This window comes from Cyprinus carpio, chromosome B16 (genome assembly GCF_018340385.1).
Source record: "Cyprinus carpio isolate SPL01 chromosome B16, ASM1834038v1, whole genome shotgun sequence".
In the NCBI taxonomy this organism is placed as follows: domain Eukaryota; kingdom Metazoa; phylum Chordata; class Actinopteri; order Cypriniformes; family Cyprinidae; genus Cyprinus; species Cyprinus carpio.
The window spans coordinates 12,532,484-12,585,073 of record NC_056612.1 but is presented as its reverse complement, the minus strand read 5'-3'; the positions used below and the strand labels follow the sequence as shown (position 1 = coordinate 12,585,073).

Sequence of the window (52,590 nt, the reverse complement as noted above, 5' to 3'; positions counted from 1 at the left end):
TTAATAGTTGAAACTCAACAAAGCCAAGTCAGATAGAGAAAAACGTTTTCTAAAACTAGTCTATATGAAATTGAAGAAATGATCATATGTTTTCAGATGTTCATAAAGATGTTCATAAAGACTTATTTGTTTATAGCACTTATTTATGAGGTCAATAAACCGAGAGGCATTTTATATTATTTTATTTTGGAAAAAGAAATGCATGCTCGAAGCTACATTTAAAAAAATTGCATTCATTTTCACTTATTTATTATATTGTTTACATTATGAGATTTAAATGTCATTGAATATGCGTTTCACTATGATTGTGTAGGCCTACTCAAACGTCACAATGTTTATAGCCATAATGTTATGATATAAGCAAAAAAACAGGACATGCCTTTATTTCACATTTCCTTTTTATTTAGCAGAATTAGATTCAAGACAATATTGACTTATGACGTAAGCGTAAGTGAAGGAGTCCTGAAACAACATCAAGGCTCATTAACACGATTAAATGTCAGTGACCACCCTCTACTGGTTAACTTTAGCTAGTTCAGATATGCACAGGTAGCACATGGTAACCATTTCGTAAACATTAGTTTATTTAACAACGAACAATGCTTTTTAAAAGATTACTTGTTACTGTTAATTTACAAATATTATTGTAATTATCGTTTAGTGCTAATTCATGTTCGTGCATAAGACATAAACTATAATATAACTATATTATTTGGCACATCTTGCAATAAAACTAACATTAACCTCAAAGATTAATAAATGCTGTAAAATTATTGTTTATTGTTATTTAAAAGAAATACCTAATGATTAAAACATGTAATGTTCATTTGAAAAAAAAAAAAAAACATTTGTATTTGTTTTTTATTTAGTGTTTTGACCTATGTATTTGAAAAAAGACAGCCCTATAGTAATTGATTACATGTAATCTGGATTATGTAATCAGATTCCATAAATTAAGTACATCATTTATTGAATCTCCCTAATTATTCATAATTTTTCTCTTTGAAATGTTCCTGTAAAATTTTACTGTGTGTCATACGATTTAGTTTTGACTATATTTACAAATGTTTTTATTTTACATTTTTATGATTATGTATTAGCCTTAATGAGCTCACTATTCACTCTCTATAACCTCACTAATGTAATGTTTAATGTATTTTATGATGTTGATATCGAAAAATGGAATATATTTTCTTTCTTATACATATAGCTTTGTGCATATATAGACAGACAGATAGATAGACAGACAGACAAACTTGGAAAGAGTGCATTCATTAAATATGTAATTTATTAAATATGTCAAAATAAGTCAGAGGTTAACAAGTTAACAAAATGATTAACATGCTTCCAGGCAAAAATAATAATAATGAAAAAAAATAAAAAAAAGGTCTACATTTATAATGCAGCCCAAACACTCAAAATTAATAACAACTGTGTTCACAGTTCATGCCACCAAAACGCTCTCAGTAGGAATACATGCTGAATACATGCAAAAAAAGAAAAAAAAAGAAAAAAGAATCAAGTAACACAACAACTTGGAAAGAGTGCATGACACATTTATTAAGTATGTCCAAACAATTCAGAGGTTAACAAGTTTAAAGGTAACTTCATGACAACAGATTCACATCCTTCCTAAGATCAGCACTGATAATGCTGCCCTAACATTCAAAATTAATAACAACTGTGTTCAGAGTTCATACCACCATCACCCCAAGCTTAAGGTGATCAGATAAGTCGGAATGTCCCAAGAAAGAATGTTTTTATTTCTTGAACACTGGCACACAAAGTTGATTTAAAAACAGATAGGGTTATATAACCTTAAAGGGGTCACATGATGTTGCTAAAAAGAATATTATTTTGTGTATTTGGTGAAAAGCAATGCTTTAATGCTGTTTAAGGTTCAAACTAAATTAGGTAAATTTTTTTCCACATACATTATTGTTGCTCCTCTATGCCCCACCTTTCTGAAATGCATAGTTTTTTATAAAGCTCATCGGTCTGAAAAGTGAGGTGTGCTCTGATTGGCCAGCTATCCAGTGCTTTGTGATTGGCCGAATACCTCAAGCGCGTGATGGAAATGTTACATCGCTTACTATACTTTGATGCGTGTCCCAGTCAGAACACCGGCATGACAAGACAAAAACAATAAAACCCATTACAAATGAGGCATTTGTTGCATCCAGTGGGGACATAATTACAGGTTCTAATGACTTATACTGTGTTTTTACATGTTGCATTGCATCGCGTCGCGCCGCGTAAACAAACCATGTCTGCTTTTGTGATCGGAGAAACGACAAACAACAAGCTCTACTCTACACTGCTCAAAACTCACGTTTGAATCATCAGTGGCAAATCCTTTAAATATGAAAAAATACTTACAGGCTGTGAGTCAGAACACCCGGCATTGTAGTCTTATCTCCCAGGATCAGGAAAAAGTCCTCCATAAAATGTGTTGCACACATCTAAATATTAGGGTTGGACTGTTCTGGAACAGTGTTGTAAATACAACTTAACCACTGATTTCTAGTGGTGTTGTCTTTTGGAAGGCCACGCTTTCATTCACAACAAAACAGGGTCTCCACGACATGGCACTGGTGGCAACAGCGAGAATCAAATTTACGCCTTCTTTCTTTGCGTGAACATTTGGGCGGCGTTATGCATTTCTTCCCACATCGTGACGTAGACATGTGGGGCCATTTTATTTGTGGTTGACTCTTGACTCTTAATCTTATAAAGAATATCTCTTTGGGTTTTAGACTTTAGTCTTTGCAACTTTACAGATCTTCATTATGCACCAAGAGCTTGTAACACTCCAAAGAGAAAGGAAAACTTCAAATCACACCATATGACCCCTTAAAATCAGTCATACGTGCCAGTGTGGTATAAAATTCAAGTTTAATTGGTTCTGCAGTTACTGTACATACAGTACTGTACAGTACAGTAAATAGATTTACTGCCTAAAACAAAAATATATATATATAAAAAGTTAATAAAACCCACTTAAAAAATGTGAGCAATATATAAACGCAAATTACAAAGGACAAAGGTAAAATCCTGTAGGCATACTCAAATTCCATTTATAGTCTTGATGTGTAACCCTGTGTAAAAGTCAAGTTCACAAGTTTATCAAAACATAAATGTATGGTATCTTGTTGTGAAACTGTCTGTGTTCAATGAGAAACTTGACTGTACAGGTTTCATACATTTTAAAAGGAGGAATTTTGCTCAGAGCATTCTTTCTTATGCGGGTTCATCTTGAGAAGATTGTCAAACCATGTTGATGGACCTGTAATGCTTCCATCACATAGAGACAAATATGCCAATTATCTCTTAGATCCTGTACTAAAGTTCACAGGTGCAACTGAGTTTATTCATGAAACCACAGTTATATAAATAGAAAGACTGGTTTGCATGTGGCGCCAAAATATGGACAAAGTCACGCTAAGACTGGGTATGCCTGCATGTTTGTTGTTAATATGTGTTAGAGGTCGATGTAGCTCCAAAAACAACTCTTAAAAGAACTTTATGTAGACATTGTCTTAGGTTTGCTCTTAGAAATGTTGTTAATGCAAAGAGCACTGAGAAGAATGACGATATTGTATGAATTATGGTATATGTAAAGATGATATTTGTTATTTAATTAATAAAAGCAATTGCTGCATATCGAAAGTTTGGGTTTGTTTTAAAATCTTAAATAAAAATGCTATAATAAATAAAAATACTATACCATGTTTTTGTAAATGCACCATGGTATAAATTAAAGTACTACTGTACTGCTGATACTGTCACCAGACTTTTAGTAAGGGAAATTCTCAACTGAATGTTCAGAATCTGGTTTAGAATGTTGTTGATGTAATACTGATGACAAATTATTTGACTAAGACGACTTAAAATCTAGTGTTGTTTCATTAAAGTCAAAGTTTTATAAATACAACATTGACGAATATTTCCCCAACACACAAAGTCATTTCTGCGCCTCTAGCCTCATCAAACAGAATTGCAAGAACTATGACAGTATTCAAACAGGTTTCTCGATCAAACTGATAACACCGCCCCAAACTCACGCCATTAGATGCTCTTGTCAAGATGCTCAGAAAAGCAGAACAATAAGTTACTTAAAAACGCTGAGTCATAGCGTTTAAGTATCCCATATCTTCCTTATATAACCTAGACCTATATATTTCCACATATTAAACTTTGATAGGAAGTATTTTACGTCGAAAAAAATAGAACGTCCCCTTTAATCAGAACACTGATGGAGGCGAAAGCGCAACAAAACGGAAAGCTTTGAAGGTAATTCCTAAATACCCTATACAAATTTTAATGCACCTCAAATTTCAAATTTTAATGTTGAACTCTTAGTAGGACCAAAGGTCGCGCCTTCTTATCAGGTCATCTTTCATGTTTTTTTTCATATAACCCTATTTAACACCGATTTACCCGCTATAAGGGCAAAAGTCACAGTTTCTCTCCTTTGCACGCCTACATCTTTTGTGCAGTGTTGACTCAGGAAGAGGCGTGTCCAGGTATCACACACGCTATAAAACATCATGTAACAGAAGGAGAGTCTCAGCCTGTTGTATCTACACACTGTCTGTCCGATTGGAGCTTTTGTCATCACCACATGGGGTAAGCCGGAATAAAAAATATTATTTGCATATTGCAAATATTTTTATTTATTTATTTAATTAATTTTTTTTGCGTAGCCTACTGTTTAATTTAGTCTAGAATTTCTGGTAAACAGCCATTAAAATGTTTATTTTTTATTTACAAATGTGAATATGGGTGACAGAGTTTTTTTTTTTTTTAAATAAAATAAATACTTTTTTAAAGCTAAAATAATTTTATTGTATGCGTTTCCGATTATATCATATTTCAATACACTTCCGTTTATGTTGTAACCGGTTATGTAACATGCATGCGGGTTGAATCAATTTAAACTCAGAGATGAGCTTATGTAATAATAACGCTAGATAATGACAATAAAAACATATATGTAAAACATTTCTTTATGAGTAGGTAAAGGTCCTATATTTATAAGAATATATGAATGCACTAATATGTTTTTCAGTTATAAATCTGTTCATTGCAGCAATACCATTTTTTCATCTCCTCTGAGCATTTATTCGAATAAAAATTATAAAAAAGCCATTGTTAACATTACTAAAAACATTATTTGTTTATTTATTTCTTTAGTTAATTAGTTATAGCTACATGGGCTTCTTGAGTTAAACCTACCTTTAAGGTTCTTTGGAGATTTAAAATGTTCTACATGTTACATTTACTCTATAAGTTCTTCAGATGAGTGTCTTTGTTTCCTTTTAAATCACCATTACATTGATTGTTTTCTTAAAAATGCAGAATACATTTAAAAAAAAAGGTATCATCAGAATGCAGAACCTTTTTAAACGTGTACATCTTTTTGAACCAGCATTGCTTGGAGCGACTGTTTTAATTGTGTGTGTTTTAATTAATTAATTAAATTTTTTATCTAGCAACACAAACACTGTGCTATCACAATGAAAGAAGAGCCGAGTGTTCAGTCGACAGACCCTCCTCCTTACTTGCAAGGTGTGTTCTACATATTCATTTACATTCATTTTTCTTCCCAAAATGACTAGCAGCCAACAATATTCATAATACACAATGGCAAGTCTAAAATAAAAATTAGATCAATTAAATGGCAGTTCTAAATACATGTATATCTATATCATTTGTCTAATTTGTAAAATGCTGCGTCATTTAGAGTTAATTATTTATAATCGACAGACACCTTAGACTTACGCCACCAGTAATTTAATTAAGCATAAACCTCTTTTGTGCAGAGGTGATCCCCGAGGGCTTTGTCAACCTAGCCTACACCCAGGATGAGAAACCTCAGGAAGACAAACCAGAGGAGACCTCTGCGAAATCAAAGGGCAAAGGGTAAATTTGTCTGATTTGTATTAGATTGTTTTAGATGAGTCTTGTCGTATGTAAGTAGAATCATTGATAATAAAAATAAATGTGTCTATAAACTACAGTCAGAAATGAACCAGAACTGGGGGCAAAAATTCCCCAGAAAGTTTTCAGAATTCTCTAGATTTTTAAAATGTTCATCAGTACACCTCTAGTGTTTTTAACTGATAATCTAATACAGGGGTTTCAAACCGGGGACCCCTAGGGGTCTGCAAGGCAAGACAGTCGATGTACAATTTTAGGGAGAAAAAACAAAACAAAACAAACACAATTTTGTCTTAAAATCTTAATTCGACATTTATTGTTATTATTTGACATTGGCTATTTATTATAAAACATTTTTAAAAATATTTATCATTTATTTATTATTTCTATTTCATTTGATATTTATTTGAGAGCCATATTTTTAATATAAAGTTAACTAAAAATAACAATAAATTTGGTTTTTAATTAATTTGTAACACAATTCTAACTGTAATTTTGTGACAAAAATATGTGTTACTGTTGCTTAGTATTTACAAATTTAAACAATTTAAAATATTATAATGTCTCTTTGCCATTGCTACCAGCTTGCTCATTTTATTTGTTTATTTATTTTTTTCAGTATTCTATGGAAAACCACTTTGGAACTATATTGTGAAAAGCAATATTCAAAAACATTTGAATTGTATTAAATACATTAAATAGTCAAATAATATTTGTATAATTTTTTTTGGTTATAACATAAATGACAATTACTTCATTAAAAAAAGGAAGAAGGCATACTTGTGGTCTAAAATTTTGTACTTGCAAACTTTAATATTTTATGTCATTTATATTTATAATATTCTGTTCTATTTTTGCTATGGATTTAGACACCATAGTGACTGTATCAATCTTTATTTGACCCTCTACCTCAATTCTATTCTTAAAAAAAAAACTTTGCCCTTTTAGACTCTATTTATTTACTAACTGCTTTAATTTAAATAAATAAATAAAACTAGCTTATCTAATCTTTTTGTATTCTATCTGTTTTCTTTTTTATTATACAATTAACAAAAGCAAAAAAAAAAAAAAAAAACCAAACAAAAAAAAAACAGCTTGCTCTATTCTTTTTCTATTCTACCTTTTTTCTTTTTATTATATAATTTAAAAAAAACTTGCTATGTGTACTGTGTGCACTAATGCACTAAATGTGCATTAAAACTAACTGAGACTTGTTAAAGCACTTGCATATCATTGTTCTTTTGTTGATTTTGATTGCTTCCATTGTCCTCATTTGTAAGTCGCTTTGGATAAAAGAGTCTGCTAAATGACTAAATGTAAATGTAATGTAAATGTAAATGTAAATGTATCAGTTAATTATTATTTTATACATAAATGGATAATCATAATGACATAAATTTATCTTTTATATGCCCCTTAATATGCCTTCATAAAAATAAAAAAATCTGAAACCCTGAAAATTATTTTATTTAAACAATATATTTTATTTTAAATTAAATATTTAAAATAGTGTACCTTAATTATAAATAAATAAATAAATCTGAAACCTTAAATTAACTATTTCTTGTTTAAATAGCAAAAAGGAAAAAAAGTCAAAAAAGAAGACAGAGCCAGTGAAAACAGTTGGGTTTTTTCAGCTGGTAAGTGTGCATCTCTTCTACATCACAGGATTCATTTGCAGCATTGATAAGCAGTGATATAACATGCCGTGATAAGTCCTGAAGACAGCAGTCATGAGTTTGTCTCACATGTTTGTTGTGATGCAGTTTCGTTATGCCACCTGTCCGGAGGTGCTGCTTATGCTGATTGGCCTGCTGTGTGCAGCTGCCCATGGCGTTGCGTTGCCTCTCATGTGCGTGGTTTTTGGAGAAATGACCGACAGCTTTGTTTTGAGTGGGCATACGGCTAATCTGACAGGTATATTTATTAGTACAATAAAGAAACATCCATCTAAATGCGTGTAAATTCATGTGGTTGAAACATAAGTCCTTGTCAAATATATCTCTGTCATGAAGTCTGTCAGAATGGACTGATTTGAATTGCTCATGTAAACTGTACCCTCAATGTTACAGCTCAGCAATCATCTCCTAAATATTTACTTTAATGTGGTTATCTGGTACTACTGGTTTCAGGAAATGTTTATCTCAAATGTTTGCAGGCAACTTCAGCGGAAACTTCACCTACGCCCTCACGAACTCTTCAGTGTGTTTGGCTGGTTCTCCTGAAATAGGCATTGAAGATAAAATGTCAAAGTGAGGAGCCATCTGGTGTCAGATTCATTCTCATTCAGTTCTCCCGTTAATAATTTAGTGAAGTTTCTTAATTTTTTTTTTTTTACATTAGTTGACTAGGTTCTGCAATATTTTCTTTTGTTAGAATCTTCCACTCTTGATGCATTCAGTTCTTTGTTGAACCTTGACCTGATTTGCTGGTTTATTTACACAGACACGCTTATTACTTCGTTGCGATCGGGGCTGCGGTGCTGCTGCTGGGAACGTTCCAGGTAATGCTTTTCCTGCTAACTGCTGCGAAGCAAACGAAGAGGATCCGGGAGAAGTACTTTCATGCCATCCTTCACCAGCAGATGTCATGGTTTGACACGCATCAGATCGGAGAGCTGAACATAAGACTTACTGAGTACGTGAAGTGCAGCCACGTTTCAGACTCTTGTTTCTGTCACCTGATCAGCTCTGTGGTTACGTCTCAGGTGTTTAAGTGTCAGATTTATGCATCTCCCTTCTTTCCCCCAATGCAGTGACATAAACACAATCAACGATGGCCTCGGGGACAAAATCTGTGTGTTTGTCCAGTTCTTCTGCACATTTATTTCTGGTTTCATCATTGGTTTTATCTACGGCTGGAAGCTGACGCTGGTCATTCTTGCTGTCAGTCCCCTGCTGGCAGGATCAGCAGCTGTTTGGTCTAAAGTATGTATTTATTTTTGTAATTTATTTGTAAATATCTTACCTTTTTGTCGCTGATAGATTCTTGTGATGATTAAATAAAATTAAATGATGATCAAATTAACATATTAAATATATATTATTAAAATACAAAGATTGAAAAATTATTATATATATATATTCCCCTTAAATTTTTTTCTGTAATTCTTTTAATATTTTATCGTAATCGTTTTTATTTTTTTTAATGTAAATATCTTACCTTTTTGTCACCTGTAGATTCTTGTGATGATTAAAAAAAAATTAAATTGTGATAAAATTTAAATATAAAATATATATTATTAAAATACAAATATTGAAAAAATATTATATATATTCACCTTCAATTAAAAAAAATCAATAATTTTGTAAATATTATATTGTAATCATTTTAATTTTTTAAGGGAAATATCTTACCTTTTTGTCGCCTATAGATTATTGTGATGATTAAAATAAATTAAATTATGATAAAATGTAAATATAAAATATATATTATTAAAATAAAAATATTGAAAAATGATCATTATATATATATATATATATAAACACTCAATCTATTCAATTTTTTCTGTAAATTAAAATATATATACATTAGTAATATATCTTTTTATTTATTTATTTTTGATTTATTTATAAATATCTTACCTTTTTGTCAAAAAAGGTAAGAATATAAATAAGAATATAAAAACTTTATTTAAAATATATAAATAAAGAAAAAAAAAAAATATATATATATATATATATATATATATATATATATATATATATACACACGTGTGTGTGTGTGTGTGTATACACGTATGTATGTGTGTGTGTGTGTATATATATGTATATATATATATATATATATATATATATATATATATATATATATATATATATATATATATATATATATATATATATATATCTTAATTAAATTTTTTAGTTTATTTGAAAATATCTTCCCATTTTGTCGCCTATAGATTCTTGCTACTCTGACCAGTAAGGAGCTTACAGCATATGCTAAAGCAGGAGCAGTAGCTGAAGAGATTCTAGTCGCTATCAGGACTGTTGTGGCATTTAATGGACAGAAAAAAGCAGTGGAAAAGTGAGCACATTCTGTTCTTTTCACTCATCACCAGAAGTTCACAACTGTTCTGTAACTTAAACAGGGGAGATAAGATTGGGCCTAAATGTCAAGAATGTGATCAAGCTGTTCTGAATGTGTCCATAAAAGATGAATGGTTTTCTGTGACAAACTATTTTCTGTATTCTAGGTATGAGAAGAACTTGATAGAAGCGAAGAATTTTGGAGTAAAGAAAGCCATTACCACTAATGTGTCCATGGGTTTGACACAGTTCATTATATTTGGCACTTACGCGCTGGCGTTTTGGTATGGGACAAAACTCTCTGTGGACGAGCCAGAGAATTACTCAATTGGACGGGTCATCATTGTGAGTGTGTTAAACTTTTTAAAAAAGTTTTATCCGTTTCTGAATAAAGTCACAGCAGGAGATGTTTCTTGACCACCAGCGTTGTTACTTTTGACCGCAGGTTTTCTTCTCTGTGATGATTGGCTCATTCTCTTTGGGTCAGGGAGCTCCAAACCTGGAGAGCATCGCTAAAGCCCGAGGTGCTGCTTATGAGGTCTACAAAACAATTGATATGGTACAAACTTTCAGTCTGCTTTCTTTTTTTATAATGAAGTTCATATTTCTTTTTTTATACCCGTATTGTTATTCTGGAAGACTTATTTCTGTTCCTCTCACCTGGTGCAGCCTCGTCCTATTGACAGCAGTTCAAATGAAGGACACAAACCAGATCATGTGATAGGAGATATTGAATTCAAGAACATCCACTTCAGCTATCCCTCCAGAAAAGATGTGAAGGTAGAGTTGCATATTTTTCCACCTGTCAGGAACTTTTTTATTGATACTATCCATTGTATTTGTTGAAGTTATTACTTAATAAAATTATATTGGTTTTAATTATTATTTTTTTTATAAATATAATTAATAGTTTTAAAAATGATAACCAGTAAATGCTGTTCGTTAAAGATTAATTTAACTTAAAGTGAGCATTAGAGGGTGGCAAAGGTAATTTAAATGTAAAATTAAAGGAAAAGGTATGCACAAAAATCTCAATATCATCAATCATGTGTATAGAGATATAAATTGACTAATACCGATACATTTAAAGGGATAGTTCACCCAAAAATGAAAATTCTGTCATGAATTACTTACCCTCATGTCATTTCAAACCCGTCAGACCTTTGTTCATCTTCAGAACACAAATTAAGATAATTTTTGATGAAATCCGAGAGCTCTCTGACCCTCCCATAGATAGCAATGCAACTACCATGTTCAAGGCCCAGAAAGGTAACAAAGTTGAATATGTTGAAAAAAGTCGTTATTTTTGTTTTCTTTGCGCACAAAAAATTGGCTTCATAACATTAAGGTTGAACCACTGATGTCACACAGACTATTTTAACAATGTCCTTACTACCTTTCTGGGCCTTGAACGTGTCAGTTGCGTTGCTGTCTGTGCAGGGTCAGAAAGCTCTCGGATTTCATCAAAAAATATATTTGTGTCCAAAGATGAACAAAGGTTTTACAGGTTTGGAACAACATGAGGTCAGTAATTAAGCGTGAGGAATTTAAGTCTGTAACGTTGCCTTATAACCAATATGGTACTGATATATGTGACCACAAAACTGAATAAATAAGCTTTCCATTGATGTATGGTTTGTTAGGATAGGACAATATTTGGCCAAGATATAACTATTTGAAAATCTGTAATGTGAGGGTGCAAAGAGATCTAAATATTGAGAAAATCGCCTTTAAAGTTGTCCAAAGAAGTTCTTAGCAATGCATATTACAAAGTAATCAAAAAGTAAGTTTTGATATATTTACAGAAATTTATGAAAAATCTTCATGGAACATGATCTTTACTTAATATCCTAATGATTTTTGGCATAAAATAAAAATCAATAATTTTGATCCATACCATGTATTTTTGCCTATTGCTACAAATATACCCCAGCGACTTGGTTTTGTGGTCCAGGGTCACATATTGTGCATCTATAGAAATTACAACCTACTAAGGACGGATTAAATGTGTCCCTGTGCAGATTCTGCAGGGAATGAGTCTGAAAATCCCTCATGGAAAGACCATTGCTTTGGTTGGAGCCAGTGGCTGGGGGATGTGGGAAAAGATTAAGATTTTGGATTGTTTATATGTTCTTTGTTCATGATTGGTGAGAGTGACTAATGAGCAACCATGAATCATTTCACCTCTCAGTTAAAGCTGCATTCCTTTAATACTTCACGTCACACAAAAAATGATGGAATTCAGTCAGTCTCAGGAAAGAAGAGTTGTTTATTTGATGAAATGTGTACAATTGTAGGTGACTCTTGATGGTCATGATATCCGCTCTCTGAATGTGCGCTGGCTGAGGGAGAACATGGGTATCGTGAGTCAGGAGCCTGTTCTTTTTGGAACCACTATTGCTGAGAACATACGCTACGGCCGTGAAGACGCCACTGATGAAGACATTGAACGAGCCATTAAAGAGGCCAATGCCTACGATTTCATTTCCAAACTACCAGATGTGAGTACTGTACTGTTTCTAAATTAAAGGTTTAGTAAGGTTTAAAAATTGGAGGTAAAAAGACACTCATCTATGTTTTTAATTAAGACAAAGTAGACTTTTTTTAATAATTACTAAATATGAGATATTGTTTTATGTTTTTTTTAATATCAGTTATCAGCCATAACATAAAACGAATTATCTGCCTTTTGATATAGACCAGAATTTTTATATTGGTCAATCCTTACTTAGAAATGTTTTGATTTTTGCATTTTGAGCAGATATTATGTATGTGAGCTGCTCTACAGTGTAAATATATATATATATATATTTTGCTATATATATATATATATTTGCTGTTATATATATATATAAATATATATATAACAGCATTTATATTATGTGCTGTCTACCTACTGTTTGCTTGTAATTGTTTGTGAAATTTACTAGTAATGTCTGAATGAAAATTATTTCTTCATCGGTTTATTTTAGTCTAGTTGTGTTAAGTCTGAAAGGGAGTTAGTTTTTTTTTTTTTTTTTTTTTTGAGACAGAAGCTGAACACTATGGTTGGAGAGAGAGGGGCTCAGCTGAGCGGAGGCCAGAAACAGAGGATCGCTATTGCTCGAGCTCTCGTCAAAAACCCCAAAATCCTTCTGCTGGATGAGGCCACATCAGCCCTGGACACACAGAGCGAGTCCATTGTTCAGGCAGCTTTGGACAAGGTAATGTAAAACATACAGTACATTTCCAAGAGGACTGGAATAGAACAGGTTATAGTGGCATATTATGGGTATCTTTTATTACAGTTTTTGTTGTGCTAAGAGAGTATTAACAAACTAACGTGTAACACTTCAGATTAATAATTGTGTGTGTTGTTTCTTAGGCCAGAGCAGGACGTACAACCATTGTGATTGCACACCGCCTGTCAACTATTCGCTCAGCAGATATAATTGCTGGCTTCAGTGAAGGCAAAGTGGTGGAACAGGGATCTCACGGAGAACTCATGGCCAAGAAAGGAGTGTATTATTCTCTTGTAATGCAGCAGGTACATGTTTGTCTCTCTACATGGCAACTGTGTAATAATGGTGGGATAGAACTGACTTCATGAATTTCTATCCTGTTGTTTCCTTAAATCAGGGTTTTTAAACGTAACACATTTAACAAATTTGATATTCTTACACTTTTGTTTTGCTTTCTAAACTATAAATCATGTAATTAATCAAATGTATTTTATTCCATTGCCAGCCACTGTTTGTAACAGTAATACCAGTAAGAGAAAATAAACATTTTATTTCTTTATTCTTGCAGTTAGTAGAAAAAATATTGGCATATATATATATATATATATATATATATATATATATATATATATATATATATATATATATATATATATATATATATATATATTCAAAAGTTGGGTTCAGTAAGATTTTAACTTTTTTAAAGAAATCTTTTGAAAGAAATTACTGAAAAATAAATAAAACTTTTATCTTACTGACCCCAAAAATTTTCAACAGTAGTGTGTGTGTGGTGTTGGTTGCAGTACTGTGAAAATACAGTATAAAAGGCAATTATAATGGAATATTACCATTATAATTTCATGCTTAATATTTCTACCACTTAGTATAAAGGAGTCTTTATACACTTAAATTTTTATATATATATATAACCACCTGTATCCTTTAGCAAGGGGGTCTCTCGCAAGAAGGCCACCGTATTTGGAGTTATTTGGCATAATGTTTTTATTTATTTATTTGTTTATTTTCCTACTCGTTTACATTAACAGACCTGTGGGAGACCAAATGATGATGATCTTGATGCCAATGAAGATGATACTCAGGATGCTTCTGAGGGAGAAACCTGTGAGGAATCTTCTGAAACAGAAACTCCTGCGGAAGGAATGGAAATGCAAATGGAGAGTGGAACCTTAAGACGAAGCTTAAGACGTGGCAGTGAGAGACGTTCCTCCAGAAAGAAGTCCTCAAAGAAGAAGAGCAAGAAATCCAAACAAGACAAAAAGGTACATGCACTCCGCTTCTTTGATGCTACAGAGTGAATCACACTGGTGATTCTTAAATGGAGTAACTGGATCTTGTACTTTCAAATTCTCTTGTAGGAAAAAGAAAAGGCTCCAGAAATACCTTTCACTAAAATTCTGGCTCTGAACAAGCCAGAATGGCCGTACCTGCTGGTGGGCACGCTGGCCAGCCTTGTGGGTGGAGCTGTTTATCCCTGTGTGGCTATTCTATTTGCCAAAATCATTGGTGTGAGTGTCCTTTGTCTGTATTTGCACATCTCTGAACAAAAATCTCTATTGAGTAGCTCATCTCCTCATGATAGGTTCAAAATAATTCATTTAAAAATGGGGATTGTATTTTAAACTAGTCCCATAAGCACATAGCATTTATAATGATTTAACCAGAATGTTCAGTTCAGTAGAATCTCATCTGTTTCTAGGTGTTTGCAGAAGTTGACCCTGATGTAAAGCGACAGAAGACCATGATGTTCTCACTGTTCTTTCTACTAACGGGAGCAGTGGCCTTTATCACATATTTCTTCCAGGTGAGTCTATAGGTGCATTTCCATTACAGATATGAACAAAACCCTAACCTTTTAATTTTTTTTTTTGTTATATTCTTTTATGTCCATCAATGCTGCATTTATTTGAGTAAAAATACAGTAAAACAGTACAATATTCTTGTGATATAAAATACAATTATTTAAATGTAAAAACATTTTTTTTAAATACATTTACATTTAAAATAAATGTTTTATGTTTAAATTATAATGAAATACATCAATATGCAATTTACTTCAGTGATGACAGAACTGTATTTTTAGCATTAATACACCAGTCTAATATGCTGATTTGGTGCTAAAGAAACATTTTTATTAACAGTGTTGAAAACAGTTTTTCTAGTTAATATATTTGTTGAATATATGATGTACGTATAGTTGCAGTATGTAATTTTCACATCTGTTGCTCTGTCCTGTAGGGCTTCATGTTTGGTAAATCTGGGGAGCTCCTAACCATGAGGTTGAGAAGACAGGCTTTCAATGCCATGATGAGACAGGTATGCCACATTTCCCGCACCTCTTGTTCCATTACTATATGCAGCTGAGAACTAATCTGGAACAAACAAATAGCTATTGAAATGTGTGCTTCATCCTCAAGCCTGTTTCTCTTAACAGGAGATTGCTTGGTTTGATGACAACAACAATGCAGTGGGAGTCCTGACCACTAAATTAGCCACAGATGCGTCTCTGGTTAAAGGGGTGAGTGGAACACAGTTATTTGCCATCAGAACCAGTAATTAAGTTTTCACTGTGGATACAGCCTGTGTTTTTGGCTCTGGTTCATTACATCCATCTCTTTAAATCGTTATAGGCCTGGTTGAATCTGTTCAATCCGTATTTATGTGAGAGCTAATCCATGTGACTACAGCTTTTAGTATTGAAAGTGCAGCTTTTGTAAATTCACAGGAACATGACTATTCAAACGTTAGGGGTCGGTAATATATATATATATATATATGCCCACCAATTTATTTGATCAAAAATACAGTAAAACTCTAATATTGTGAAATAATCCTGTTCTGTTTGAATGCATTTGAAAATGTAATTTAGTCCTGTAATGGCAAAGCTGAATTTTCAGCACCATCACTCTTAAATTTTACACGTTCCTTCAGAAATCATTCTAATATGCTAATTTGATATTTCATTTTAGATGTTAGTGATTTTGTTGTATTTTTGTCATTTTTATTATGATTTATCAATGATTTTTATCAATGTTAATATTTGAATCAGTGATATTTAAGTCTATTTGAAATACTATTGCAGTTTTTATTAATATTTAGATTGTTTTATATATATATATATATATATAGATATATATATATATATATATATATATATATATATACTTTCATTTTAGATGTTAGTAATTTTTGTTGTATTTTTGTCATTTTTATTATGATTTTTTTTTTCAATATATCTTTATATATATATATATATATATATATATATATATATATATATATATATATATATATATATATATAACTATATCTTTATATTCCAATTTCCATCTTTTTATTTTATTTCATGCAGTGACTTTGTGCTGCTTAATACTTTTGTGAAAACCATGATAATTTTTTTTTTTTTTAGGATTCTTTGACATTTATTTAAAATAGAAATCTTTTGTAATATTATAAATGTCTTCACTGTCACTTTTAATGAGTTTAAAGCGTCTTTGCAGATTTAAAAAAAAAATCTTACTCACACCAAACTTTTGAACGGGAGTGTATTTAAATATTATATTTATTAATAATGTAGTTAAGTTGGGTAGTGACTTTTTTCTTCTCTCTTTCTCACCTCTAGGCAGCAGGAGCCAGATTAGGTCTAGCCACAAACACTATCTGTGCTCTTATCATCGCTGTCGTTGTGGCCTTCATCCATAGCTGGCAGCTCACCTTGCTTATCCTTGCCTGTGTCCCCTTCCTCACGGGGGCAAATTTCATCCAGATGAGAGCCATGGCAGGACATGCATCCAAAGATCAGAGTGCACTGGAGATGTCTGGCAAGGTACAGTATACTTGTCAATGACCCTTTTTTTTTTGGGGGGGGGGTTGTTTTGTTCAATTTACGTGATTTAATATATGCAATAAAGTATTATGTATAACTGACTGGTAACTCTTCCCCACAGATATCCACAGAAACAGTTGAGAACTTCAGAACAGTTGTTGCATTAACCCGCGAAGACGTCTTCTTCCACAAGTTTATTGACAGCCTGAGCAAGCCATACCAGTAAAATCACATTTGTAACACTAAACATTTGAATATAGGGGTTTTCAAACTGGGGACCGGGGACCACAAGGTGGCGCTAAGGGCCTCATGGAAAATTTGAAGCAGAAGGCAAAAGGAAAAGATTTCGCAAAATGTACTTTAGGGGCTGTCAAAATTAACCTAAAATATTTCTTTTAAAAATTGTTTAATGCCATATTGTGAAATATTTTTACTATTTAAAATAACTGCTTAGTATTTGAATTGATTTTAAAATGTAATTTATTCCTGTGATTTTAAAGCAGAATTTTTAGCATCATTACTCCAGTTACACGATCCTTCGGGAATCATTCTAATATTCTGATTTGCTGAATGCTCAAAAAACATTTGTTAATATTATTATTATGTGGAAAACAGCTGAGTAGATTTTTTTCAGGTTTCTTTTGTGAATAGAAAGTTCAGAAGAACAGCATTTATCTGAAATAGAAATCTTTAACTGTTTTAAATAATGTTAATAATAATAATAATAATAATAATAATAATAATAATAATAATAATAATAATAAATGTTTCTTGAGCAGCAAATCAGCATATTAGAATGATTTCAGAAGGATCATGTAGCACAGAACCCTGAAGTAATGATGCTGAAAATTTTGCTTTGATCAAAGGAATAAATTAAATTTTAAAATATATAGAAAGCAGTTATTTTAAACAGAAACATTTCACAATATTATTTTTTTTTTTGTATTTTTTATTTTATATATTAAGGATTGTTGTGCAAAAGAGAATTCTTTAAAAAACATAAAAAAACTTACTGTTCAAAAACTTTTAATAATAATTTGTTCATAATAATAAATAAACTTAATGATATTTTGTTTTGACTAATACAGTGACAATATTATTTCTTAATTTTGAAAATATTTTAAACACTTTTTTCTCATGCATTATAAATACGTTTTTGTACATGAATATATGTAAAAATCTTTATTTTTTAGGATAGGATAGGTGTCCCTCACAACCAGTGTTGTTATTGTTAACTTAATCAATTGAAATGAAGCACTGAAGCCAAACAGAAATGTATATGGAAAACAAAAACACAACAGAATTATTAAAATGAAAACTGAATATCTAAAAATAAAAAATTACAAATGAATACCAACTATAATATTATATAAATAATACTAAAATAACACTGCTCACAATGGAATCATTATATTTGGGGGTCCTAAGCACTAAAACTTTTGAAATCGAAACGGTAAATGGCTCATTTTATCTGTGGCTCAACAAAAGTGCTCAGCTAATGCCAAATCTTACAAACAGCAATATGTAATATGTTTCAGATCTAGTTTGTGTAAAGCACCCATCTACGGAATCACCTTTGCTATTGCCCAAGCCATTCCTTACCTGGTCAATGCCGCAATCTTCCGCTTCGGAGCCTGGCTTATTGCACACTGCTTAACAGAATATGAAAATGTTTTCCTGTAAGTACGGTTTTTATAAAGACTTCATATGTATGTGATATTTGAATATCAAGCACACTCTTTGCTTCATTGATGTGTTGGTTCGTCTTCCACAGAGTATTTTCTGTGATTGTCTTTGCTGCAATGAACATTGGTCAGTCCTCATCATTCGCCCCTGACTTTGCCAAAGCCAAGGCAGCAGCTGGGAGGATCTTACTGCTGCTGGAAAAGAAACCAGCCATCGATATCTATGACGAGTCTGGACAACGACCAGTAAGTATAAAATTCTCAAACAGTTAGAAGTGGTCACCAAAAAGCACAACGTAAAATAAATGTATTTTTTTTTTCAGACAAATTTTTCAGGGAATATTGAATTCCGAGATGTGCAGTTCTCCTATCCAACGCGTCAGAATGTGAAAGTCCTGCAGGGCCTGAATGTGTCTGTGTGTCAGGGCCAGACCCTGGCCCTGGTGGGCAGCAGTGGTTGTGGTAAGAGCACCACCATTCAGCTTCTGGAGCGTTTCTACGACCCTGCGGCAGGCCAAGTGGTGAGTTCATCAGGTGGTTTTGTGTGCCTAGAGGTCTAAGCCATTATTTTGGCTCAAGGGATCAATTTATGCCTCACATTCTGTCTGGTTTTTGCTTGTCGCGCAGTTTGTGGATGGGAACGACAGCAGAAGTCTGAACCTGGCATGGCTGCGCACGCAGATGGGGCTGGTGTCTCAGGAGCCCATCCTGTTTGATTGCACCATTGCTGAGAACATTCAGTATGGAGACAACAGCCGCGTCGTCAGCCAGGAGGAGATCGAGGAAGCTGCGAAGAAGGCCAACATTCATAATTTTATCCTTGGCCTTCCAGAGGTATGCATGATGTCATCTGTTAATGCATTTTGCTTCACAAGCAAGTTCAGTACTTATTTATTTAATAAAACAAATCAGTAAAAACAGTAATATTTTGAAATATCATTAGACTTATTACTATTTTAAAATGTTGTTTATTTATGTGAAGGCAAAGCTGAATTTTCAGCATCATTGCTCCAGTCTTCAGTGTCACATGATCCTTTTTTAGAAATCATCTGATATGCTGATTTACTGCTTAATATTGTCAATGTTAAAAATAGTTGTATTCTTGTTTAATTCATAAAGTTTTTTTTTAGGATTCTTTATTAAATAGAATGTTCAACAGTGTTGTTAACGTCACCAAAAACCATAAAACATTTTTTGTTATTTGTAATAAAATTGAAATAACTGAAATGCAATACATATATATTTGAAATATATATAAAATTATAACAGTGTCTTAATGATAGTAAAATAACCAGTGTTCAAAAGAAAAGCATTTTTTAAAATAAAATTTATGATATTAGTTAAGTCTACACTTTTGTTCAATTTAAATAAAATGTGATCACTTTGAATAAAAGTATTAATTTATTTCAAATAAAAATTCCCTCCAAACTTCTGAACAGTATATATTATATTATATTATATTATATTATATTATATTATATTATATTATATTATATTATATTATATTATATTATATTATATTATATTATATTATATGCTCTAAGCTGAAAAAAAAATTAATTCATGATCTATATACATATATAATATCCTTTCAGAAATACAACACTCGAGTTGGAGATAAAGGCGCTCAGCTGTCTGGAGGACAGAAGCAAAGGATAGCCATCGCTCGAGCTCTGGTCCGCAATCCCAAACTTCTGCTGCTGGATGAGGCCACGTCTGCACTCGACACAGAGAGCGAGAAGGTTTGTACAGGTTCTTTCAAAACTATTTAAAAGTATTTCATTAGTAAAGTTCATTTTATTTTTTAAAACAGTTTCATTTTTGATGCTGAATGGACTGTATGCATTTCTGCCTTCAACCAGCAGGTGGCACTTTTGATAGTTTGAACTTGTGTGCCTGCGATCCTGCTGGTTTTAGGGAATACCTTTAAAATCCTAGATTTACACTCTACATACTCCCTGAGTTTTGATGTCTTATTACATTTAGAAAAGGAAACAAAAGATCAAACCTAAGACTCAAGTCAAGAGATTTCATTCATAAAGTGTTGCTTTAAATATCCATTCAGTGCTAGTTTAAAATTTTGGCCACTTCTTTCTTTCCTTTTACACAGATTGTGCAGAAGGCCCTTGATGACGCTCGGCATGGCCGCACATGTATCGTCATTGCCCATCGCTTGTCCACTATTTATAATGCTGACATCATCGTGGTTGTTCAGAACGGCAAGGTGACTGAGCAGGGAACGCATGCTCAACTCATGGCCAAACAAGGGGCCTACTATGCTCTAGTGAATGCACAAGTGTCTGCTCACTAACTTAATCTCCCTTTGATTTATTCTAGTGGTTGTATATCCAAAATAAAGGGTGACGTTAAATGATTAAATGGTGCACTTAATCTTAAATTAAATTGAAATCTCCTCTGTCACTAAATATTCAGTTTGTTTTAGGACTATATGACTTTGAATGTAAAAAGCTTACGTTGATAAGCTAAGAGGCATTTAAATATTCTGACTCTAGAAACAAACAAACAAAGAAGTGGGATAATTGTTATTATTTTGTTACAATGAAAGATACTATTCTTATATAAAAATGAAAATATATTTTATATCTATAGATTTATTACAGTGCATTGTAAATATTATAGTAGTGTTATTTTATTGTATAAAATAATGTACAGTAAAAATCCCCCGCCCCCGTATCTGATTTAACAGGTAATTGCAGCACTTTTACCAAATGTTTTGAAGATTGTCTGCGTTTGTACAATGCCATAAACCCATTGAATGTGAATATTGGTTTTGTTTATATGAGATCGGCGCATGGGGGCGCAATTTGCTCGTGACTTGAGCCTCCAACATGTTGGACCTTTTTTCTGCACAGGCTTTAACTTCATTGTCTTTCGAACAGTAACTGGTATTATTCTTGTATTATTCCTGTTAATAGTATGCATTGTTTATTGTTAAGATGTTTTTTTCGATTTTTATAAAATAAATTATCCACCATTCTTTGCTGTCGTTCCTTCCTTAGGCATGTTTAAATTAAAGTTTTTATTTAAAGTAAACTCGATAAAAGTACATTTCAGTTTCTCAAACTCTTCCCTGGACTAGCATGTTTTTACCTTTTGTGCATGTAATTTTGTTTGTATGGTCACATGCTGTGGCGGTACATTTTTATTAATTCTTTTTTTCGCATGTACCCAACTTTACACAATTATGCGCTGATAATATTCTTCATACGTTTATTTTCGAAAGACACACTCGGAAATACACTGAAATCCTTGAACATGAGTGGTTTTCGTGGCTACTGAAGACGTAACAGTTGGTGTGCTTATATAGATTTTATTTTAAAGTGACTGCGAAAGTATAGCTATCTTTCATAAACTAACCTAAACCTAAATTTATAGTCACCGTTTTTAATTCAACATTTGAGTGCTGGGTAATTTTACACGTTACAGTGATTATTTTATCTCATAAAATGTTATCCGAAGTTTAGATTTATTTTCTGGAATCTTAGCAACTTAGAGAATGTGTACAACTCTAAAAAAAATATGTTATAATTATACCAAACAGTTAATTTACTAAAGCTGCTTTTCGTAGGTTTCACAACAACTGCAGTTTTAACATTTAAACACATTTTTATTTTTTTTTTTTTTTTTACAAATGTCGTAACAGATTCTGTATTATAGAGCACATTTTGTTTTATAGAAATTGGACACTGCAGTAATATCAACGGCAAACCGTTCACTGTGGCTGAATCCATGTTGACTTTATTGAGTGACTTAAATTAGAAAGCCAATTTTCCAAAATAAACGATGTGAAATAAACGCTCACCTTACATATGCATGCTTACATAAATTAGAAAACGTGATTAAACACTGAATTCTGAATTTAAAATTTTACAAATCATTTCAAAGTGCGTCTATGACAGACCTTAAAAAAAATCAAGTCCAACTCGTGGATAAATATGACGTTTTTCTTCACAAAAAAAACACTGCCGTACAGTTTTGGATATTTACTAGAATCAATATAAGCAACTAAAAATAGCCTACTATTCAAAATTTGCGTCTTGAACAAATACATACCCAAGTTTTACATCAGTGTGGAATAACCTTCTAGTCTATTCTATTTTATTTTCAATATTTACATTCTTTTGCAGCAACAAGAAATAAGTACATTTCATACAAACAGGATTTGTAGTCTGTTTCGACAAAGACCAATGCGATATATAGACTATCTTTTCGAATATTAAAGAAATGAATTTGTAAATGACAAAACGAAGTCTATTCAACACTACGGCAATTTATCCTTACGAAACTGGATTTTAGTAGTGTTCACGAATAAAGTGCCACAGTTTGGTTTTGAGAAAAACAAAAAGTTAGCAATGACAGGCCACTTCACTGATGGGTAAAAAAAAAAATTCTGTTTCATAACAACAGTAAGTGAAATAAAACTATTCGACAAATACCCATCAGAATGCACATATTAGATTATGTCCTTTTTAATATCCCCTTATACTTTACCAAATTCATCTCACAGAATCTGTGCAGACCAAAACAGGCTTACTTCATTGTAAATTACATTTTAATCGTAAATTGAATCACTTTACAACATCCAAGTGAAATGGCCACACGGTTATTTCGCCAGGTGACACTTTATAATAACTTTCACTTTTGACTTAACACATAGTATTAAGCTTAACAGAAAATTAGTTCATGTACACTCGAACCGCTAAAAAGAGAGGAAACTTTGGTTTATATTGTTTCACATAGGATATTCAGAATTGAATGTGCATTAACTGGCGATCTGATAGTGTTTGTTAACAATTGGAATTACTGAAAGTTTTTATAAAGTGTTACCGAACGAACAGCACAACCTTTTTGTGAACCGTCAGGTAAGTTTCTAGTCCATTCGAGATTCGTGTACGTGCATTTTGAACTGGATTAATCGAGGGAGTTTGCACGGCCGTTCATGCCCGTCGTCGGGACAGACTCGGGAGGTTGCAACAGGTCAGGTGAGTGGCACGAGGGGCTACCGGGCACACTGTGCTCGCTGTCGGTGTCGCTCCCTCGTTTCCCTCCACTCGCCCCAGAGCCCGAGCCTGATGAGCCTCCGGCACTGTGTGTTTTGACATGTTTACTGAGGTGGTCGCTCCGCATGAACCTCTTGTTACACACGGGACAAGCGAAGCGCTTCTCGCCGGTGTGCGTGCGTAAATGTCGCTGGAGCTCGTCGGAGCGCGTGAACCTCTTCCCACAGAACAACCAGTTACACACAAACGGCCTTTCTCCGGTGTGCCACCTCAAATGAGCCTTGAGGTGCGACGTTTTGCCGTAGACTTTCCCACAGCCGGGAATGTGACAGCTGTGTAGCCCTTTTCTGCGGAGGCTCGCGCCAGCTGGACCCAGGCGTTCCGCCTCTTGACAGTTCGGACAGTCGCACGTCGCTCTGCCCGAGTAGCGCCGCGCCGAGGACCGCGGAGATCCCGCCAACGAGGCCGTCGGACCCCCTGTCAACATGGAACCTCCCGCTCCACCCAGGGGAGAGGGACTGGAGTCCGGGTACGAGGAGAGCACGGGTTTGAATCCGTCCATGAGATGCTGACCGGTGGTCAGCAGATGCGGGGACGCACTGGTGCTAAAAGCAGAGTGGCTTAAACTCGAGTAGTCTGAGTTGTATCCCCCCAGAGGAGAGTGTAAGGAAGTCTGCAGCCCACCGGAGTGAAGGGACGTCTGGAGCGCGGCTCCGTTCGGGTTCTGCACGTCAATCCAACCGGCTCCCACGTCCCACCACGCGGACGCGCCCGTGGTGCCCACATCCCCAGTGGGTATGCCAGGGTGCGAGGACTTGAACCACGACTCGTAGGGATGAGCCACGCTCATTCTCGGGTAAATGCTTTGCAAGCTGTCCACGGACGTGTGCACCTTGGAAATAAACATGGGCTGGTGGCTGGGCTCTTGGGAGTTGTTGGAAACCGACGCCTGGAAAACGGAGTAGTCGTTTCCGAAGTGGGAGTTGGATGAAGTACCAGAAGTTAGGGAAAAGGCACTGGATCCCGTGGAAGTGTTCGTGCCAAAAGAGTCGCTTAAACCACCACCATTCCGAGCGAAAGAGGATAAACTGGATCCCAAACTACAGCTGCTGGCTGCCGCTCGTTTCCACGGGTGGAATCCTTTTCCGAACGAAGCCGAGTTATCCGAAATAGAGGAAGGAGAAGGACTCGGACTCCCGATTTTGTTACACGTCGCAGCCAACATGGCTAAAGGAGTCGACCCCAATCTCGGCTCCTCCTGGAACAAAAGAAGTTAAAAGGTGAGTAAAGATGGTAGATTTGGGAAATGTGTGCGTTCGAAGAACAGTTTTAACTCGCTGCAACCCCAGCATACCTGAAGTAAGGCAGTGACGAAATCTTAACCACTGAAATACAACCACTCGCAAACACAAAACAAAAGCGAAACAGCATATAAATATACCAAGATAAGTTATACATACAATGTCGTAGTTGAGAAATGGAAGTCCTGTTCGTTTCTCTCGCTTAAAACATAATCAAGTGACTCTCTCCCCGGCTGACCCAAGAAATTTTAATCCCCACGGCAGAACAATAAAGGAAACTAATTAAACCAGCACGAAACTCCTTAGACTCACCCCTAGAAGTGAAGTTGCCATCACAAAAGTGCCCTCCTCGGAGGATCTTTTTATATTTATGAATCAGAGCACTGTTTTTTTTGAGGTGTGCAATACAATGATGTGGTCCGCCCATTCCAGCACAATTGTAGCTCCTCTCACGGCTTTGAAGTGCCGCTGTGACACGGGCGACCAATCAGGAAGAGCCGTACCTTCACGCGGCCACATTCTAGCGTGAGGTCATCGATAGAGCACTTCAGACAAGATCTCCACCCCTTCCAACACCCCCCTCATAATAAAACTCAAGTTAAATGAGTAGGACTGGAAGTTTTAGGGAAACCTTTTCTATTCTTTTGTATAAAGAGGTTAACGAGGTTACTGGACCCCTGATCTGTTATGAATTATTATTTTTTCATTTTCATATTTCCTGTTTGCAGTTATTGTTAGTACTACAAGTTGTGATAACATAAAAATAGCAGTTGTATATCATATCACTCTTACAAGTCGTTGTCATTGTCTTACAGGTTGTTTTGTAAAATGTAGATTCCCATAATCTATTTTAAAGAAATTATGCTGTACAGGTCAAGAAGAGAAAACGAACAGGTTGCCTTTATTACATATATATATATATATATATATTATATAATATATATATATATATATATATATATATATATATATATATATATATAAAATAACTGTTATTTAAATGTTTGACCATTGTTTCGAAAATTAACACGTTTAATAAAACTTCCCTCTAAGAGACAAAAGTTTAAATTATTAAAATAAGTTTGCATTGATGGTCGATTGATTTTTTAAAAAATGTATATGCATGCATAGCAAACGAAATCAATATGTATAGGCTACTTTCATAACTTGAGGCTATATTATAACACACACATGACAAGTAACACACACAGCATTTTACGCAGGACTGGTGTATTTTCTGACATTTTGTTATTATTACGTATGTATTACGAATTGCGAGCATTTAACTCTGTGAATTTGCTGGTCAGTATAAAAAAATAATTTCACATAATGCATGTAAACGTCTTTACAAGGTGGAATATGGCTTTTGTGTTCTGTTAACTCTCAACAGCAATACAGTGGCATGCTATTGATATCAGGACGATGAATGCAGAAATGCTCTCAGGATAATGATGTAGCCCTGGCTACTCTGTTTACGTGCGTCGTGGACTGGAGGCATAAATTTCATTTGAATTTCAAATTTAATAAAGCAGGAGGTTTTTAATCATGAGAAGTTTTATTTGTTTGATATTAACATTCTTATTGACCGGCTCCGTTGACCAACTTGGTCATTATAGGACAGCAAAAAGTTAATTAAAACGACCGAAGATTATTCATCAAATCATCTGCCTCCGCCGTGTCGCCTCCTTTATTGCGGGAAGTGATAGATGGCTGATCAGATTCATTTCTCTGTTTCTTCGATTTGCACAACAGTTCTGTTGTTTCCTTGGCAGTGCTTACCCTTTCTAATTCAAAGAACAAGAAGCAGTTGAGCTCAAAATTGAGAGTGAGAAAAATACGCAACAAAAAATTAAGCAAGGCACTTCGGAAAAAACAGATAGCCTACTTTGCGCAAAATTTAAATGTCAGTCATGTATTCTCAAACAAAACCTGTACAGTTTGTAAAGTTAATTCTACAGACTGAATAAAAAATAAGTTAAAATAACCAAACGTACAGCTTTTGTATCAAACATCCAGCATGCATGTCAAAAAACTTAACTTTTATCTCAGATGATTTAAAGACTTTGGTTTGTGGATGGTGAGGTTATGATAACTAACTAATGACACTCTGTCCAGCACTAAAACATTTTCATGCCACAGAGTTAAAAAAAAAATCCCTAAAAAATTGCATCAGCATGTAAAGACTAACAGACAAATAAAGAAAGTGGTGAAACGGCAATACATTTCCATAACTCAACGTGCACGCGCAACCCTAACCAAAATACAAATGTCACACACACAAACAAACAAACAAACAAATGTCCCATAAACTGCAGCATTGTTTGATTGCAACAGATGCATGATGCACATACCGTGTCTGTGTCCTCGCTTTATTGATTGACCCCGCGCGCATCTCCTCTCGCACAGCAGAAGGCAGTGGCGCTCGCGCACAGTGAACGCGCAGACCCTGGAAGATAAATGTTACTTTGGGAATTGAGTTTAATTACGAATAACGGAGGAGCCGCTCGGCCACCGGTGGTGTAATCAAAACATGTGTTCATGTCCTCTGACAAGACAGCGCGAGAGATGCGCAAGAGAGGATGAGGTGGAAGCGCAGCAACAGCGTGTGATTTTTATAAACAATACTACAGAAAACACATTTCACAATTTTACAACTTTTAAATAAATTATTTAAAAAAGAATAAAAGGTTAGAACGTATACTTTGCCAAAAAATGTGCAAATAAAATTTAATTCGTGATTTGTGATTAGAGGTTTAATACTGTAAATGAACAAATGAAATAAATGAACGAAAAAATATATATTTCAAAAATAAAAAAGGAGTCAAAAACGACAACAAAACGTTCGCGCATGCAATATCCTGTTGCTTTCTTTCCCAAGATGCCATACAGGCCGCTGAGGTTCTTTTTGGCCCGTATTGAACAGATGTCCCCATCTCTGCCTTTCTTCTCCCATGTATGGGCTACATTACCGTCATGAAATCAAGCTGAAGAAACCTGTCCCATTCGTGGCCCTAATCATCGCGTTATTCTGGCCCAGTGCGCACGAACAAAATGGGTTGGGTGCTCTCAATAATTTTGCGAAAAGAAAAGAGGGGAAGTCAGCGGCTGTGTCCCGGAGATGGTGGGAGCACTTTCTTCTTTAATCTTATGATTATCCAGGAAAACTGATAATCTAGTGGTGTACCTGTCCGAGTCCTGAGAAACATCAGTAGACTAATTGCCGGAACTCGAAACTAGTAATAAAGATTAAGGACTACACTGAAAGCATCGAGTTAAAAAAAAAAAAAAAAAAAAAAAAAAAAAAAGGAATAAATAAGAAGTAAATAAATCATTACTTTGATGGAAGACAATTATACGTTTAAAATTATTTATTTATTTCGAACGTCAGAATCTTTTGTTAAATAAGCCTAAAGAAGTAGCCTACTTAGTTTTACCTGAGTTTATTTGCAAGGAATCGTGTTACTGGATTACAGGTTCATAACTAATTAATTTTCTATAATTTACTGTTTAATTATCATTTTATATACAGTACACGGGACCCTGCACCAAAAAAAAAAAATCATAAGGGTAATTGTTTTGAAGTTTTCCATTGATATATGGTTTGTTAAAATAGGATAATATTTGGCTGAGATACATCTATTTAAAAATCTGGAATCTGAGGGTGCAAAATAAATAAATGAACAAATAAATATTGAGAAAATCGCCTTAGAAGTTGTTCTAATGAGGACCCTAGCAATGCATATTACTAATCAAAAATAAAAAATGTTGGTATATATATATATATATATATATAGCCTATATATATGCTGGATCACAAAACCATCCTAATGATTTTTGGCATAAAAGAAAAATCAATAATTTTGACCCATACAATGTATTGTTGGCTATTGCTACAAATATACCTTTACTTATGACTGGTTTCGTGGTCCAGAGTCACATATAACAAATAATTGTATGTGGTATGAATTTCTCTCTCTCTCTCTCTCTCTCTCTCTCTCTCTCTCTCTCTCTCTCTCTCTCTCTCTCTCTCTCTCTCTCTCTCACTTGTTATACAAATTATTTCAAGCGTTATGAACTGTTACTATAGATCAATGTAATGCTTTTGTAAAATATCATATAAATGTGGGGCCGTGGCCGGACTCTTTCTTTTCAGCAGGAGGGGGGACAGAGAGACCAGATGTCCCTGTGTGTGCAGGGCTGCCAAGTGAGGCTAGGGCAGTGGAGCCCGAGACACAAGAGCCCAAATGGTGTGACAAAGGAGGAGCAGGAAGCCTGGCTCTGCCTGGATGAACCTCAGAGAGCGCCAGTCCACATCCACATCCCAGCCCCAACCCCTCGGCGCATGTCCCACAACCCCATTGAACTACTAGAGCAGGGCCGTGGACCATGTGCAGACTTTCTGCTGGATCACACAACCATAGACATGATCACAGGAGTGTAAACGCTGACATATGATCACTACTACAGGACAAGTGTGTGGAGTTTAAGCAAAAAGCTCACACACATGCACAGGTTAGTCAAGCAAAAAACACATTTATAATGTATTTAGGACTCTTGTATATTTAAAACACCCTGTTGGCAATGCATATCAGCTACTTTGTGTAATTAATGAATTCACACTAACCAGATAAGGTGGTGTTTGTCATATGACATACACCAGCGTACGCTGCTTGTGTGTCCCATGTCCAATAACTCATTCATCTTGATTTAATCAGTGTTGTGTGGACACTAGATGGGGGAGGAGGCATCCAGCGGCTAATCACCAAAGCTAAACACCTGGAAATGTGGCATCATGGGCTATGTGGTCATTATCATTATCATAAGCCCTCTAATTAACCAACAAATCACATGCTAATGTATCACAGTATACAGGAGTCAATGTACTTAACTGAATGACAGATGCAAATTTTCTTAAGTTTTAAATATGACAACAGGGTCAGCTCTTGCTGTGACCCGAGGGACTTGTTTTAATCATAAACTCTAATTTTGGGGTTAAAGGGGCGTTTTAATGTTTCAAAAGTTAATCCTTTGGATTGAAATGTCTGATGAATGTCTGAAATGATTTGAACTGGAAGTTTCATAAGGGGACATATATTTGTAGGATCTACATCATAATCCCACAGACAATATAACTACACAGATGTCAAAAAGAAAAGTGCAAAATAAATAAATAAATATTTTATAATAAATAATTAAAAAATAAACAAGACAAATCATAGCTAGATACAGAGAGACAGATAAATAGATTTATTATTAAAAATAATTGAATGGATGAATAAATAAATAAATAAATAAATAAAGCCACACAGACTGATAAAGTTTAGTTTAACAACATTATGGTATCTATGGCTTGTGTTCGTTCAGCCATGCATGAAAACACAGTTAAGTATGATGCATTCTGCTTTTGTGTCGGGCTATTTGCTGGTCATAGTGAGGTCATCAGGAGCGGGTAAGCAGGCTTTGTATAGGCCCTGCACAGGTGTGGCAGCAGCCCTCGCTGAAGGAGTGCAGTGAAGCACGAACAATCATCTAAATGTCTGTGAGATGAAATGGCTAGTTAACAATCTTTTGACTGCCCCAACCTCCGAGCTTTTGTCGGCTATCGATCGACCAGCTGCCATTGGGTTATTGTCAGCCTGGATGGGAGCCCCTTTGGCTGGTAGGGATGGGTAGCAGTTTGTGTGTGTGTATGTTTGTGTGTTGGATAGAGGGGTGTTGCTTCTTTCTAAAAGGCTTTCATATCCTTTAAGTTATAGGTCATTCTAGTTAATTAGGTAAGTTTCATTATTTGAAAGATTAAGGCACAAAAAGAAATAAATGCTTTCAAGTCTATGATGGTTTGCAAACAGTTAAGTGAGCTGATAATGTGTCAGTGAGGGAAAATATATACCACATACATATGAATGAAATATACGCTAAGAATGTCAGCCTGAAATATCATGCATAATAACATCAAGAATAATTAATTTAATTCAATAATATTGTTCAGTAAGTAAGTAAGAAAGAAAATAAGTACAATATATAAATAAATCATGTTTGCAGTGAGTGAGAACAGGCATGTTTAGGCACTTTTTTGTTTTATTTTCCTCTGAATTAGTTAATCTAAAAAAATCATGCATAATAACATCTAAATTAAAATCAGTGAATTTGATTTAATTCAAGAATATTGTTCATTTAGTAAATAAATAAATAAATGAATAAAGGTTAATATTAAAAATCTGTAAACATAGGGCATGATATACTGTATAATTTTAAGAAAGTTTTCGGTATTTATTTTTTACAGGTGTTTTACCAGTATTTTGAATTTTTCACTTCATTGCATTGTGTTTTAGAGTTAACGGTAATCTCTGTAAAATTAATGGATAATGCCGTATGTAATGAGCTGCCAGTACCTTTTTCTGTTATTTTACGGATGAATTTTTTAGAGTGATGTTTGGCATTTTTATTTTATTTTATTTTATTTTAGAGAAAATGATCGATTGCAACTTTAAAGTAACAATACACACTTTTACAGTGTACAATGATGAAACAGTCTGATTAATTGCAAGTAAAATATACTTATAAGTTCAAACTTTGAATTCTACATGCTTAAACTGAGTTCTAATATTGAATTTACTCTTTTTTTTCATTCTTGCCTGAACTAAATTATTTAATGTAGAAATTACATTTGTTTTTCTGTATTATTTACTTGACCACAAAATCATTTTTATCAGTGAGGGCAAACCTGAACTGTTTCTAAAGTGTCCAATGTGGTCATACAGTTAGAATGATCCCATTAGAATCAACACAACTGATCACAAATCCAATTAAACCATCATAATTATTTAATACACTGTTTATTCCCAGACTTTTCTGACTGTCCCCTACATTACTCCAGTGGGAGTGTGCAAGTTTGTCAGCGTGAGGGACAGCGCTAGAGCCAGTGGCACTGAGTAAAGTGCTGAGAGTCAGCCCTGACTCCTACAGTTTCAGTAATTATCCACAACTGCCCATTCTGTCCATCCACAGCCATAATGGAGACCAGAGCGAGTGCCTGTCACCACTACAGAAAGAGAGGGAAGGGACAGGGGAGAGACAGGGCGGAGAGACAAGTATTTGCCTACCTCATTATGTCATTGCGGTGACACAATAGCAACTTTTTCTTTTGTCACTGTGACAAAACATTTAAGTTAGCAAACTTGTTCTGAGAGGGGCCCTGCATCATTATCACTGGGTTTCTTCTAGTTAGTTTAACTTTGTGAAGTGTTTCATGGACCTATTGGACTTAGACAATGAAATCATCCAGAATTATATACTATAGGTTCCATCAAGATCAAACAAACAACATTGTACTACTAGTCTGCTGGAACATTGAAAATGATGGACTGGCCCCCTCAAAGTTTGGACCTCAACCCCATCAAGCAAATTTGGGGCGAGTTAGAATATAAACAGGACAAATCTATTGTACATTCAAAGGAAAGCATTTGGCTTGAGTTGCAGATAACATGGCATGGGATAACATTAGTGTTAAAGTTCTCAGGAACTGACACTATGCCAGAGAGATGTGCTGCTGTAATTGCTGCTAAAGGTGGACATACTAAATATAAAAGTTAAAAGTGGATAAAAACAGTATGACTTCAGTAATCTGCATGTTTCATAACAACAACATAATAAAATGAAATCATGTTTTGAAGGCAAAAAAAAAAAAAAATAAATAATATATATATATATATATTTCAGATCTGTCAGGTGTTCTAATAATTTTGGCCACCACTGTATAACATATACTTATTCAAATATTGACTGATCATCTTAATTATTACATTTAAACTGTGTTTATTATGTTTTGACGATGTTATAGTTGATGCCCTCCAAAGTATGGTCTACTTTATACACTGCTCACTCAGGAAGGGAGGCTTATTGATTATTTTTTGTATTCGCAGACATTCCTTTGTCCTTCCATAGCCTGACACTTGTTTTTAATCAGTCAGTTGATGTCTCTTGGCTTATAATTTGTGCTCAGTTGACACAAAGAGAATTTAGATGTCACAGACAGAAAGGCGCTGGAACTGTGCTGAGGTCAGCAGGCACCTGCAGTGCTAGACTCTAGAGATATGTGGCGGCATGTCATCGCAACAAAAAGATGTTCCTGTACTCCAAAAACTGAATCCCACAAGCTACAGTATATTGTACTAAGTAGCTCTAAAACCAAGAGTTATAGTTTTATTTTGCTACACTTTTATGATCTATCCAATGTCTATCATGTTCAAAACATCTCAAATTTTGATTTGATTTTTTCCCCCCAGGCACTGACCAGAAAGATGCCACTGAAACCTCGAGAACATTGCTGGTTTGAATCTCATACCATCAGATGCCAAGATCTCGCTGCTTTTGAATAACCTGGATGTTCTCAGCATCGTTTCATCTGAAAAATAAGGTTGAACAAAAACGCCGCAGAATGAATTGCGATTAATTTTGATTCAAAAATACTTTTTGCCGTATAGAAACCTTGACTCTACTTAAATTGTCCAGCCTTGCATTCAAAAATCCATGTGCATTTCACTTCTTGCCTTAAGGAAAAATCTAATTGAAGAAGAAGTAAACCTGAGAGAATTGTGGAACAGAGGTATGAAGGAGGGGCTTGCTAAAGGAAGCCAGGACAGTCTCGCCATGCAATTTAATCACTGTATACCCAGGCAAGTATTGACAGTTGTCCTGTGGAAGCTATTAAAGTTGCTGTCCAAGGTTAAATGAAATTGCAGTTTATCAGGGGAGCATTGAGAAAATAAGGGAATCTGCTGGAGCCGGCTGATTAATGTGGAGCATGATCAACACAAGGGGGTTCATTAACCCATACATCACTAGGGTAATTTAACATGTCATCGCGCCTGCTGTCTCCCCCTGCAACACATGTATTTATGTGTGCGTGGGGGTGTGAGATTGTGTATGTACATCAAAGAATCAGTGTCGGTTTGGGTGTTGGCTGATCTTATATTGTGAGGAATGATATGCAGCATTGTATTGTGCTGAAATAAAATAACAGTAATTGCTAAAATGCTCCTCCCCACATTTGGTGTTTGTAGGTGCATGATGGGTAAAATATGACATGGAAGGGTAACCTTCACATATAAGTATTTCTGTAGGCAATTTGTGGACTTTTAGAAAATGAACTCTCATAAAATGCAATTCACACTTTAACTCATTTATTTAATGTGTTTAGCAATGTCAAATAGTGTATATAGAATACATCAAAGGAGAATGCAGTCATTTTATTTATTTATTTTTTTCCTTGTCATTTTCACAGTATTTCAAATTATGTTTTAGTTAGCAGCATTCTGTGGTGGAAATTACATTTAAAACATTTTTTTTGGATCAAAAGGGCAGACTAATTTGTCTTTTAATTTATGAGCTAAGATTTCTAATACTTCAATACTAATATATATATATATATATATATATATATATATATATATATATATATATATATATATATATATATATATATATATATATAAATATGTAAATTTGTAATAATTTAATATTAATATATAACTTGATTGATAGGCCTACATAATATCTAAATATTAAAAGCAAAATATTCTGTGATAATCTTTCTCATCTCATCTAAAAATTTACAGGGCAAAATTGTGCATTGTGATGAGGCCTGGATTTATATAAATTTTACAGATATTAAATAGGCTTATTTATGCTGATTTCACACATTTGATTAGAATATTTTGCCTTTTTAAATTTTAATATTTAGAGCTGCAGGACAGAACCTTGGCCTCTCTATCGCCATCTGTGGTTGAAAATTAAATTGCATGTTCCTTGCGTCAGCGTGTCAACCGTAGGTTCCGAGCAGCGTTTTGAAGCTCAAAATGGGCAGAGTCAGAATAATCGAAAATGGGCAAAGAGGCGGGAGCTGGTTGCTGAAACCACGCCCACCTAGCTCGACTGTGGTGACAGCAGCAGCAATCCACCTGTCACTCACTTGGCCATGCCCTTAATTATGCAGAAATGTAAGGCTTAATATAATTTAAACGGATGAGTTATAAAAAATTTCACCCCCCTCACAGTTGTCATGACGGGCAAAATTAGCTATATAGACCAAAATCAATTTTTGTACCAGGTTGTAAACATTTTTTTCTGCTGTAAAGTTGGGCATTTTAACATGGGGAGTCTATGGGACAGTAGATGAATTGCAGTTTTAGTCTCTTCCATTTTGGTTTCATGAGAGAGACTGGAAGGTTGCCACTTGGTAGTAACCTAACTGCTTTATTTTAGTTGTGCTTAGGCACAAAGTCATCGGAGCAGGCAGGTAAGTAAGTAGTTATCATATCTCCCTGTGATTATCTGAGTTTGCTTTGGCGTGGGCTTTGGCACTTTCCCTTGTTGACTCTCAGCAGTTCTTCCTTTTGACAATGGATGATTCCACAGAGGTTAACGATGGTGACCAAGTTCTACTAGTTCTACTTCTTTTGTTAGTTCAAAGTATACACAACAACACTATTTATTGTAGTTACAAACCATACAGGATATAAGCGTATTGTGTTTTTATTACAGACATGGTGTAAATAGACAAAATCGAATGACGTATGCTAGGTATTTTCGCACGAAATCTGACCCGACAGCTCAAAATACAAATCGTTATTGTAGGCCTACCCAAGTGAATCTGGATAAGGCATGAATATGATTTTGAAAATGGATTTTTATGTGCTAGCTCAGTTATACATTTTTATGAGTAAGAATGTGGGACAAAGAAAAACAATAACAGCTACACATATAAAAGTATCAAAAATGATGAAGATGCAGTACAAAAAAATTACAAGACAATTTTAATGTGACCTTCATTTGTTAGTTTTAATAAAAGTCAAACTTTTTGTCATAAAAGTCCCCATAGTTAAAGAACTCCCATATATAGAATCAATTTAAAATCTTTAATATTTCAAGAGACTTTATCACTTTGATAGCTGAACAGAAAAAAACTGTGACAAACAAGGGGCACTATATCACTTCTGCAGGGACGTCTGGCATTTCTATTAACATCCTCATCGTTTCACAGTTTTCCCCAATGTCCGACCCTCTCTAATCAGGAGGGCCTCATGATCACTTGCAGTTTTGCAGTGGGACTAGCGCGCAGGCATAAATAAGGCTATGCTAATAGAGCTCGGCAAGGCATGTCATTTATTATCAAGGATTTGTTTACAGGAGGATAATTGATGGTGCCTGCGGGACAGTGGAGAGTCGGACATGAATCACAGGCCAGACGAGGCTCTTGATAAGGCGCTGAGAGTCGCTCGTAATTAAGCGGGGCACTAGAGACCAATTGTTTGTGGAATGATTTGGCCGGGGCTAATTGACACTAATTGTTTAATCTGATTTTCTTGCCTTCCACCACTGTGATTCTAAGTCAGGCCCAGTAGAGCAGTCATCCACAACACTGTATTAATGAGGTCTGGGGGGATATTAGTGCGTGTATGGATGTGTGTGTGGCGAGGTTCATGCATATGGAAGGGAATTAGTTCTTGGAACGTCTGACAGTTCGTGAGGGAGAATTGGGAGAAGAATATGGTAAATGCGTATCTAATATTTCACATTCGCAGTGTTTACATTCATAATAAATGAATCGTTATTTGTCTTACTGTCTTTTACTTTAAACTGGGTACAAATGATCTTGGTGGGTTGCTTTCTTCCCTAATGTGTTGCATGTGGCTGGCTACAAGCTGTAAATGAAACTTCCAGCCCTGCTCAGCTCGCACACCTTCAGTCAGGTAATCACACAGTGCTAACAGCGGGCTGCTTCAGTCGATCTGATTTACCAGTGCTCTTCAAACCCTTCTGAGAACAGTTCAACCCCACTCTGTTCCAGCTGACTGACACATAATGGTTTTTAATAGCCATATTACTTAAAATTACTGGGTCAACAGTAGCAAATGTGTTTCATGGCTCATTAGCTAAAAATGTTAGAAAAACAGTGCCTCTATATTTAACATTAGCGAAGATGCAGGAGAAATGTTTTCATGTTGTTGATATGGAGTCTCACCGAGTCTAATACTGGAGCTTTTTGGCAAAAAAAAAAAAAAAAGAGTTCCTGGAGAATGTGTAGGGTTAATTTTTTTTCTTGTATGCCAGTGATTTTTAAAATGTTATGACTGCATATTAATTTAGATCGCTGGGATCTTCCCTTTTTATTTCATTAATCATGTACTAAGAACCTTTGCAGAGTTGGAAATGTAACCATAATAATAAATCATGGTGATAATATCAATGAAAAAAAGTGGTAGAGCATTGCGTTAACAAGCGCAAGGTTGGGGGTTCGATTCCCCGGGAACACATGATAGGTAAAAATTGATAGACTGAATGCACTGTAAGTCGCTTTGGATAAAAGCGTCTGCTAAATGCATAAATTTAATTTAATTTAATTTAATATATATTTATATGTCTGCTTATTTATTTATATATATATATATATATATATATATATATATATATATATATATATATATATATATATATATATACAGTATATATATATATTGATGGAATAAATGCACATTTTTTTTTTTTTTTTGCTCTACTTAATAATTATTAACTGATATTCAATATATCAATTATAATAATGATTACCAGCTAAATTACTGATTTTTTATTTAAAGTGGATCAGATTAAATATTCCACCATGCTGGTGAATGTTCTTCATTCCATCATTTGTATTTTGATTCCAAATCTGTACAGCCTTATGTTATAGTCTGATATTAAATAATTGTGCGAATATGTGTTTATTTCCTATGCTTTCTGGATAGGTAACAATTAAACTCTAAATCTGACTTTTATATTTGAATTAAGATCTATCAGGATTGCAGTGTAGGTCAAATAGTTTTCCAAAGCATGTGTAGATGATGATGATGTTGTCATAGCTGAACTGATTTATTAACTATTGTTTTTTCGTATGTTCTTCGGGGTTAATTTAGTAAAAAAGTTTCCAGACAAAGTCATCCTGCTTCATCTGATTACATTTGGCACATTTATAAAAACACTTAAAGATTGGACGAGCCAAACCAATGAACATTAGATCACATTTAACACTCATCAGCCTTGTAGCTTTTTTAATTAACACAAACCGTGATGAGAAATTAATGATGATTAGAATGGGAGATGTAGTGTGTTATCAAGATCACTGGTGGTGAAGGGTGGAATTTTGCTGCACTCTTGCCAGAATCACAGCTCGGCTGGCACACATGCAGTAGTTAGAGAAGCATGCTTTCATTATTTTAGTCTTAGAGTTTTGGAGCTTTAATTTCTAATCATTTACATGAAATTGATATTTAATAAAACTCCACCAGATCTTCATTTCGTATTTGAACATTTCTTTTGACTTTCACTGGTCATGATATAGCTTGTTTGAAGGCTGAATTATTTGCATTTCAATTAACATTTATCTTGTCAGTGTCTTCTCAATGAAGTATTTGTGATTTATCAGGGATGGCTGCCTTTACTTTGTGCTAATAATTGGATGCTTTTGAAAGGATGAGTTTCATTGATTTTGTCGATGACTGCGGACATTACTTGCGCAAACCCTAGATTGTCAGCAGGGTCTGTGTTGAGCCGCGATCAATGGCGGTGAATCTTCCCCCCTGCTTTTTTATTTACTCCAGCCCGCATTGATTGAAACATGTAATAGTTCAGGGAGATATTGTCGTGACTCTGAAAAGTTTCACATTCGGAGCCTCCAAAAGCTCAATTTAGATTTTTAACATCTATCGGGTTTTTATAAAGATGATGATGATGATGATGATATCTGCCCTCTGATCCTTACAAATGTCAAATGCTGACTAATACAGATTGAAAAAAATTGTCTGTTGTTTTGAACTTTCTTTTCATCAAAAAAATCCGGTTTCCTCAAAAATATTAAGCAACATAACTGTTTTCAGTTATTTTTCTGGAGCCCCATATCAGCATATTACAATGATTTCTGAAGGATCATGTGACACTGAGGAGCTTTGCCATCACAGCAATAAATTACACTTTATAATACATTAAAATTAGGAAAAAAATATTAGTTTTTACCATATTTTTGATCAAATAAATTCAGCCATTAAAATATCTTACTGACCCCAAGCTTTCGTATTTTATTCTGTATAGCGAGATATTTAATCTGTATAGATTTACATATATTTCAAGCACATATATCAGCAGTTTCATTCAAACTTAAAGCATTTTTATCCAATAATGGTGAGAAAATCTTCACAAATCTCTCAAAGAGAGTAACAAAATGCAGTTTCAGGTTTCGTGTTTAAAGTCTTCATTTCATTCTGAGCTGAACAAAGACAATGGCTTTAGTCCAGTGGATTAATCTCAGTCTAAACATCAGACAAACTCAACGCAATAGAAAACATGTTGTGCATTCACTCCAGTCATGCAATTCATTCAGGTATTTTCAGTGGAAAAACAAAATCTTCTCATTTCTTCCTCAAAAAGTGGTCAAACACTGACAAATGAACAATCCCTACAATCATTGTGGTTTTTGCCTTTCCCTATTACATTACCCATAAACAACTGCTCGCATGTGCTGTCAGTGAGTTGACGTTTGCATGTCCTATTTTTGTAGAAGCTTAGAGAAAGGTCACTTGTTGTAACCCATCTGGGACTCACCGGGTTGAATGTAATCAGTATGCACTTGTTAGTCCGGGTGCCTCTGCATTCTCTTTTTATCTGCTTGTTGGAGAGAAGTTAATTTCCCTTGTGACCTTTGTGTAATAAAACAGCATTATCTGTTGCACTAGGGAAGAAGCAAATTAGCTTTCTCAGTAGTGTTTTGTCACAGAGGTGATCACTTATAAAGTTATTTACTTAATTAGATTAAGAGCGCTGTAAAGGCCCCGTCTAGAGTGAGGAGGCGTATCTTGTCTGTCCATATTATCTCATGGCCTCTCTAGCCGGAGAGCACAATGTCTGGGCATCTCCACTACGTTCCTCATGCTCCTGAGGAGGATTATGATGATACCGACAACCGGCACTTCCTAGTGACCGTGTCTAATTTTGATGAGTCAGACTTACTGTGAATCGCTTATCTGAAGTAGGCCGACGAAGGAGGTTGGATGACAACCATTTTAACACCCGGCTCCAATGTGGCCGCTTTGGAATCACCTGAACTGAACGGAATGACAAAAGCTCCATACTAAAAGCATTATAAGCGCCAATTCCCCTGTCTAAAGCTCTTAATGTGGCTATTTTGCACAGCGCTGCACGAACATGTGCTATTTGATAGCCTTGAGTTTCTTTCAGCCATTCAGTTTGGCTAATCCTTCCCCTTATGCTTAGACTGCGGCTGATTTATCGGTTAAACTGGATCTGCCACACTTTGTCCTAAACAGCCTGATGGCAATCTGTCAGTGTGGAAAAGCTGTCCAAAATTTTGTTTTTCCATTGCAGGTATACGTCTGCAAGTCGCTGCTTGTTTTTATTGCATTTGGTTACAGTGCAGCGAGGTTGTTCAATAAACACGACTGGAAAATACGCCATGGAGGTGCCACAATACACTTAGGCCGGCTCGTATGAGCATCTTTTTTGGGGGGGAAACTTTCTCACACACCAGTTTTTGTGAATGAAGAACGGGCGCCGTGAGTCTCACAGGTATATGCGGGTGTATCTGTGTGTGTGAACCTCTGAAGGTGAATGTAATGCTTTGCTGACCCGTGGAATCTAGCTCATTATCTGGCCCATTGTGCTATTCTCCTTCCTTGGCCCCTTTCACACCCTGTCACCCAGCCACCTCCACTGCCACCGGCCTGGCCAGCTCATTCATGTCCCTTCAGCCCATTGTGAGGCCCCTGGAACCCAGGGCCCTGTAGCGAGCAGGGGGAAAGGGCGGCCCCTGCTTTGTGTTTCCCTTGCCGCTCTTCACACGCACGACGGGGAACTTCCTTTCTCATGTCACCGAAACCGGCATGGCCTAATCCGCCTGGCCACACCACCCGCCAAGCATGCTGGGAAGGGGCATTTATAAAGCAGTCCCTAATGGTTCGTTAATAAATCGCTTCCATTTTACGCTCGACTCTTCACACCAGCGCAGAGGAGGATAAAACCGGGCCGGAAGATCCGTTGTTATGCATGTCGGCGAACAAGTGAGCGCTTTGATAGGAGAGTCTCGGATGGAATCACAGATTCTAGGATGTCAGAAGATGAACGTATGAGTTTTTTGACCTGAAATAGCTCGTAATGTGCTGTGATTGTGCAGAGGTGTGAGTTTTGCTCAAGGGTTAATGATTAGAGCACTGCCCTGCTGACCGTTTGCAGCCCCTCATGGGTCTCTAGAGAATCTATTACCCATCATGCTCTGTCTTTAAAGAGGTGACTTTGGTTAAAGCACTCTGGCTAAGAGGTTAGACAGGAGCTCCATATTGACTTCGACGGTAACCAAGATGCATACGGTCTGTGATCTGAATGGCCCCCGTGTGAGGCGTAGAGGGGGCTGCTAGTGTGAATGGGACTATGGGTGATTGGCTCAGCGGGAGCGGTCAGGGGTGTTAGGGGTGCCGGGAGCCCACAGGGCTAATCTTGTTAAGTGTGACACACAGCCAGGGGGAGTGGAGGGGTGGTCCCAGTAAGACAAACACACACACACACACACACACACACACACACACACACACACACACACACACACACACACACACACACACACACACACACACACACACACACACACTAACAAAGGTGTTATGCACAAAGCTGAATATGAGGGCAGAAGTGCATATTTAAATGATTTTTGTTGTTTATGTTAAGATAAAATTAGCTTATTTAGCTGTTTGATTTTAGGGTCAGTTTCGTGATTTTCGTTTTTGGCCTACCTGTTAATTTCTTCAACGACGTAGCCTATTAAAAATGCATTTTACACATGCAGTTTTGCTAAAATTCATGAACATTTGAAAAAAATTTGTTAGCAAAGTCAATGTCATGTGGTTCGACCAACATGCTGAAAAAATAAAAACTGAAAGTATCATATGATAGAGATCCTCAGTCATGACTGTGTGTCAAGTTCAGCAAGTCTTGTAAATTATCATATAATTTGACCAATTGAAAGGTTGAAAAATGTCATGTGGTGCGACTCCCCAAAATCATATTCATAATTAACAATTACTGATTTCGTTAAAAAATACCCTGAAAAATATATTGACAAACATTTTGATGACAATTGATTATGATTGGTTGTATTCATTAATGGTTACACCACATGACATTTTTAGAATGATTCAATTGAAACTAATATTTAAAATGGTATAAAAGGTTTTTAAAACCATATGAAACCAACATGAACACAAAGAGTACATATCTTAGAACTTGATTTATGTTTTTAAGCTAGTTTTTAAAAAAAGTTTTGCTTTTCTTTATCATTGAAATACACCGTTGACCCTTCAACCTTATGGTAGTCAACAGTATCGATTACATTGATTTGCAGTCAAGCACAAAAATATTGGCCATCAAAAAATGAGTTAATTATTCTGAAGAATCTGATCGCTCACTTTTGTGCTCATTTAGATCATTAACTGTTGTTGCAAAACTAATCCTGGCCATTTTTTTTTTTTTGTTTCAAATAAAATTAAAGTCAAACTTCATGAGTGCATGAGCATGGCATAAGTAGATTAAAGTAGTAATTAGTTCTTTTTTTAGGTTTCACAGTCAAAGTAGTAATTTCAGAGGCCATTGGGGTCATGTTGTTTGTCACAAGAAACTGAGATTGGGTCAATTAGAGTGTAGGAGGATGTGTTCCGTTCATCTGACAGCTGCATGTGGCGCTACAAAACTTAACGATTAGTGAACATTTAGAAGAGAGAAAAAACAAAACCAAAAGAGTGAACGGTGTACTATAATCTGCCTACAACATCGCACCGAGAGCCGAGACATAGTGGACCTTTTTCATTTTTGCCCAAAACAAATGCAATTATTATACCATCGATTGCTCATATAGACAGAGCACTTAATAATGTGCGATTTGAGATTTGAAGTGATTTGGATGATGTGTTGCAGTTTTTAATGCATGGAGGAGCAGAACCATTACAGGCACTCCTCACCTCCAGCAATCTGCGTTGAACCCTCTGTCAGTCAATCAATGCTCTCGGTTATCCAGAGAGGCATAAATTGGGTGGTTATAACAAACAAAAAGCTATCAGTGGCTATGAATAGAGAGCGACTACTGAGCAGGGTCAAGCGTCAAAAGCTCTGACTAACCGTGAGCGAGCTGCTGTCATCAATAATATGGAAAGAGAAAGAAAAACAGCCAGGAGAGTATGAGTAACTCGAGATAATGGAGGAGCAGGTCTAAATCTATAGGTTATGAAATGCGCACTCTACATGGACTGCATTTCCTTTGAACCTGTACATAATTCCTACACAGAAATAGCAAAGAAAAAGAAGAAAGCAATGCTCTTTCGTGTTGTGGTATGTGTGCCAGGTTTGATGCTCTGTATATTGCATGCATTATCGTGAATGTCTCTGCGGGACGCTCAGAGAGGTTAAGGTCAATGCAGGTATACATGGCTGGTCCTGGTAGCAACATAATTGGCAGCATGTTTTTTCAGGTACAGTATAAACACCTCATCTTGTCAGACTGTGGCATAGCATGTAATTACCGCTCTTCCTCTTGCTAAGTGGACTCTGTATTCGTGTTGTGGGGATTTCCAGTGTCTTTCCATAACAGCTCCAATCAGAGAAGAAAGTGAAGGGGTATTTAGTTCTTTTCCAGAAGTGTTTTGCAAACTTGCCTTGTAATGTTATACACGGAAGTCAAAGTGAGAAATGGCAAAGAGAGCTTAGATGGTATTAGGATTTTAAGCTTACAGAGAATGCAAAATTATAAATGGCCCAGAAAAGCATTTGTATTGGAAATGTACTCACTTGTCATTTACTTGTGCAAAATTCAAAGCACAGTTGTTGACGTTAAGTTTTTCATTTTTTTAAATTACACTGCTAGAAATATTTTGTGCATGAGAAAAATAAATAATACTTAATTAATAATAATAATAATAATAATAATAATAATAATTTTAACATTTTTAACTGCACAAGTAAAATAAGGACTTCAGATTTCAAATAAGGACACACTGTGGACTACCAATAAAATAACTGATACAATTTTAGCCTATCAGTTTAAGATGTTAATTTAATACAATAATTTATATGAAAAATATTAAAAAAATAATTTAATATTTAAGCATGCCTGTAAGTAAAATCCATATTAAAGGGATAGTTCACCCAAAAATGAAAATTCTGTCATTAATTACTCACCTTAAAAGACCTTCATTCATCTTCAGAACACAAATTAAGATATTTTTGATGAAATCTGAGAGTTTTCTGACCCTACATAGACAGCAACGCAATTACCACATTCAAGGTCCAGAAAGGTACAGTAGTAAGAACATCGTTAAAATAGTCCATGTGACATCAGTGGTTCATCTGTGATTTTACAAAGCTATGAGAATCCTTTTTGTGTGCAAAGAAAACAAAGATATGAGGGTGAGTAATTAATGACAGAATTTTCATTTTTGGGTGAACTATCCCTTGAGGGTTTTTTCAGGGCAATGCAAGCCTGAAGTTGCAAATGCAAAGAATGTTTTTGTCAGACTGTGGTCAGTCCAGCATCAGCAGTTACTGAAGGCAATGCGCCTTGTCAAGCCACAGACAGCACAGGGCTGCGTTTCCCAAAAGCTTCGTAAGCTTAAGAAGTTTGTAAAAATGATCAAACGACTGATCTTAATATTACGGTCTGTTTCCCAAAAGCATCGTAACTTAAGTAGCACTTGAAAATCATCGTAGATCTACAGGTGCTCTGGAGTAATCGTAAAGCATCATAAGAAGACAGATTTATACGGTCACCTGCAGGACAATCGGCAGATTACACCTTTAACTTTATTCAAGCGCAATGTGATTATAATATAAGGATTTGATGTACTTTATTGTACACTTTATTACTCGTTTTTGTTTTGTTTTTTAATTAATTTATAAATTAAATTATTTAAAAGGGCAGAAAAAATATAAATACATATCTAAATTAAATGACTGAAAAAAAGAGAAAGAATAGATGTAGGAAATGTGCTTCAAAGACTAGGGAAAAAAATCTCTCTCTCTCTCTCTCTCTCTCTCTCTCTATATATATATATATATATATATATATATGTCTCTCTCTTTATATATTTTTATGTAAAGTATAATGTTTTTTATTTTTTATTATTTTAATTATATTATTTTATATTGTTTTATAGTTATTATATCCGAGTTGTCTGGAAAGCAGCATTAGGTTAACATTTCAATAAACGAGCGTGTACTACAATAACGAGCCATTCTATAAGGTGACATTTCAGCACTTGATGATTGGATAGCGACTCCTAAGTTGCACTTAAAGCACAGCTACGTGCGATTGTGTTAAGTGCATTTTAGGGAGACGCACGTGAAACAATAACGAACGCTCCTAAAATGACTTGTAGAAAACGCTCTTAAGCTCTAAGATCAATCGTTATCGAGAAACGCAGCTCAGAATGATTGAGAAGTTTAACTGTTATTAAATATATAATAATATTTTAAATAATATATAACATAATTAAGCCATTTTTATTATGTATTTGTAATGATTTACGTGTCTGCCACAATAATGAAATATAATATCTTCATTTGGGAGCTAATGTGATTCATTCGATTTACTTAATTAATAATTAGTTTAATGGTTTTAACTGATTAATATCCCTGCTGCAAGTGCACACAAGGTGCATTCCAATTCACATTTACTTATGCACTATTTTGCCATTCACATATGTAAACAACGCATGCTGGTTTGTGTCAGCAGCACTGTATGCGAATACGCTGTTTACGCTTTTGAATGTAAACAAGGTATCCGCATACATACGTTGCATATGTTGTTTACGAATGTGATACTCTCCAATATGGAAGTATAGTATAGGGTAGCGTATGTGTACACGGAGGAGACAAATTGTTGAAAAAAGTCATTATCTTTGTTTTCTTTTCACACAAAGAGTATTCTCGTAGTTCTTAAAATTACGGTTGAACCACTGATGTCACATGGATTATTTAACAATCTCCTTGATACGTTTCTGAGGCCCCGTTTAGACTAGTGCATTTTCGTTTTAAAACAGCGTTTTAGAATGAAAACGATCCTCGTCTACACTGCGTTTCAGAAACGATCTCCATTTACTCTACACAACGTAAAACGCATGTCACGTGACCATTCATGCAGGTACAGCCATAGATATGAATAGGTAGATTCCCAATTATTTAGATCGCGGATGCGTCTACATGCTTGGAACAATCGAATGGGTAATCTACTTATACATCTATGGGTACAACAATGCGCATGATGTTATTGTTTACACAGTTGTCAAGGATACGCAGAGTGAATGTGGGCAGCCACCCCATCGTTTTCAAAAGTCTCCGTTTTTGTCCGTTTACACTGAAATGCAACCCCGGATTTTTCAAACTAAAACTGGGTCTGCAGCGTTTTCAAAAGTCTCCGTTTTCAAGGGTCGAAAACGCCGAAGTAGTGTAAACAATAAGCATAACCGTAGCAAAAGTTATGCAGTTTAAAACGAAAATGCACTAGTGTAAACAGGGCCTGAGCCTTGATCATGTAAGGATCATTGCTGTCTATGGGAGGGTCAGAGAGCTCTCGGAATGCATCAAAAATATCTTAATTTGTGTTCCGAAGATGAACAAAGGTCTTACATGTTTGGAATGACATGAGGGTGAGTAATTAATGACAGAATTTTCATTTTTGGGTGTACTATCCCTTTAATATACTCAACGGTTGAGTACATAGAAGAAGTGCACAGTGTATAGTGCATCATTTGGGACACAAAGACATTTTTTTTGATTTTTAAGCGAATTACCTTTCAGTTCAGGAAAATATTCAAGAACATGAATAAGCACTTCATCTGAAATACAAACTCCCTTTTTTATCATTTTTGTGTCTACGAGGTTAAGAGGTTTCCTCCAGCTCTTACTAGCTCCAAACATTCCATCAAAATAAAAAAACAGAAAGTAAAAAGACGAAGAAAAATACAAGGCCATTGTCATTGCCTTTTCTCTTCTCACCCTTGGTTTCCTTTTTAAATTGAAGTAGAGGAACCGACAGGTAATGGTTAGCACGATAACTACTAACTGATTTCATCAATCAGAGCTTTTCCCCTGCCTTTTTTTACACTCTACAAGTGCAATTGTTGGAAGTTGGAGAGAGATTAGCTGTCAGACTTGTCAGATAAACAAGCAAGAGAGCAGCAACAGTTCTGATATGGCAGTCGAGGAAGTGGTGGGTGGTCAGAGAGACACATTTGTCATATCCGATGTGTGTCACATGTCTTCTGCTCGAAGTTGCCCTCAGTATTATTTTTTATTTACGTTGCACTGGCTGATAAGATAATCATCTTGGACAGTGTACTGACACCTAGTGGTGTGGATGTACATCATAAAAGCTAAAACTTTCAGTTATCCATGCTATTGTTGAAATATATTTGCAGTGAGGCATGATTAATTAGTTTCATGAATGAAAGTGTCCAATTACATAGCTAAGTTTCTAAAGCCAGTAATATTCAAGTGGTTATATGATCTCAAAATGGCCACCTCCATTAAGCAACCTGATCTATGTAAAATAAAACCCCTTTTTAGGCCTTCATTTCATATAAGTATACATGGTATTAAACATATTTTTCACTTTTCTTTGTGTAAAGCGTTGATTAAGAAAAGATGACTGCACTCATATTACGTTTGACGTTTGTATTCAGTTTGTAAACAGGTTTTGAATAATCTGCCCTGAATCCAGTTTGTCTAGTAGGCCACTTTTGATATTTCTTTCTTTCTTTTTTCTTTCTTTCTTTTTTTTTAAATCATAATACTGTAGGACTTTTTTTTTTTCAAACAGCTCTAGTATCTAGTAAGAATGCTGTTGTTTTCACGCTATAGCATTATGACATTATAAACACCCTGTTTGAATTAAATAAAGCACACTTTGTTTTTGACTTTTGACAATGCATTTCTCTCTCTCTCTCTCTCTCTCTCTCTCTCTCTCTCGCTCTCACAGTGTCTTTCTCTCTTTATGTCTCTGCTAAGCAAAACAGCTGTGCTGGCCTTACGATGCATTAAGTCTCTCATTCCTTTTAGATAGTTAAATTGTGCATGAAATGTAGCTGGCGCGGGGAGCTCCAAAGCTGGACTGATTAGGCAACATCTGTTACATTGGGGAGAAATCTGTGTCTGTCCTAATTAGCTGTCAGACGGGGATACGGTGTACCGGATGGCGCAGGGGGCTGCCACAGGTTTCTCTCCCCCATCCCGTCACCTGCCCGACTGCCCTCCCTCCCACTGCTACCACCACTCATCAGATGTAATTATGGAGAACGCTGACACAAAAGAGTAGAATGGAGGGGAACAAGCTATGTCCATCTGTACAGGCACATATACACATACTAACCCTGAAACATGGGAACTGTGGGTAATGTTGACCCATCCCAACATTTGCACCATTTGATCTGAGCTGAATTTCTATCTTTCAGCATTCAAGAGCTGATTTGTAGAAGTGTAATTACTCGTATCTATAGAAAATGGCATTGGGTCAGTGACATTTTTTTTTGTGCATTTATTAATTTATTCAAAAATACATTTAAAAAGCAATACATTACTTGAATACACTTCTATGATATGCATGTCTTTAATTTCTGTATTAAAGTAAATTCTGATATGTTTGGGGGGGTTGTAAAGTAAATAATGACAGGGTGATACAATGTTCGGATATTATAATGATATTTTTCAATATTATGTCCACAAAATCACGTGGTTTAACCAACAAAATCCATATGGTCCAACTAATACTCAGAAAAAAAGACAGTAAAATATGAAGTTATAACATAAAAATAATGAACCCCTGTAAACTAAAAAAATTCTGATAATTTGTTCTTTTTATGACAAGGCATAATTAATTCTGGTTAAACTCCGGTCCCCAAAAAGGATGATATTTATTGAATTAATAATTGGTGATATCTATATATCATTATATCTATAGCTCTCTCCCCCCTCTCTATCTCTTATATATATAACATTTCTTGAATTAATAAAGGGGGATAATATTTGAAAAAAATCTATATATCTTTCTCTCTCTCTATATAGATACATACACACACACTAAAATCTAAAAATACTTATATATGCATATTTTGACACACACACACACACACACACACACACACACACACACACACACACACACACAAAGTACATTTCTAAGAATGTGGCACGTGTTTTAAACTCGATTTTTCCTTATCTTTACTCTTACGTGTCATTGACCGATAACACCCCACTATAGGAAGTTTGTAGTTTCTGCCATAATTTATTACCTGAAACCCACAAACATACCTCCTCCTATTGATGACTCATGATTCTTACTGTAAATCCATATGTTTTAATCAAGGACTCTCAGTAGGCAGATTCTCTACCAGCGCCAAGTGGACCACTAACCCTGCAAGATACACACACTGACAATCCTCCACTAGCGGTTATTAGATTGAAAAAAATTTGATGAAGAGAACTGTTGTTCTGTAATTGTACCACTGCCCACGCTTGCTTTTAAACTCACCATGACACGAGTCAAGACCTCCTACTTGGCTCATGTAAGGCTTGAATCTCTAACTGCTGAAACATAATTACAGCAAAGCTGTTAGGGCCATCTTAGGCATTTATGCTCTGTGCTGGCACTGTGGAGAATGTCAATAACAACGCATTTGATGCTTCAAGGTCCGTGTCACACAGACCTGACACACACATGGATGAAGATATGCACATGAGCGTAAATACTCAATTTATGTCACCATATTGTGTACATCTTCACCCTAATCAATTTTAACAGGTTTTAAACTGTGGCTACACTGCTGGCATGATGGACAGGTTTCAGTGGCACCCGCACACTGATTGACAGACCATAATCAGTCCATGGAGATGTTAAAGATGTTACCTAAACTATGAAAAATTGAGATGATGCCATCTCTGGCATCTGAAATAATGTACTTTGGAAGTCTCTTCTTTAATTGTTTCTGAGATTATGGTATGTGGACTGTAACAAGGTTACTTTTGATTCATCTTCCACAAATGTGTTTACTGATGCTAAAACGTAAAGTTGCGACGATTAAATATTTGCCATCATTTTAACAATTCTCTATTCTATGAAGTTTTATTGGTTTGACTTAAAAAGTAAAAGGCAAGCAGAATCATGCATTATGTAATTTTATTGCATGTAAATGCTATATTGTTTTCAGCATTATTTACTTAATTCCAATGCAATTTTTGAGTGATGTTCAAGGGGTTGATTCTTCATGGAATCTTATTGCTCTGGTAATAGAGCACTGTAGTGCTGACATGTTTTTGTAGGCACACCCAGAATTTCCTCTACAAATTCCCAATAGGGTTTTTCAGTTGGTTTTTGGATTATTGCAGAAAATAAGCTCTGTGACCAACAAATGTTTATACGTCTTACAGATTTTGTTGCATACACCACAGTCGCATGACTTAAGCTTTTTAACTCATTCAGTCTTTAAAAAAAATCATTTTCCCTAAAAATGTGATTGTTAGAATAGTTTTCAAGGACCTGTAAAAGCAGACATCTGAGCAGATGAGTTTTTCTGTTCAGTGTGATGACGTTTAATGTCCCCAACATCCTCTGTTGTCCCTTTCTAGCAAGTGCCTTTTTATGTAAAACTCTTTTCTTTTAAAAAAGAAGGGGGGTATTACTGTATTTTATGTCACAGAATAAAACTCAGAAATATTTTGAGCTTGTGTTAACCATAGACATTATTTCAGCCATTTAACCAAATATTATTAACTTCTATAACAATTGAAAATGCAAACCGGAAATGCTAAAATTTTCAGGGTTTGACCTACAAAAATACTGTACATAAACCCATTAACAAAATACAGTGTCAGTGCTGATAGTCTTATGTTGCTCTTTCGATGATGAGTAAATCATAAAAATGCATGTCGAGCTGGAAGGTTTGTCACTAACATAGTAAGCTAATAAGAAGCCTTAAGCTCAATGATAATGACATTTTAGAAGCTTAAATTTAATTTAAATGCATAATCGTACATAGCTACTCCAAAAAAGCAGCTCACCAATGACGCAGTGCCACTGCTTTTATCTCTATATTTCTATGAAGCTTGTTAGCAAAACCGACTGAGATTCTGCTTTGTTTCCTGAGGCACAAAAGTGCTGAAGTGTCACACATCGCAGGGGAAGTTTTGGACATTTATAGCCACAAATGTAGGAAAATGCTTCCGAAGCGTCCGTGCGTTCACAATTATGTGGGGTAATTCTGCAGCAAAAGAAAACAGGAAAGCGTCAGCTAGAAGGAAAAAAAAACCCTGAGTGGCAGAGAATGACAGCCAGCGATGAGTAGAATGTCACGGCAATTGCGGGCCCATCACAGCTAACCGCATGATGGGTGATTGCCTCATGTGTTTCCCGCGAGTCCATCGGAGAGGACACGGCGCTCTCTCGTCTGTCCCTGGCCCAAACCTCTGCCACTGCCTCAGTGGCTGACATTTAAAATGTTGCTTCCTAACCACTTATGCTAATTGTTGTAATTTTCCTGATGAAGCGGTGTCCTGATACCTTGATGCAGCCAAGATAGTTTTACATTTTCGCTGCGCGTGCCGCTCGGCCATTTGGTCCATGTAGTGTCAGCTTGGAGTGCTACTGAAAGCCGGCAAAATTGCAAGCAAATTGCATCAGATTGCCAACATTGTGAAAAGGTAAATTGCTTGCAAATCTATTTAAACCACTGGCCTATTTTCATCAGCCACAGTACTTGGTATTCATGATTGCTTAATTGGTGACCTTTTCTATTGTGTAGTGCTTTATGGTGTAATGGAAAGCGATCTTTACCAAACCAATTATGCTTTTTTTTCTCGCCCAACACCCATACATTATAGCGGTGATTGCGATGGCTAGTCCTTTGTAAATGAACTTTCAGATTCCAATTATTTCTTTATATAACTGATGGAGGATAAAGAGTCATTTGTTTGCTATGATGTTGCATTTGAAAGCTCTTTGAGGCTGAGACTGTCAAAGCAAATGGAGGCGCAAAAGCCACAAAGTCGTGCCCTGCTTTTGACTGACCCCTCATTTAGCACCGCTTTCCCTTGCCGGGGACCAATTACGGCCTCAGCTGGTGAAATATTTTGTCAGATTCTTGAAAACAAGTATATTAGCTCGGGATTCAAATGAATGTTTTATCTATAGTAAAGCAAGCATTTAATCTACTCTCGGCAACCGGACTGCTTTGTGTCTCATTCATATTTATGTATGTTGTAAAAAAAAAGCACTTGCTGTAAATCAAAACCTATAATTATTAAGATTTTTAAAAGTTTAAACATTATACTTTCACCAAAGACACATTTTTTTTTGTTTGGTTAGGTACAAGATGACCCCAAACATTTATATGAACCAAATACAGTTTGCCAAAGGCATGAGGGGATGCTTCTATCCAGTCCACTCAGAATGAGCATATATGGGCAGAAC

The 52,590-nt window shown here is 35.3% G+C and overlaps 2 protein-coding genes and 1 long non-coding RNA gene across 3 annotated transcripts; 2 read left to right on the top strand and 1 right to left on the bottom strand.

Annotated features, from left to right (window-relative positions):
• Window positions 1–4,504: 4,504 nt before the first annotated feature.
• On the top strand, window positions 4,505–21,724 carry abcb5 (ATP-binding cassette, sub-family B (MDR/TAP), member 5). Its single transcript, XM_042740808.1, is given in 29 exon segments — window positions 4,505–4,629; window positions 5,496–5,571; window positions 5,826–5,925; window positions 7,520–7,583; window positions 7,710–7,860; window positions 8,102–8,195; window positions 8,389–8,580; window positions 8,699–8,870; window positions 9,848–9,972; window positions 10,142–10,319; window positions 10,420–10,533; window positions 10,644–10,754; window positions 11,996–12,121; window positions 12,272–12,475; window positions 13,007–13,177; window positions 13,339–13,500; window positions 14,245–14,478; window positions 14,575–14,724; window positions 14,916–15,020; window positions 15,455–15,532; window positions 15,651–15,734; window positions 16,839–17,042; window positions 17,164–17,264; window positions 18,581–18,721; window positions 18,817–18,973; window positions 19,051–19,248; window positions 19,355–19,561; window positions 20,323–20,469; window positions 20,838–21,724. Coding segments are annotated over 28 exon segments (4,023 nt in total). The 5' UTR covers window positions 4,505–4,629; window positions 5,496–5,519; the 3' UTR covers window positions 21,039–21,724.
• Window positions 21,725–22,464: 740 nt separating this feature from the next.
• sp8b (sp8 transcription factor b) lies at window positions 22,465–25,516 on the bottom strand. Its single transcript, XM_042740807.1, has 2 exons — window positions 25,362–25,516; window positions 22,465–25,006 (listed from the first exon to the last, which is right to left on the bottom strand). Exons 1-2 carry the CDS (start codon window positions 25,380–25,382, stop codon window positions 23,660–23,662), a joined length of 1,368 nt encoding a protein of 455 aa, XP_042596741.1. The 5' UTR covers window positions 25,383–25,516; the 3' UTR covers window positions 22,465–23,659.
• On the top strand, window positions 24,892–34,178 carry LOC122139966. Its single transcript, XR_006156688.1, has 4 exons — window positions 24,892–25,028; window positions 29,203–29,561; window positions 33,335–33,465; window positions 33,605–34,178. It is a non-coding gene; the product is annotated as an uncharacterized LOC122139966 (long non-coding RNA).
• The last annotated feature ends 18,412 nt before the right edge of the window (window positions 34,179–52,590 follow it).

Coding starts and splice junctions, on each gene's coding strand:
- sp8b (XM_042740807.1), bottom strand. CDS start 25,382: ATGGCAACTTCACTTCTAGGG. Junction 25,007..25,361: donor TGGCAACTTCACTTCTAGGG/GTGAGTCTAAGG, acceptor CTTTTGTTCCAG/GAGGAGCCGAGATTGGGGTC.